This window comes from Rhinolophus sinicus, chromosome 2, assembly GCF_057876585.1.
Source record: "Rhinolophus sinicus isolate RSI-liver-muscle chromosome 2, RSI-T2T, whole genome shotgun sequence".
Taxonomy (NCBI): domain Eukaryota; kingdom Metazoa; phylum Chordata; class Mammalia; order Chiroptera; family Rhinolophidae; genus Rhinolophus; species Rhinolophus sinicus.
In genome coordinates this window covers 50,159,367-50,231,455 of record NC_142502.1, presented here as the reverse complement: position 1 = coordinate 50,231,455, position 72,089 = coordinate 50,159,367, and the positions used below count along the sequence as shown (strand labels likewise).

The 72,089-nt window shown below is 34.9% G+C and overlaps 1 pseudogene; it reads right to left on the bottom strand.

Annotated features, from left to right (window-relative positions):
- Positions 1–49,928: 49,928 nt before the first annotated feature.
- LOC109449078 (protein tyrosine phosphatase type IVA 1-like) lies at positions 49,929–50,402 on the bottom strand (annotated as a pseudogene).
- Between the last annotated feature and the right edge of the window lie 21,687 nt (positions 50,403–72,089).

The following is a 72,089-nucleotide window of genomic DNA, read 5'->3' as shown; positions in this document are numbered from 1 at the left end:
AAGTGTTTGCTCCAAATTGGAACAGAATTAGTTAACACAAAAGGAACTTTACACAATAAACCCATAAACTGTTTTAAGAGGATGTATACTTACCTTAAAAAAACAAAAAACAAAAACTAACTGTGCTATTTCAAATTCAAGAAATTTACACATATTGTCAAAAGATGTTGAGCTTCCTCATAGAACCAAATATAACGCTCCATATTAAAATGTTGTTTAAAAACAAAAACTCATAGACACAGACAACAGTTCAGTGGTTACCAGAGGGTAAGGGGAGAGAAAGGATAAGAGAAGGTAAAGGGGGTCAAATATACAGTGACAGGAGGAGATTTGACTTTGGGTGGTGAGCACACAATGCAAGAAGCAGATAATGTGTTGTAGAATTGTACACTTGAAACCTATATGATTTTATTAACTAATGTCACCCCAATAAATTGAATTAAAAAAAAAAAACTATAAAAAATGTTGTTCTTATGGATGGACCTAGAGAACATTATGTTAAGTGAAATAAGTCAGAAAGAGAAAGACAAATACCATATGATCTCACTTATATGCGGAATCTAAAGAAAAGAATAAGTGAATGAACTAATCAGAAACAGTTTTGGAAACATGGAGGAAAAAACAGAGGGTTGCTAGAGGGGCGGGGGGGTGGGGATAAGGGGAAGGTGAGAGGTTTTGGGAACGTACAGAGGGATAGTGGATGGGGGGAGGGGGGTTCACACAGTGTGAGGGATATAAATGATAAATGTCTAAGTTTTGCAAAAAAAAAAAAAAAAAAAAAAAAAATGTTGTTCTTAATTAACTGCTATTCCAAAAAATGTACCACAGATTATATTTTAATTTCTGAATAGCATTTACTGAGTACTAAATTTACCTACAACTGAAAGATTTGGTTTATTCACTGAGGTACACCATTTTGTTTCAAATACTCTTTTGGCAAAATTTCAGAACCATTATTGCCCAGAAAATACTACTTTATTTCAACCAAAATTGATCAAAGCTAACCATTTTGTTCTTGCAGATATCTTCAAAACACCATAACTCCTGCTTTCAGCCATATCTTTACAGTTCTATTTATATGTAGCCCTCATGCTAGTCATACTAATGTTTTTGCAAGTTTGTAATGGCTTTGTAACTAGTCTCTCAACATTATTTCTGGGCTTTCTTCAAACTATCCCAACAAGAAAGCAAGGTTGATCTTCTCAAAATGCAATTCTAATCATGTTATTCTCATGCTTAAACCTCTCCTATGGCCATAACACTCTCTCTGTAGACTTTATCCCTACCTTTGTCTCTGATTTCCTCTCAACTTATTTTGCCTTTCTCTCCACTATGACCACATGCGCCCATCCACAGGGACTTTGCAGGAGCTATCCCTTCTTCTTGAATAGTTTCTCTCTCCTCTCCCTCACTCCCTACTCTTTTTACCTTTTAATTTAACTGTTTCTATTTGTCTTTTAGGACTCAGCTCACAGTTGATTGCCTCAGGGAAAATTTCCCTGACACCCCATGCTCTATCAAACTTACCTTGGTGAAAGCTGTACTTTCTTAGCACTTATGCCAGCTTCATTAATGACTCTTTCCCTCACAAGACTGAGATTCATGACACCAGGGACCATGTATACATTGCCCATCACTGTATTGTCTATACCTACTTCAGCACCTGGAATGTAATGGTCTTTCAATAGGTTTGGTTAAATGAATAAAGAAAGCAATAAATAACATTATATAGAAGATTTCATTTACCAATCCATACTCCAAATTTATACAAATATGGGAACTTAGAATATTTTTTTAAAAATCTGAAATTACTGCAAATAAAAGGTGCAATTTTAGGCAAAATTTGTAGATGGGCAAAAGATTACTGAGCATCCTTTCAGTGGAATGCTGTGTTTTTTTTGTTGTTGTTTTGTTTTTCTAGTAAACCCCTTAGAGTTCTCTGATTATAAAGAAGTTGTTGCTTTTCATTGTCTTGACTAAGCTGAATTACAGCTCTGTAAGTTGTAGAAAAGGATTAGTAATATAAATGACTCTTGTCCATAGAAATGCAAATGAATTTGTACTACTAGAGATATAATTAATTTCTGCCCTGTACAAAAGATGATTCCATATATTATGGTTAATGCCCTATAAGATATCAACCCATTTTTCAAATTCCTTTCAGCATTCCTGATTGCTCATATATGTCTATTCTTTGGATTATGTTCAAACCTGATGTAACATCTTATTGGTTCTCTACTTAATTAGTGAGTTAAATAATATCTTTGCATATGCACACACACACACACACACACACACACACACACGGTGTGACCATTAAGTTCGCGAACTTGTTGCAATGATGTTGCTATCCTTTTTTTATATCAGAGGGATTATTCATTACGAATTTGCATCAACTGGACAAACAGTTAACCAAGTTTACTATTTGGAAGTGCTGGAAAGGCTGCGTGAAAAAGTTAGACGTAAAAGAACTGACCCTTTTGCCAACAACTCATGGCTCTTGCATCATTACAATGCACCAGCTCACACGACACTGTGAGGGAGTTTTCAGCCAGTAAACAAATAACTGTACTGGAACACCCTCCTTACTCACCTGATCTGTCCCCCAATGACTTCTTTCTTTACCTGAAGATAAAGGAAATATTGAAAGAAAGACATTTTGATGACATTCAGGACATCAAGGGTAATATGATGACAGCTCTGATGGCATTCCAGAAAAAGAGCTCCATAATTACTTTGAAGGGTGGATTAAGTACTGTTGTTGGTCCATAGTTTCCCAAGGGGAGTGCTTTCAAGGTGACGGTAGTGATATTCAGCAATGAGGTGTGTAGCACTTTTTCTAGGATGAGTTTGCAAACTTCATTGTGAGTGTATGTGTGTATGATAGCTACTTTTTACCATTTTGAAAATTATCTTTTCACAGCTCTTTTATAATACTTAAAATAAAAATACCAAAACGAATCACCTCACATTGTCATATTGAAGTATAATAATAATTTCATATTGATTATTGATTAATTCCTTTGTTGGAAAGAAATTTAACAAATCAGTAGGCTATACCACATGGCCCCTCACAATACATACATGCACATACATATGTATACAACTACCACATACGCGTATAACTGTCACAAAATATCACATGCACAAATGTATGTTCATACCGATGTAATACATGTTTGCAGATGCATTATATATTCATATGTATACATACACATGTTTGTATACATGTCACTGTATATACATATACATTTATACCACCTGCATACATAGTATATGACCCCTTAACTATATATACATATACATACACAAAGCATTATTTATACTTATATTTATATTTATATTATTTATATTTATATGATAATCAAATGAGTGATGTTGTTTGAATAACAACAAAAATACACTAAATTTCAATACAATTTATACATTCAAAACATTTTAAAAAAAGTAGTAAACACACTAAAATGGGTAAATTACACTGAAGGGGTAAACCAGTCTTATGGTGACTACCATGTTTCCCTGAAAATAAGCCCCAGTTAAGATCATCAGCCAGACGGAAGCATTTAGTACGGTATGACGATGTTCCAGAAGAAGATGACATGACTGTATTTGAATAAATGTAGATTGTTGTTCATGAAAAAATAAGACATCCCCTGAAAATACGCCCTAATGCGTCTTTTGGAGCAAAAATTAACATAAGACCCGGTCTGATTTTGGGGGAAACTTGGTAGTTCCAGCACAAGTGAGTGAAAGCAGCCCTACGAAGAAAGAAGATCGTTTTATGTCTGGCATTTGAATTAATAAAAGGATCCTTATGCCTAATAAGAAAATGTTCTTCATAAAGGAAAAACTAAGAGGGTGTTGCGTTAACACTCCCCTCTACCCATCAAAGGATGCCATATACAGGTTGAAAATGCAGTGATTCTCTCCCAAACCTCTCTTGAGCAAGTGTCTGAGCTCTAAGACGTACTTCTAGGACCACCTCTGAAAAGCGGCATCTCAAAACCACCTAGCATCTAACTTGGGTAGTCAAGAAATATACACCAGAGTCTATGATTGAAAACGCTATAGATTTCCTAAATGTTAAAACTTTCTTATGCTTGTCATTTCCATTTTTTCTTATCTGTTTCACTTGTTCTTATTCTTAGGAAGAGAATGAAATTGTGAAAGTGAGAAAACCAGCCAATCGAAGGAGCAATATTTACCAAGATATTGAGTTGGTAATAGTAGCTTCAGAAAGAAAAGGTAAGCAAGATAGCTGGGGTTCACTGGTGTGACAGGCAGAGGACTGACTCCCCAATGATGTCACATCCTAATGCCCACAAACCATGAATGTATTACCTTATGTGGCAAAGGGGACTTCTTCCTAAGAAGGAAGAAAGAACTATCAGAAAACACCTTCAAAAATGCTTTGACCAAAAGACCCTAACTTTATGTATATCTATTGATTAATTTTAACAACTTTTAGGTACAAAAGGGCTTTAGAAAAAAATTCTTGTCATATTACAGATAAGAAAATTGAGGCCTAAAGAGGTGGCATGATTTTACACACACCTGTCACTGAAAAAGTTAGAACTAAGGTGCCCTGATATTTCCAAATGGTATAAAAAAATGGAGGAGAAAGAGAAAGTGTAGCTCCTCCCTTTTTCCCCCAACTGTATGTAGCTAGAAAAATTTTAAACTAAATATTAAGAGTGTGTTAAGATTAGCCCACCCTATATGCAGGGCAAAAGGCACACATTAGTAAAATCTGGAGAATGTTCAATGCAGTCAAATTATCAAGAGAAGATGTATGTAGAGTCAGATTTTAAAGGAAATGAGAGACATTTATTTTCTAGTTTCCTCTAAATTTTTCCGAAGTAACTTTAAAAGGTGCATTAATGAAAGATAAGAGCACACAGATAGGTTGTTTTGCATGCTAATAGATAATTAACCAAAGACTAATAAAGATTCACTGATCCTGCTGATTAGATTACACTGGATTGTTTTTCACTCCGCAGGCAGTAGCCATACCCAGCTTCTAATACAAATTATGCAATTAAATGTAGTTGTGGAAATTGTATTTGCATCTATCACTGAATGTCTGTTTGTTGTGATGGGGCAGAAAGGGTAATGTCTTGGAAGTTCCCAGGATCAAGATAATCATTTGAGGCCTTTTAGATAAGCTGACTTTCTGTATTGACAATTAACACACACAAAGGACAAAAGAACAAAAATCTTTATGTGAATTAATTTAGTAAAATTCAATATATTCTGAATTACAAAGTTTTTGAAATAACCAGATCTTAATTAACATGAAGTTGCTTGGGAACTCTCTAAGCCAGCTATGAGAGTAAATAAAAGTACTATGATACTTTTATTTCCACTATTAAATCCTGACTATATATAGACAACATGGATAAAAAATATGTGTTATGCCAAATAAGGCTATAAAAATAAAAATATTAAAAGTCTGTGATGATTTGGATTCTTTTTAAGTACACTGAAATATCTTGAAATTAATGTTTCTTAATCTATAAGTGAATAGCTCCCATCTGGTGTGCTGGCACCTCATTGACATGCATAAGAATAAGTCAACACAACCAACTTATTTATAATTAAATTTTGGATTTAGGTTAAATCCTCTTGAATCATAAAAGCTCGTGGACAAATCTCTTCTCAGCAATAATGCAAATAGAAATATTCACATATTATGAAATGCTAATTTTTGGACACCAGCAAGAAATAATACACACAGAAAATACTTAGACTGTTATAATGAAAAATATTCATCCAAACTGACATTTACTTTGGGATGAGTTATTTCTGCAATTTCTCATCCTAAAACATCATTTGTATCATCTAATATAATTCAAAATCCTTCACCAGCCAGAAAGACTGGGAATAAATTCACATCTTCATTACTTTTTAGGTATTTCTTGATTAATTATATCTTTTTTAATGTAGCTCTACAGACTAAGTTAAACATAATGTGGATATTTACAATAAGTAGAGAATAAAAAAGAAAGACTATATCATTTAGTTAGAACCAATACTTTGGGAACTTTCTAAAAATCTGAAATTAAAGTGTAATGTTTTTCACAGTTGTACATAGGCCTTGATCCCCAAGCCATGCACTGGACAGGGGGAGATTGTGAAGGTTTAGCCTTGGGTTTTAGTGTCCACTATAAAAGGATCATCCAGGGAAAATAAACTACCCTGAGAGGACTTTCAATAAGGTTGTTCAGCCATAACATTTTTTAAAGGTTTCCAGCATCATTTAGACAATCTCTCTGAAGAGGGAAAAATGCTCATCACACATTTTAAGTAGAAAAAGCCTGAAATGCCTTATTTTCTATTCATCTTTTTTTTAAAAAACCCTTAAACTAATATAAGTAGATGTAAATACGTTCAATTCCCTCCCCCTTTCTTTTTTACTAAGAACTTATTTCTCACCTGGCAAATTATGATCAGTTATAATAGTACATCATTTACATTTCTGCAAACTTGAAGTTCATGCAGGTTTGTTTGGTCCTGAAACAGACCAGGCAATTAATAGTCCAAATGCTGCTGTTTGGTTTGGTGGCTTCACAGCATCAGTCACCCAGGACCTCCTATTTTATGGCGCATTCCTGCACTGCTGCCTACCACACTGTACCCTCAACATGGCTCCAAAGTGCTCTCCATCATGTCTGCATTTCCAATCATTAACAAAATAACCTAGGAGTCACAAGCATCAGTTCTCTGCATATTCCAGTAGTCAGAGCTTAGTCACAGGGCCACAGATAAATGCACTGTAAGCTGGGAAATATTATCTTCATTCTGGTTGTCTTATATCCAGGTAAGTGTCAGGGTGTGGTTACTTTAGAAGGAGAGAACATAGAACTATTGGGAAAAAAATAGCAAGCCTTGGCCCTATCGTCCCAGTCAAATTTTGAATAAATCAAAATAATTCAAATTTTTAATATACATGTACAGAGGGTGCCAAAAAATGTGTACATATTTTAAGAAAGGAAAAAACTGTATTAAAATTGCAATACTCTACATACACCAACAACAAAAGATGAATACAAGTCATGTCACATGTATATATTTTTTTGGCACCCCTGGTATTTTTTAATCAATCAGTGCTTTGGCCCCTGTTTTGCTTCTGGAATTTGTTTCTCCAGGTGGCGACTCAGGCTCTAATCCTTGTTCCTCACATCAACATGTATCTGACCTTGGCCTTATTGTCCGCTAGCCAGTGAGTGTTTTCTTTTCCTAAATCGAGATAAATTCATTTCAGAGTTTTAAAAAATAGATGCAGAGTATAAAATGAATATACAGGATTCCATACTTTTATAAATAAATGATTGAATAAACAAACAAATGGGGGGAAATTGACAAATATCCCATGCGGAAAGATTCAAAATAATTTACGTAAATATTTTGTCCTCAGTGAGGTGAAGGATAACTCCACACTCTTTATATATGAGCTATGCTTGGCGACTTCCTTCCTAGAGTATTGAAAGAAGAGAAAAAAAGCAAAAAAAAAAAAAGCATTGCAGTGGAGAAACCTGACAAACATTACCTCAGCAGGGTGAACAACAGTGAGTGATAAGTCAAGTGAACGCCATGTGATGTACTGAGAAATAGCACTTTATCTCTGCAGTCTTCCTCCCAAAGACCCACAGCCCTAGACTAATCATGAGAACACCACCAAACAATCCCCTGTTGTGGGAAATTCTGCAAAATAACCCAACCTGTACTTTTTAAAACTCTCAATATTATCAAAATAAGAAAAATCTGTGAAAATTGCCGCAAAGAGGTGTCTGGGGAAACATCACAACTATCTTAATCTGTTCAGGCTGCTGTAACAAAATACCACAGACTGGGTGGCTTATAAAGAACAAAATTTATTTCTCACAGATCTGGATGCTGGAAATTCAAAATAAGAATCTCAGCATAATTGGGTGAGGGCGCTGGTTTGGGTCTCAGACTTTTGTATCCTCATAGGAAAATGGCTAGTGATCTCTCAATGAGCACTAATCCCATTTATGAAGATCCTGCTTTCATGAACTACTAAGTACTCCCTAAAACCCCACCTCCTAATATACCATCACATTGGACATTATGATTTCAACATATGAATTTAGTGGGAGACAAACATTCAGACCATAGCAAGAACAAAATGTAGTATGGTATTCTAGATGAGTTCCTGGAACAGAAGCAGGAACTCTGCTTCTTTGGAGTTTTTTGGGTTTCTTTGTTTCTTAGTAAAAACTAAGGGACTCTAAATAAAGTATAAACTTGAGTTAATACTAATGTATCAATATTGTTTCATTATTTGTAACAAATTACAATGACATAATTGTACATTATCTGTAATGTAAGATGATAATAATTGGGGAAACTAGGTTACTTTCTGCATTTTTTCTGTAAACCTAGTCCAAAATAAAAGGTTTACTTTAAAAATGGTAGGTTCCAAACAAAGATGCCTTATTATTGCCTATAATTTGCAAAACAAGGCTAAACTAAGGAAAACAAGGAGATAATTTTCTAAGAACCTTCAGCTATGCATTCTAACACTTAAGAATTTGCAAGGAAATGTCTGAACCAGGTGTATTATTATAGGATTATTCACGGTTATAAGACTATCAGTTCAAAATTCCTTCTAGGGATTTTTCAAAAACTCTAACAGAAAGGGCAATATTTAAAGAAAACAAATTCAACAATTTTTTTTTTTGTTTATTTACAATTATTGTTGTGAAAGAAATTCACATATTTTGGATCAAAATAGCAGTGATTATAAGGGAATTTAAAAGAATCATAACTCGAACATTTACAGTGGTACAATTAGCTATTCATTCTGGGGGAAAAGCAGAGTTAAATCCCAATTTTATTTGTGATAACAAAACAAATTCAAGCTGGATCAAAAATTTAAATAACAGTAAATGTATCAGAGATTTAAATAGCAATAATAATGACACCATTATGAGAAAACATGTAAGAAAGTTTTGTAAATTATCTTGGACTGGGAAATGTTTTTTAAGCATAAGAAAAACTGAGAACCATAATGTAAAAATGTGTAAGTTTGAATACCTAAAATTTTAATATTTCTACTTGATTAAAGAAACAGCATAAACAAAAGCTGCAAAAAAGATATTTTCAGCATTTCTGTGACATTTCAGGTTAATTTCTTTACTAGATATAGCTTTCATAAATGGTGACAAAAAGAACAACAAAATAGAAAAAACTATCTTGAGATATAAATATATACATAAAACATTCATATGCATATATGTGTATATATAAAATGATATATATGTTTATAATTGTTATATTTATAGAAATGTTTATATATAATTTTGCATGTAGCAATAATGTATGGAAGGATAAAAAATGAGCTCTTATATAACTTTTGCCTCTGGAAAATACTTTAGAGTTTTATGATTCGTAGGAGAAGAACTTTGAAGTAATATTCCCATTATTTCATTATTATTTCTTACATGTACAGTTGGTCCTTGAACTGCATGTGTGTACTTATATGCAATTGTTTTCAATACTGTAAATGTATTTTCTCTTCCTTAAGAATTTCTTAATAACATTTTCTTTTCTCTAGCTTACTTTATTGTAACAATTCAGTGCATAACACACTTAACATATAAATTATGTGTTAACTGTTTATGCTATCTATGTTATTGGTTAGACTTCTGGTCAACAGTAGGCTAACAGTAGTTAAGCTTTTGTGGAATCAGAAGTTACACACAGATTTTCAACTCTGCAGGGTAGTCACTCCTAAACGCCACAGTACTCAAGAATCAACTGTGCATATTTTTCTTTTAAATTTAAAATATTTGTTTTAAAGTTAAAATGCCACATAAAAACAGTCCTCTTACTTTGTGGGTCCCTTAAGGACTTTCAAAAGCAGTGAAAATGATGACTTTAAGGGAAGAGTAAGAAAAAGAAAATCCAGTAATTTTGATGGAAAAGTGATTTTTTATGGCGACTATCTCTAGTAATGGCCACTGTCCTTTGGTTTCCATGGTGTTTTTTTTGTTTTTGTTGTTGTTTTGGGTTGGTTTTAATCTTGAATTTGTCTCAAGTCTCATTCCCATCCTTTCCCCCCAAACTGAAATACAGATTTCCATAAAGATCCCAAATTTGGATATTAAAGCATATTTAAATATATTTTATGCTCACACACAAGCACTTTTTCTTCCCATTCAAATATTTTAAAGTCTCTCTCTGTCTCTCTCTCGCTCTCTCTCTGTCTCTCTCTCTCTTTCTCTCTCTCTCTCTCTGTGTTTCTGTCTCTCTCTCTCTCTCTCTCTCTCTCTCTCTCTCTCTCTTTTACTTTCAAAAAAGATAATCGTTCTCTAGTTTCTGAAAAACTGTATATTCATCTAAGAACCGATTATCTCAGGAAGTTTTAAGTGTATAAAAGCAAGGATGTTGCTTAAAGTACTTTATCAACAATTATTATGACCTCCTACAATGCCTTAATATTGCTTGTTTTAACAACAAGATTTGCCATTAGACTAATTGCTGCAAAATAGCTTTTAGTGAAAATGTTTGAGTAGGCAGTGAGGTGTGATTACATATGCTATTAGTACGTACCACAAAGTACAGGGGGAACAACTTTTAACAGGGATTCTTCAGCACCTGTAACTTACTTTCCTCTCTATATTTCCATTACCTTCTCAAATATTGTAAATTGTCCAACCCACGGTACTAGCTTCAAATAGGAAATCTTTTGAAAGATAAAAGCACGAGCCATCATCTGAATATTTCCTGAAATAGAAGTAATCTCAATTACGTGATGGAGAAGGTATACATGTAGTAATTAATTTTGGAAAGATTATGCAGTGGAAAGTCTACTGGACAGTAGAAACTTCACGGTGCCTCTAATTTAATGCATAACTCAGAGAGAAATAGCCTTGATTTCCTCATTTGCAATATGAAAAGCCTACATGAAAACCTAGTGGAGAGCATTTCTGACTTTTGAGTCAGAGAACATGAGTCTGAGCCACTGTACTGCTATACCGCAAATTTGTGAAGTAACCCGTTACCACCAATCCATAGAGCAATGAGAGAGAGAGAGAGAGAGCTAAGGATTTCTCTCAATCCTGCCTATTCTGCAACTGGAACAGACTATACTAACTCCTCAGGGAGATATGGATTCTGCTAATTAGAATGTGAATTATCATTCCCTAAAATCTCACATGTGAAAGGCCTGTGTAGGTACCCTTGTTCCTACATTCCTTCTATCCTTTGAAACTGGGGCCATGTCATAACTTCCTGTGTCTTTAGATTCCTCTGAGATGCAAACATAAGTGCCCTTAAACATATAATAGGGAATTGCTCCTTGAATGAATTCCCCTGCTCTAGCCAGGAGCTGGTGTTCAAGGTTTGAGCCATGCTAAGCCAGTCTAGGACATCTGAAGCCCCAAATCATCAACAGCCCAAATTGTAAATTCCTTTGCTACCCCCAGCCTTCAGTGGCTCTACTAAGGCCCTAGACACGCCTGTCAAATGAGTGGTCTCTACATCTATTCCTTTCAGTCTTTTACTAATTTGGAATAATTGCACTCTTGCCCCATTTCTCTGATCTCAGCCTAGTTTGATTGGGACCAAGAAAATTGGCCCAAACATTTTCCAGTCCCATATCCAAAGGAGTTAAACCTTATGGTTGTACCTCTAATTACTGCTTGAGGTTTCACTTTAACCCAAATATCAACCTCCTTGCATAAACCAAACTCTGCATAAGAATAAAACAAATTCCCAGTGAATGCTGCTGCCCACGCTTTAAATCTCGTGCTTATGCCAGAGCCTGAAATGGATGTAGGTATGCTGGGTGTCCTCAGGCACTGTGGTTTGGTTTCTTAGACACTGCCTTTGGGGACTACTACTAACCGTACTGGTCCAAATTGAGTGCAAAACACCCCAGTGCTCCTACTAGCACATTGGTGAAGATATAGAATGCTTTACATAGTAATTCACAGGAATCCTGACACACAGATCTGAAATTGATACCCTCTTCTCTGCTTAAATGGGTTCCTGCCATCTTCTAGAACTAGATATTGGCCTACACACGGAGAAGTTTTTTCTTCATGTGCAAATTTTAATGTCTTTATGACATAGTTAAATATAGGAGCAAACCAAATTAACTTATTCCAAAGCCGTCTAATGTTCTAAATAAAGTATTTTACTTTAGATATTCTCCCTCTTACCTAAATTATTGCAATTTAAATGATTTAACTATTGCTCATATGGTCCAGGTAATGAGGCTGTTTGTATTTGTAAAGAACACATCCAGAGCTATAAAAGCTATTTCTGAGTTTTCACATTTTCTTGGTAATTCAACACCTCTAAAGTACAATGAAAAGTGAACTTTTTTGGTGGGTGATTAATAATGCACATTCAGTAAACATGGTACAAAAATAACACATATTTCATATAATTTTATTATATATGCATTAACTGCTATTTTTTTTAAACAAATTTTCTACATTAGGGCAATTCATTTATGTTTGATAATGGATATATTATATACTCTACCAATTTTGTTCATATATTTTTTATTATATTTATGGTTTAATAATCAGATTAAAATCATTGGAAATATAGTACTTTTAATGACTAAAATCTTTGCCTCAGTAACATAACACTATTTCCAAAATTAATCTTCTCAATTCTATTCCAGCCGCTTTCTCTCTATATAACGTAGGAAATGCTTCATCAAAAATAATGAATATCTTCACAAAGCTAAAATATATTTAAGCATATACAAAATTAAAATCAATACTTCTCAATATATATGAAATATATCATTGTATATTCAATATGTCTACTTTAATACAAATATGGAATACTATATATCAGAATACTAAAACCCACATTTCTGAAGTTAGAATGAAGAAACATTGTCCTAAACCTAGAAAATTATAACTGGCTAGAACCTACATTTTATTTAGGTCTAACTTATTGGCTTATATCTTTAAATTCCTTTGTAACAACTTCTTTCCGTGATCTATCACAATGTTAGAACCTTTTGAGCCTGATGTCTTAGCAAAGGTTTCAACTCTGTCAATCATTCAATAGTCAGATTGGCCCTGCTTGAAAAAGCTTTAGTAGAAAAGAAGTTATAAATCAAGAGAAATACTAAAGGAAAATGCCCTTAAGGAATTTCTGTATAAAAAGATCAATTATCCTGGCCAAGAAAGGGGAGTTGGGGCTTTGTGTGCGTGTGCGTGTGCGTGTGTGTGTGTGTGTGTGTGTGTGTTTTAAATAACTGAAGCTATATTTATCCTGTATTTATTTTTCCCAAATAACTGAAATACATTAAATTCCTAACAGATTATTCAAAATGGAATACTATTTCTATAAATAGATCTCAGTGACAGGAATTTCAATTTTTAAAAAAATAATGTTTCTAAAGCATACTCATATGAATACCTGCCTTGTAATTTCAGTCCTTCTGAAATTAAGTGACACATAGATCGGCCCTCACCCCTCATCCAGCTAATTGGTGAATTGAAAACTTTCCGCCTTATGGAACAATCTCCGCTCTGATTTTTTTTTTTTTTTAATGTGTATCAGCAGAGAGCTTTCTAAATTTCAAAATAGATGGACTAGTCAGAACCAAATAAAAAGGCAACAGTTATCGATCCTTTTGGGATTATTTTGGACTATTCATGCTGCAGTTAAATCCCCCAAACCCATGTGATTTTTCACAGTAGTTTCAGATATAGTGTTTTATAGATATCTACATAAACTTGTTTATTGAATAGGGCAGATAGCATAAAAATTCCTACAATGATAAACCATGGTTCATAATATTTACTCATGGAGTATATAATGGGGTGTTACAGTAATTAAGCAACAAAAACTTACTGAGTTTTTCCTGAGTGCCAGGCTTTCTGCTGGCCACTGGATACAACAAAGAGCATGACATAGTCTGTTCTGTATATTACTCAACCTCCAGCAACATTTGACATAGGTGCTCACTTATCATACCTCTCCTCTTGAGTTTTTGACACAATGCACTTTTAGTTTTTCTCCTACCCTTTGACCTACTCCTAATCAGTCACTGTCACTAGTTTCTCTTCTTGGACCAGATTTATGAATGTTTGAATTTGCTATGGCAGAATTGAGGAAACCTCTTCTCTCTCTCCTGGATTCCCATTCATTCCCTTGTCCTTAAATACTATCAATATACTAATGATCCATTTATATGCCTTTTAATTGTTTTGAAAGTCAGAGAATAAGACTCAAATCCCTGATGGTCAACATTACCCTTGAAAATCCTTTGGGAAGCCATCTCCTTAGAGAACAACCTCCCACCTTTAATTCCTCCAGATTGCTGTTTGATAATCAAATAAGATATCTGACTTATATTTAAGATCTGTGTTATAACAAAGACACCATGGTTCTTTACACAGTAAAATCGCCAAGTCTAGCAAGATGCCTATACGGTGAGAGAGGGATGTAGGAACTCAGACTATTCCAGAGCCATTGGAATCACCTCTACAGGTTCACACTAACCCTGGATTATACAGTCTCAGGGAGAGGAAGCGGAAAAATTCTTCAAACTATTTAAATTGGTGTGTGTGTGTAAATCTAGCAACACTTTATATCCAATTTACACCTTCCTTGTCATCCCTAGATTCTTCCACATATCCACCTGAATATTTGACAGCTCTTTGAAATGTAACATATCCAAATGAGAACTCCAGTTTTCCCATCAGAAATTAACTTGCAGCATTCTCCATCTCAGTAAGTACAAACTACTTTTATCTAATTGCTTAGAGCGAGAAAATTAATCACAACACTTTATTCTTCTCTCTGTCTGATTCTGCACTTATTAAAACCATTCACCAATGCCTTGACTTCTATCTTTAAAATACATCAGGAATCAAGTCACACTTTTCAATCTGTACTTCTATCACCCCAATCCAGGCCACTCAGTCTCTAATCTTACCTGAACACCTGGTTTTTCTGCTTCCACTTTAATTTCCATCCCCCATTATCATACCCCTAAACCCATCTGATACATGGATTTATTGTCCATATATCTCAGCGACAGTAATATTTTTAATACAGAAATTGGATTGCGTCAATACAAGGTCCTGCTTAAAACCCTTTGGTACTTCCCTTTCTATTTCAAATAAAATACAAACTCTTTATGTTGAGGAGCCTCTGCCCATCGTTCCAACCTCCTTTCTTGCTACTCTTCCACTCCTCATTGTCATTGTTCCTTTTATTTTCATGAATACGCTAAGTTCTTTACAATTTTGCAGCTGTTTCCCCTATATGGATAAATCTTTTCCCAGAATTCCATTGGTTTCTTTCTTTCTCATATATTAGGATTAGACTTCATTGGTATTTCCAAAGCAGCTTTCATTGACTGCCTTGAAGTTCCATTAAAAAGCACTCTATTTTCTTTATTGCATAAACATCAGTTTCGTATACAGTTTCTTTAAAGTAAGTGACAATAAACAACACATATTTAACTAAATTTTGACCTATGTATACACCCATAAAAATATCAACAAAGGTAAGATGGTATACATATCCACAACCTGTAAAATTTTCCTCGTATTCCTCTGTATTTCCTCTGTCATACCCTTCTCTGAAAACCACCTCCTATTCCCAGGTAACTACTGATCTACTTTCTGTCATTGTATTTTGCATTTTCTAAAATTTTATGTAACTAATCCAAGTCAAGCACTTTAAGCTGGAATTCCAATGTGTGTAAAGCATTGTACTGTGAGGAGGTAGAAATATTAATAAAATATGATTTCTAAACTTAAGAAGCTAAAAAGGGGAATACAAAAATAAAAAATACATATAGTTGAAGTGAAAAAGTAGTTGTGTGAGGAAGATATTAACACTTGTTTATGGCTTTAGGGGCAACAAAGACTACATCTTATTGGTAGAATTAAGAAAGGCTTTGGGAAAGAGCATTCTGAATTCGGCCTCAAACAATTTAATTTTTGATAGGTGGAGTTAGAAAGAACTAGATAAGGAGCTATTTCAAGCTAGTTAGGAACTAACCTAGGAAAAGGAATAATATAGTCAAGGGATGAAGGAGGGAAAATGTGAAGTTTTTGTGGGGCTCACTGAGTCATTTTTTTGAAGTAGAAGTTTCTGAGCATGTAAGGAAAACTATGGAAGCATATTAGGGCTGGTTCCTGGGTGTCCTTTTAAGTGAAATGAAGGAATGGGCCTTAATGCAGTAGGCACACATTGCTTGGGAATCCAGTTGCAATAAGATTTGGTGTCAATCATTCCAAGAAGTCAATATGTTCAGAAATAAACCCTTGTTCTGGAATCTTGGGGATAATCAATGACAAAGCTCAATGCTTAGGTCTTTTCAATCTCTCCTTCCAAGGAAATGCAATCCAGCAGCCCAGAGATTTGTTATTATTCCCCCAATCCTCAGATTTACATTGTGCTTCTTGATGATACTAGCTCACTTTTATAAAATTAATAAATGAGGGGGACAATCTTTGGAAAACAAAAGGATTCTAAGCATGGTATATTTAAGTACTTAAAATTCTTACATACAAAGATGTGTTTAATCTTTGAATAAGGAAGGACTTTCCTTAAAAGAATATCAATATTTTAACCATAAAGTAATTTTTTAAATCTATACTTAAAAAAAAAATAAAGTAAAAGGAAACAATGAACTAGGAGAGATATTTACAAATATGAAGGACTGGTTTCTTAGCTACTTTTACTTATTCAAGGTAAACCATGAGGTCTTATCAAAAAATTTTAAGTAAAAAATAACTATTTAAATTGCTGGCTCAGAATCCACCTGTCATATCCCTTAGTGAGCAAAGAACTTATGCCTATTAGCTCTGGGAAATGTCTTATACGACATTTGAAGGGAAGTCAGGGTGACTTCAAAACTTGTGCTCATTCTGTGACCTTACAGTGATATATGGAAAACACACTAATGTCCTCGAATCCACAAAGTAAGCCCGTCTTTCTAACCTGTTTCAGTAAAAATTGGTACAATGTATTTTATTTTGATATTGAAACAAATCCTTCTCTATTGTGGCACATGAAACAAAATTCTCATAAATTTTAAAATCAAAAAAGCTATGACCTTAAAGTCACTCAGCTGATTCCTATTATGGCCCTGGGCCCTGGAACACCTGTATTGTCCCTTGCTTTGGGGATATTTGGTTTTTAAATTTTAAGAACTACTACCCAAAGTACTTTTCTTTACTGAAATACTCAAAGATGGCTTACTTTCATAAAAGTCCATTGTGTTCTCTCCTGAATAAGTATGATGGTTTAATATAGTTATATTGCTAAAAAATATGAAAGTGATATATTGCATACTTAAATACCATGTTTTCAAAAGGTCGTAAGACAGGCTTAACTTCCTGGAAAGTAGGTGGGGTGGCAAATTTATTTCTACTTTTCTTCCACTGCAATTTGAAAGACTGGAGCAAATCCCAATATTTGAAAACTGAATCCACATCTTCAAATTTTTCATAAAATCCAGAGCTCTAGAACTATTTTTCTGTGTTATTATATAGCACACAACGTTGTACTCTACTAACTGCTAAAGGGCTATTTTAATGCTGTCCCAAAAGATTCAATGGATTTTTTGTAAAATAGCTTAATTTTCCTTTCCTGGTCAAATTTATCTTTTGGTAATTATGCTTGACTGTCTTAAATCTAAGCCACTATGCATTCAGTCAGACTTGATGTTCCTCCTGGGTGATGGAATTGTTCTGGTGTCATTTTGTGCATTGTTGAGCAGATGCCGCATTTCACCCTGGAGTATAATATAGGGGAAGGTGCAGTAATTCCTACATATCTACTTAACAAACTTTGTGCAACCATCTGAAATAAAAGATACCACTCAAATAAAGAATGTTTACTCAAATAAAATAAATGATATGTTGAAAAAAATGTAACAATAGCAATGTGAAATTTAATCAGTTTTTTGGTACTATCACCATTAATCTTTCATTTATTTATTGAAGAGATAATTATTGAACACCTACTATGTGCCCCACACTTGCATTAAAATTATGTCTGATCAACCTCCAAAATTTACAGTTTACTAGGAAAACAAATATATTCAACATAATTATAAAACAAAATAGGATATGCTATCAGGTAAGTAAAATTTTAGTCTATCATAACAGAATGTAAACTTTTGAATGAGGAGAAAAAACGGTTGATTCATTGTTACACAGAGCAGTATTTCCTAACATTATTTGATTTGTGTATGAATTTCCTGATCACTCCCTGGAGATTTTATAGCCTCTAGTTTCAATCTTTTACATGTTATATGTATGATACAGTAGGGATTTAAATAATTACTTAAAATTTGAATATTAAAATATTCACAGTATAGAAACAATCCTTGTTAGAGGTTGAACTGTGTTCCCCCAGATTTCACATGTTGAGGTCAGGTCCTAACCCCCACTACCTCAGAATGTGACCTAATTTGGAAATAGGGCAACTGAAGGTATACCAAACCCCCAGAAGCAAGGGGAGAAGCATGGGACAGATTCTCCTGTATAGCTCTCAGAAGGAACCAACCTTGAGGACACCCTGATCTCAGATTCCTAGCCTCCAGAACTGTGAGAAAGTAAATTTCCATTAGGCTACCTGGTTTCTGTTACATTATTAGGGCAGCTCTAGGAAACTTTTACCATTCTTAAAATATTTTAATATAAGAAGATAAATTTTGAAATGTTGCATTGTACAAATGATACAATAGAACACTATTTTAATTATATAACGAAAGAAATGATTTGATGATAGATACATTTCAAAGTATTTTTAAATATATATTTATTATGTTTGGTATTAGGAATTAAAATGTGTATGAAGGGTATATTAAAATTTAGGTTGAAAAAAGATATATTCTTGATGCTGATGTTTAAAATTCTTGAATTTTACACTTAAGGAAGAAATAGATCATGAATGTACTTACTTTGTCTTCACTAATTGCCATATACAGTCTATCATTATGTACTCAGAGCCTCTCAATCTGTTCCACTTAAAGAAGTACTTAAAAATCTCTATATATTCATTTTTATAAATGTATCCATTCTCACCAAATTGATGTATAGATTCAATGAGATTCCAATAAAACTCCAAAAGTTTTAATGTGAAAACTGAAAGGCCAATTCGAAAATTTATATGAAAATGCAAAGGGCATAAAATAGCAAAGACAATAAAGAACTACACAAATTAGTCATGTTACCAGATCTTAACACTTGTTATAAAAATACAGTAATTAATATTTTTGTGGCATTGACATATGAATGGTTAAATAGACTGATGGAACAGAGTGGAAGTTATTATCCCAGATCAATTTTCAATTTTACCAGACACCATAGGACGCTTTTAATATGCCATTATAGGTCTTCTATTTTTCGGGAAAGTTTTCTTGGATTATAGTTTTAAATATGAACTGGGTTCCATTATGTTATCTTTTTCCAAGACTTAGGTTGTTAAATGTTCTTTGCCTGTCATGCATTCCAATTACTTTCTCTCTGGCTCCTTTTATGTTCCTTAACTCATTCCCATCCCCATTCTCTTGGTTACTTTTCTGCTCTTCTTCAGGGCCCCTTACTAAATTTGTATTTTAATCCATATTCCCTTTGAGCATTTTGTATTTTAGTGTTTATTTCTGAAAAGGTTTTTGTCTTTTCCTTCATGTCGTTCCTGAATTCAATCAACTCTCATTTCACTTTTTTTTCTTTTATCTATTTCTGTTCTTAGGTTTTTATTTCTGATTAAAGTTTTATCTACTTGTTTGTTCAGGTTTCTTATTGTTGTTGTCATTTTTTACATATCCCCAAATGTTGATTTAAAAATATTTGATTCGGTTTGGAGTGTTATGGTAGAGGTTTCTTTATTTCACATTTAATTGGGTATTTAATTTTGTTTTTGTTTTCTGATAGCTTTGTACAGATAAATGTTGCTTGTTTCTATTCATTTCATGAACAGGGTTGAAGTATAGGAATGGAAGGAAAGGATTCTAGTTTGGGACACCTTCTTCTGTGAATGCAGTTAAACACAGTTACTTTAATTAATACCTGTTTTTGGGAGATTGCTGGGGTAAAAACTTGGTTTCCTTTTTCAGAAAATTTTTTCATCTTGCTTCATTTTCCCTTTATTATGCTGTCTCCAAGTACCACTTCTGTTTTCTGTCTTATCATGTTTTCCCCCATGAATTGTTGCTTTACTTACAGTGTTTCCTCAAGTTTCATAGTCTACGTCCTTTTTCCAATAGTCAGTACTTTGATCTATAGGATTCTGTTTTTAGCAGTCTAGGGTGGACTTTTTCTTGAAGGGGATAATTTTGACTTAATCCCCTCTTGTCTTTCCTATGCAAAGGCTTCAGCAGGCGCTCAAGAAAAAAGCTTGGCTATAAATTGTTTATTTTTGTAGTTAAAGACAATATTCTCTGTATTCTAGTCTTGATGGAGGGATGGAAATATATGAATTTATTTTTTTCTTGATTTGTAGGGTTTGGCGAAAGATTAGTGAAAGATTCTAATTTAGGCAGCCACCATTCACCATCACCTTGACTACCACTGTTAATTTTTTACAATTAAGCAATATTCCTAATTAGAGAATATATCAGTTATGAGTTGCATTTGGTTGCTAGCAACAGAAACCCAGAATAATAATAACTTAAAGAAGATAGGAGTTTATTTTTTGCCCTTAGAGAAGTCTGAAGGCAGGTAGACCACTCTGACCACTGCATAATGTCACCATTACCCCAGGATCCTTCACTTTTTTCTGCATATCCACAGTTAGCTTGTGGCTTCCATTTTCAAGACAACCTCAATGTTGCAAGACTCAGCCATTCCTTTCATGTTCCAAACAGAACAAAGGAAAAAGAATGAAGAGTAAAATGGGGGCATTCTCTCAGATGACTTGGCTCCCTTTCAATGAGTGCTCTCAAAAGTCTGCCCAGTAACTCCTGTTTATGTCTCATTAGTCACCACTACCTGTGGGAGTAATGAGAAAATGTACTGTTTTGGTTAGGTACCCTTCTAACCCCAATAAATTCATTGTTCTCTTAATAAGGAAAAGGGAAAATGGGTACCTGGTAGATGCTGGAAGTTTCTGCTACACAAAATATGTCTTTGTTTGGATAATATGGGCGGTTTTGTTTTTCTTCATACCTAATACATTTCTATTTCAAGGCATCCATTACCCTAAATTATTATATATTTGAAGTGAATAATTGTCAGGATATATTTAGTTTAGCTAACTCATTTTAAATCTGTACCTGCATCAACCATATTTTATATTAATATCTGTTACCTCAGCTTTATAATTTAAAGGTATTAACTCAGCAAAATATGGCAAGTTAAAAAAAATCTTATAAATTTGAACAACTGCTTTAGCCAGAGAAGTCAAATTATTGTAAATATTTTTGTTATGCATACACTTGAATACTCTTTGATATTAAATAACTATATTTTAAATATAATAGCTCTAATAATAGTTTTGATATATGCTTTTCTACTTGAATCATTTAATATTTTACCACTGACTAAAATTTTCTGGTTAGCAGTATAACTGTCATTTAGCTTCTAGCTTCAGAGTTAGAAATTTATTTATTTGATTAATACTGAGCTTTTACTACTGTGAAGAGCTGAAGGCAGTGAGTGGCTAATTCGAACCTTGAAATATTTAGCATTACAAGGGGAAAAAAAAAAATGAGGTGAGGCAATAAATAGAGTGTAGAAAATGGGATTAGAAGGCAGGCAGGGACCACTTCAAGCCCAGGTAACACTCTAAGTAGTGTTCTCTACGAGCGATGCATTAGGGAAAGAAAAAGGGTTGCCCATTGGTTCCCATTAATGGCTGCATTAGTAATTTACTAAGGGTAAAATTATCTCTTACCAGAGGTTATTTTTCAGATTTCCAAATTATTGCATATTCCTTCCACACTTTCTCTTACCCTATCTCACAAAATCACATATCCATGTATTGATACAAAAGGAGCATATGATTTTAGTCTCCACATATCCTGAAGCTTATCCAAAAGTCCCAAAGTTGAGAGCCAGTGACTTAAAAGTTTTATTTCTCAACTAGGTAGAAGGAGGAGGGAGAATATTATTCCAGGTGGATAACATAGATGAGCAATAGTTTCAAGTTGCAGTATTTGGACACTGCCAATAATTTTATACTTATTTCAGCATAACAGGTCATGTAGGAGAATCGTGAGGATAAAGGAATAGATAAAAGGTTGTCAACAGATGATGAAACCATGCTGGAACTTAAACTTTATATATTTATGTATTTATTTTAGCAATGGATAGAACTGCTGATGAATTTCCAAGGTACCCTGCTGCAATAAATTTGTTTTATTGTCCCACTACCTGTTATTTTACCATCATTTCTGTCCCTTATTTCTATCTGTGATTGGGAAACTCTTCTGTCTGAGATTTGTTTTCTAAGTATGCATTTTCCAAGAGTTAACCTTTTCAATACCCTTTCTTCCTGAACATTTACTCAATCAATATATTTTCTTGTTGACTACCCATGACACAGATAGACACTGGAGGCCAAGTGCTAAATAAGACAAGCCCAATCGTCACCCTCACATAGGTCACCTTCTTTTAAGGAGAGGCAGTTATAAAATCACTGATTTAATAAATTGTTATTTAGAGTCCAAATGAATGCTATAAAGAGAATGTGCAAGTCTGTCTTAGTCTGCTCACCTGCCATAACAAAATATCATAGACTGGGTGGTTTAAACAACAGAAATTTATTTTTTCACAGTTCTGGAGGCTAGAAGTCCCAATTTATGGTTCAATAGGATTGGTTTCTGCTAAGAGCTCTCTTCATGGCTTGCAGATGGCCATTTTCTCACTATGTCCTCACATGGTCTTTCTTCAGTATGTTCTCAAGGAGAGAGAGGGGGAGACAGAGAGAAGGATTGAGGGAGGGAGGGGGAGAGAGAGGGGTGGGGAGAGGGAGAGAGAGGGAGAGGGAGAGGGAGAGGGAGAGGGAGAGGGAGAGGGAGAGGGAGAGGGAGAGGGGGAGAGGGGGAGAGGGAGAGAGGGAGACAGAGAGAGAGACAGAGAGAGAGACAGAGAGAGAGAGAGAGAGAGAGAGAGAGAGAGAGAAGGAATGGTGTCTTTTCTTATATGGGCTAATCCTGTTGGATCAAGGCCCCACACTTATGACCTTAGATAACCTTGAATTGCTTCCTCAGAGGCTCCATCTCCAAATATAGCCAGATGAGGGGTAGAGCTTCAACATATAAATTTGGGGAAGGCACAAACATTTAGTCGATAACAAAGTCTAATCAGAGCATTTAACAAGGCAGCTGATTTAATCTGGATTGTTTGCAATTTTTATGAGAAGGTACAAATTGAGCTCTGAAAATTAATTAAAAAAAAAAAAAAAAAAAGAGGGGGCAGTCATATAGACAAAGAGAACAGCACATAAGAAAGCCCTGGAGTGGGAAGTATCATGCCATATTGGGGGAAATGATGCAAAGGCAGTATTATTGTAGGAATGTCATAAAGCATGGGAGGAGGCAAAGCTGGAGAGGTAGGCAAGTACCAGAACTTTTATTGAGTAGACATTGAGTAGACAATTGAACAACATCAAGTTAACAATTGAGTAGACATTGAACAACTTTTTAGGCATAGGAGTGATACGACTAGATATGCTTTTTTCAAAGGAAATTGCTCTGACTGAAGTACCCAGAACCAATTGAAGAGGATCCAGAATGTTACTTATAAGAGTGTGGTACTATTCCAGGAGAGACAGGATGGTAGCTCAGGATAAGGTAGTGACTGCAAATGGTGAGAAGTGGATTGATTTGACTATATTTTACAGGTAGAATTGAAATAACCTGGTGACCAGTTAGCTAATGAAAGAGATGAAGAGGAAGGAGACAAGGAGGATTCAAGTTTCCAGTGGCATTTGGATCCATTCACTATGTGGAGAAGAATAAATCTTTTTGGAGGGGGTAGATAAAGATGGAGAGAGAAGCATGTGTTCAGTTTGGGACATGTTGAGTCCTAGGTGCCTATGATACATCCAGTTGGATATATATACTGCAGATCATTTTTTAACACTTTTGGATAGAGATTTTAAATTTCAGAATTATCAACCATAAATGATAAATGCAGCCATTAGTTCTAGCTGAGATCTCTAAAGAATATAGTACAGAAAAAAAGAACAGAAGTTTAGGATAGAGCCTTAAAACAAAAAGTCAAAAATTCAGGTTCAGAGGCTGGCCTGGTGGCTCAGGCGGTTAGAGCTCCATGCTCCTAACTCTGAAGGCTGCCGGTTCGATTCCCACATGGGCCAGTGGGCTCTCAACCACAAGGTTGCCAGTTCAATTCCTTGAGTCGTGCAAGGGACGGTGGGCTGCACCCCCTGCAACTAAGATTGAACACAGCACCTTGAGCTGAGCTGTCGCTGAGCTCCGGGATGGCTCAGTTGGTTGGAGCACATCCTCTCAACCACAAGGTTGCCGGTTCGACTCCCACAAGGGATGGTGGGCTGTGCCCCCTGCAACTAGAAACGGCAACTGGACCTGGAGCTGAGCTGCGCCCTCCACAACTAAGACTGAAAGGACAACAACTTGAAGCTGAACGGCACCCTCCACAACTAAGATTGAAAGGACAACAACTTGACTTGGAAAAAAGTCCTGTAAGTAAACACTATTCCCCAATAAATTCCTGTACCCATTCCCCAATTAAAAAAAAAAAAAATCTTAAAAAAAAATTCAGGTTCAGTGAAAACTGCTAAGGAAATTAGAAGTAGTTGTCAGAGAGAGAGAGAGAGAAATAAAAAAACAACTAAAATCCAAGGGACATAGTGCTTCAACGAAGGAAGAAGCAATGGGGACAACTGATAAGAATCAAGTAGGATGAGGTCTAAAATTTGACAAATATATTTAGCCAAATAGAGTGAATAAGACCCATTTCAGTGAAAGACAAGTGGGTTGGAACCGATTTGAAGTGGGTGGAAAATTAGTGGGCCACAAAAGATCATGGAGAGCACAGCAGCACCAGGGTCTTCCTGCTACTAACTTGAAAACATAACTGGAAAACTCTTACAGCTGTAAAAAGAATAATTAAAAAGGATAAATTTGAAACTTAGAAAATGCAAGCTTATTTAATTAGAAATCAAACAACGATGCTCATTTCCATATTTCCTTGTGCCATAAAAATTTATGGAGATATTTTGGGGTTTATGTATTGTTTGAGTGGCTTTTCACTGCCTAAACAAAAGAATTGAAACTGAAATGCTATGTATTTTATCATGGCACAAGAGCACAATTCCCAAAGACTTTTATTCTAACAAAAATGAAACTCAATTTCACCAAGAAAAAGTACCACTGATATTAAAAATAAATAAGTAAAAGTCTAAAAAACAGAAAATATTTTTAATGTGTATTGTGGTACTAAAGGGAATAACTAGAACATACATGTAAATAATTTTATGATAAATATAAATTATTTTATAATTCCTCACAAAATATTTTTAAAATACAATTTTGGTGGTAATATAAAATGTAATAATTTGAGTCTTCTTAGCATGCATGTGGTGAGGTCAATAACAGACAAAGAGATTTTTCTGGGAAATAAGTATCCCAGAGACTTTGATGGAAACATCCAGGAAACTACGTCCACACTAGAAGAGGAGATAATTAATGCAGAGCAAATTCATGCAAAGAATTTTAGTAAGATGGCATGTTCTAATAGAGTGCTGAGAGACTATTTTACTAGAACAGTCCACCATGATGTATGAGAGCAGTTTTGAATGTGGAAAGCAATATACACTTCATTATTCAATTCTCCCCAAACTTATATTAGTGTGTGAAATAATATTTTGAGGTTGAATACAAGTAGTTGTTCAATTTTCACTGAAAACAAGACAAAAGATAAATAGATACAAGAAAACATACAGTTAGAATTCTCTGTTAAATAAATCATTGCATGTGTCCCCTAACGTCTGTGAATAAATCAAGCGCTAGTCATAAGAATGAGGCAATAAGATCATTGTGGGATCAACTTTTTTGAAGATGTTAAGGAAAAGAGAAAACATGTTCTACGGGAAGAGTAAAATACAGTCCTACAAACAGACAAAAAGTTACTTGGGTAATTATTGACTCACTCTGAGTTTCACTATGTTTAGGCATGAGAGAAAATGGGAAGAAGAAAAATAGCTTTGTTGAAGACTGAGAGAAATGGTTATGCTCTAGTGGAAAATTTTCTGAATCATGTCTCATGTAGCCAGACTCTACACAATTCTAAATGTTTGCATGCTTGGTGCCAATGGACAACTCTCATAATGTCTATAAATAAGGTTTATTCCAGACCCAAACATCTGCCTGCTGTGGGATGGCTAGTAAGCAAACACAAGCTGTCAAACAGCACCTCTGAGCCAGATTCCACATACAGAGCAGTGTGTGTGTGTGTGTGTGTGTGTGTGTGTGTGTGCGCGCGCGCGCGCGCACGTGCACACAGACTGAGTCAGGTACACAGCACACCATTTTCCAATATCCGAACTTCAATTTAGAAAGGGGGATATGGGAAACTAAATATGTTTGGTGTAAATAAAATACTTTTCTCATGCTACCTTCCTCTTTCTCTTTCTTCTATCTCCTAAATGTCATAATGAAAATTCAAGTACCAGTTAATTATTTATAGAGGAGGAAACCTGCAATAAAAAACAGGTAACTATTTGTCCCTAAGGTGGCCAGGGGAAAGAGGAGAACAGGCTCAGTAGGGAAGACCATGACAAATAGAGACTGTGGACTCCTTTCAAGGAACATTTATTTAAAGACATAGTTTGTTGGAAAAGTAGACTTGAAACAAAAATAGAAACGTAAGTCAAATACAGAATACAGTTGCCCATGATGCTTACATAGAATGGCAGCAGGGAGAAAAAGTAATCTATTCTGTTTTGAGAGGTTTTGAATTTTGTCATTATCTATCAGTTGCGTATATTACCTCTAAGGAAAAACAAATGAAAAATGTCGGCATGTTTCAACAGTGGGGCCTGGTGTGTTTCCTAACTCTGCATGTACAATTCTACATTCTGCATTGATTAACCATTAACAGGAAACACATCTCAGAATATCTTTAAAATATTGTAGAAATCAAGTAACAAATGGTATATTTATAAGTTCATCACGGTGTTAACTTGACTAAACCTGAGGATGCTTCTTTGCTTTGGTCATAACTGTTCTTTGATTCCTTTGATTACACTGAAGGGAATGTCAGGATACCATGACAAATGCAATGGTCTTCATAATTCACCACTCAGAGCACTGTCCAAATAATATCCAGTCTGCTTTAGCTCTCTCCCTTAAGGTGGGGAATTGCCCTTAACCAGAAATGTCCTGAACCCCAAAACTGGCCTTGCTTACTTATATGTTGGGTAAATAACATGGGGTTTGCCCAGAGATGCCCAACAGGGTATTTGTGAGCTAGACTAGAAAACACCAATGAAAGAGGGGAGGACTGTGAGCTTTTTATTCCTTGTGCTAGTCAGAAATGATAGACTTGAAGCAGAATAGACCTTTATTTTCCTTTATTTAGGATAAAAAGGTCCAATCTCTCTCTAATGTATTTAGCTTTATCTATATATCTAAATAAATAAAGACCAAGAAAGCAGGATTATTTTAATCACAGATTAGAGAGCAATTTTATTTCCTCTTGGAGTAGCCATATCACCTGTATTCAGGAGAGAAATAAATAAAGGGCCTAGAGACTTTGGATGGTATTTCACTGTCATGATTTGTTAGTATTCACTCTTTCTACAAGAAGGAAAAATAATTAGCTATCTTGTTCTGAAAATCTCAGGACTCTTTCTGGGGATGACCCTTAGCAACATCACTAACCTCACTGTTAGGAGCAATGCAAACTGATTGACTGCTATCAAGGCGTTTAGAAGCAATTAATAGATAAGACTAACATATGAATAAACTAATAAAAGAGAGTACCTTAGAAAAGTTAAATTATATTATGTGCTATATATGCCACAGGAGAGGAAGTTTAACGAAAGAGATATTCACTAGCATCTTTCCCCATTCTTTCCTATATCCCTCCTGCTGAGATGAAAGCCATGTTTTCTCCTCCCTACTGGGAGGATAATCCTACCTCTTTCAGTATTAAAAAGGGCTCAAGTCTCCCTTTAAAACAAGCAAACAAACAAACAAACAAAAATACTTCCCCAACTCCATAACCACTTCAATTCCTTACTAATAAAATTTATTGAAAAAAGTGTTTACACTCAGAGTTTTCACTTTCTTATAAGTTGTTCACTTCTCAAGCCACAGACATAAAGGTAGAGGTTGTGGGACAAACTATACCGGGGGGAGGGGGGGTGCCAAAAAAATGTATACAAGTGGACACTTGGCGTCAACACTGCTCAAGCAGTAGTTCGCCATAATCAGAAGTGTCTGGATGCTGATGGTAACCACTGTGAGCACCTCCTGTAATTGCAGAAGTCAAACGTGACTTGTATTCATCTTTTGTTATCGGTATATACTGAGTATGACAATTTTAATACAATTTTCCTTTCTTAAAATGTGTATACGTTTTTTTGGCCCCCTCTGTATGTGGGCTGTTAAAGCACAAAGTGTGCAAGTCTCTTCTTTCTGATATTGGGACATCCCTTATGGTCTGCCCTACGCTGTGGTTCTCTTCCCTGGGTGGGCTCATTCCAGTCCATGACTTCAGCGACCACTGTTAGGCTGAGGACTTCAAGATTTCGATCATCAGTATATTTTCCTCCCTTGACCTTCACATACACATTTGAAGAGTGAGCTATTCACTCTCTATATATAATCTCTAAATTTCTCATTCATGCATAAAGTAGAATATGTTCAAAATTGAAATCATCTTATCATTCTCCCTTATCACCCCACATCTTGTCAATCAACAAACCCCATTCATTCCCTTTCACTTCGGTCCAACATTGACATTGCTCTAGGTTATTATATAGAGCAATGAGTATCAAGACTGCCTAGATCATTGCAACAGTGTCCTTGTTTGTCACCTTATTTTTTAAATCCATTCTTATTTTCTCCAATCAGTTTCCCACTTATTAGCTATAATAGTCTTTAAATAAATAAATACATCTGATTATGTTTATCTTTTCTAAAATAGTTCAAGGACTTATTACCCCGAGTAAATCATGATTTTCTTAACAGGGCTGACATGGTCCTTTGTGATATGACACCTGATTAATTTTCCAACTCAATTTCTTAATACTTTCCCCTATCATGCAACCATCCAGTCAGACACATCTACCTTCGATCCTCTAAAGGCACTGGACTTGAGCAAAGACTGCTTCCTCTTGCTGAGTAGGCTCTTCCCCACTTTGACCTGCCATCAATCATGTAAGTTACATTGTTTCTCTGTAGAAATCCCTTCGTCTTAGAAGTCTTCCCTTAAATGCTAGCATTTCTCCCACAGTAGCCCCTCCTGTGATCTTTCAGGCTCCTGATCCCCTTTATTTCAACTTTGATTAGCTCTATCTCCTATTAAGCTCAGTAGCGTCAGAGAGGCAGATCTAAAATGTCAGCACAGGAAGACCCTGAACTTACCTCCTCCCCCACACTGAATATATACTTATATTCACACAGCAGTTCCTCTCGAAGAAGAACTGAGGGCTGATTGAACATCTTGTGCACAACAAATGATAGAGAAGCCAGACTGCAGAGGGTAGGAGAGAAGGAGACACGGTAACTATGAGAAACCCATCCTCGACACAGTGACCTGCACTAGGGAGGGCTATCACTGAGGGGCCTTGTGAAGATTCATCTGCCCTGGGGCATAGAAAAAACAAAAAACAAAACAAACAAATGAAAAAACCCAGAAAAACACAAAAGAGCAGTGTAAAAGGCATCTAGACTATATGTGAAGGAAATTCATTTACTAAACTTACAACATATTCTAAATGGGCAGGTACTAGCTGCTGGAATTCTCTCTGCTATTAGAGGCACTGGCAAGTGCCATTTTTTTACATTCCCCCTCCACGCTTCCCTAGTTACAGGTGGGAATATGGTTCAGGTGCTTAAGCCAGCCTGCCAAGGCTGCCCCAGCGCACCCGAGGCCCCCAGCCCACACCAAATCCAGCCATCTTGCCAGGGCAGCGCCAACATGGTTCACCCAGAAACACTTGGACCATGCCAGTACTAGCTCCACCCACCTTGCTAAGGTGGCCCTGGGTCAGGATGCCCCAGCCTGCACCTTCTCCAGTTCCAGCTGTTCTGCCAAGGCAGCCCTGGTGCAGCAGGCCCCTGGACCCCCAACCTGCACCCACTCCACCCATCCCACCAAGACTGAACCAACAGTATTATTAGCTAAGCTCTGGGCAGTGTCAAAGCTGCCAGCACATGTGGTATGCACAGGGGTTGGTCCTATACAAGGCGACTCCTTCAAGACTCAGAAAGGTTAGTGTTTCACCTAACGCATACAAACAAACACAGAAAGTCAGAATAAATGAGGAGATAGAACACATCCAAATGAAAAAAACAAGATAAAACCCTGGGGCGGGGGGGGGGGGGGGGGGAGACGGGGACCATAATGAAATGGATTTAAATAATTTCCCCTGAAAAAGAATTCAAAGTAATGGTAATAAAAGTGCTCACTGAACTTGGGAGAGGAATGCAGGAACACAGTGAGAACTTCAATAAAGAGTTAGAAAATATAAGAAAGAACAAATTAGAGCTCATATATAACTGAAATAAAATAATGATAATAATAATTACACACTAGAGGGAATCAACAGCAGAATAGATGATACAGAAGAATGGATCAGCAATCTGAAAGACAGAATAGAGACAATCAGCCAATCAGAACAAACAAACAAACAAAAAAAAAAATGAGAGAGAGAAGAAAAATAAGCTCAGTGGTGTCACAGAGTATGTTTACCTTAAATCACATATTCCCCCATAATCAAGCACAATGCTTGACTTACGATAGGCGCTCAATTAACGTGGTCAGAAAATGTTATCTAAACAAAAAGTTCCTGACTAGAATTTCAGTGCAGGTGGGCATGTCAGGAAATAATATGTATGAAAGACTGACTAAATATGATGAATTACCAATTCAGGCCAAGTAGGGAAAAAAAAATTAATCAGGACTGAGTCGGGAAAAAAAATAATTATGGCATGATTCTAAAATGAATGCCAGTGTATTAGTTTTAACTCAGATATTCCAAAGTAGACAAACTGTTGGTAGAGGTGCTAAGGAACTCAATCTAAAAAAACAAATGCTTTCAAACTAGCATGTAAATTTTTAGCATGTGGGTGTTTCTGAAAGTGTTTCAAAATCACCCATTCACTTAAGTATTTTAAGCATTCCTCCTGCAATTTAGCTCAAGCTGCAATTTAGAACAATTTGAGGGAAAGACTTGCTAAGTAAAAATAATTTTCAATCAGCCTCCTCTTCAAAATTATTATAAACTTTAGATTTATATTAGCTGTCCTAATTAAATGAGATTTCAATGTGTTTGAAACTGGAAAATAAAGTCCTTCATCTTGCGTGATATATGGTGCTAAGAAATAAGCATATGATTTTTTAAAAGTATTATTCCACAGCTATGGGGAAAAAGAAAATGTCTTCAACACAAGCAAATGAGAGCTTTTAAAAAGAGACACATAATTTGTGAGTCAGCCCCTTAATCCAGCAGCTGGGATCAGGAGAGAGCTCTAGTCATGGGCCATACCTGGACGAGCCCTGAGAACAATCACATGCCTTTTGCTCAGGATGTCACTAAGTGGTGATTACCAAGAAGTAGCATGTGTGCACAGAAAGAAGAGCAAGGAGGCAGGCAGGCCCCCTGACGGGAATATTTCAGAACAGCACAAATCAATGTTTACTCAGTTTATTTTGACAATGCAGTGCTTTCATTATATTTGAAGGGTGGATTCTTATGTTTGCAAGGTGAAGTTATAGCACACAATATGTCATATGGTTTTCCTAGAGCAGTATTTATTTATATAATTTAATCATTTTAATTTTCATATTTGCATATCTGACATAAATTTTTATGCACACAGATGTATGGACATATTCTGCATCAAAAGATGAAGCATTAAAAATATGATATATTTTACTGTATTTATTCTCATCTTTATTATAATCATTTCACAGAAAAAAATGATCTTGACTCCATTTTTAGGTTTTGAGAATTCAGGAAAAGCTATCATTTTCATCCCCTACATCTTTTATAGAATTATATCTCAACAACACCAAACTGATGAGGAAACATTCTGTGTTTAAAGATCTTCAGAAAAAGAGATCCACAAACTTCTTTCAATAATGCATTCCTGAAAAAATACCTAAAAACTTTTGCCTGAGGAAACTATTTTCTATAATCACATGAATTCCTCAGATAGCAGTAAAAGCCCATTTCCCGCTGTTAGCTCTCAATAGGAAGAAGATGAATAATTTGTCTTCATATCTTTGAACAATGTTTAAATTATTCCCCAATCTTCTCTGTTTCACACTAAATAATTCCTCACTCCCTGAGCACTTCTTCATGGGTGTTACTTGAAATTATCGTTGTTGATCTCTATTTCATTCAGTTCAGCGTCTCTTTATGAGTTATAGAAACCTAGACTCAAAAATTTAATAAGAGTAAAACTCAGATTTCACATTTTTCATTGTCTTATTTGTAGATTCCAATCTTCTAGTTAGAGAGAGAGAGAGGGAGAAAGAGAGAGAGAGTGAATAGCAACACAATATCTTGGAACTTATTTTCTAAGTCTGCCATATTTGCTGTTGTCATCTTCATTTGTCAACCTCCCCAACCTCCATTTCCCTCCATTTTCAGAAAAGTTCAATGGAACCTCTAAGCTCTATTAATATCACTATGGAATAGAGCCCCATGAGGCTATTTAAATAAAATAAGAGAGTACCAGAGCCCTTTGTTAAGTTATAACAGGATTCTGTTGTAAAAGACAGGATTCTGTTGTAAAGAACAATACTGATTTCTCCAGTGGACAGAGGGGAACAGTTTTAATTGGATTAGTAATGTGACCCTTGGGTCCCATAGAGATTTTTAATGCTCAGTTAGATAAAAGTTTATCTAACTAAAAGGATTTGCTAAAGAGATGTATTTTTTTTTAAGTTTTCTACAATAAATTGGGTTATTGGAACAATATATCTTAGTCGTTGTAAGCTATGCAGCTTATTGTATTGTTTGATCATGAGTTCCTTTAGAAATGCAGGGTATGAACTAGGCATTCTCAGTATAGAATTATTGACAGTTAAATAATCACCCAAAAGCCTCAACAGCTGCTGGATTCAATAATGTTCTGTAAGTTGATATAATGTATTTCTTCTAACATGGAATACACTTTATCTTCCTTAGTGGAAGGCTGTATATTACACCATTAAGGGTTTTGGAGACCTCTGGAGTTAGACTGCCTGAGTTAGGATCTTATATCCTCCATATATTAGCTCTGTATCCTTGGACAAGTTAAGATCACATGTCTCACTTTTCTCATATGTAAAATAGAGATATATTACTTATTCAAACGATTGCTACAAAGATTAGATGACTTAATACTTAATCACTTAGCTAGTTCCTAGAACATAGTAGGTGCTCAATAAGTTACAAATGTGACTATTATTGTCATTGTTAATATATGTGACTTTTTTACATATATGAGTTTTATACAAAACTTTTACCCTTCCTCTTACTTTATCTAACTAGTGATAATCACTTTAAGTATGGTTAAAAGTTGAATTACGTGCAAAACAAAGTGCTGAAAGTACTGAGTAACTCGAAACCATGTAGTTAGAGACCCTATGACTATCTAATCCAAAACTTTGATAATGTAATTTCCTCTAAAAATATGTTTAAGCAAACACAAAAACTTTCATTGTAAAAGTGACTTTAGGAAGTCTTTAGTCCCAAAATGAAAATAGGCACTAAAATCTCTTGGAGAGGAATGAATAGATAGAGGTAGGAATGAGCCAGGACAAATTTCCTCTATTTGGTGTTTGTGTTGCCTCCATAATTCCTAGAGAGAAAATACCAAGTAGTTCTTTCTATAGAAAATTGAAGTCTCCTCTAGAGAAAGGAACATGTGCAGACTCAAGTAGCCTATAAAATAAACACAAGAAACACCGAGAGAAGTAACATAGACCCAGATTCATTATTTACCACCTAGATAGGTTAAGGAGTTAATAAAATGGTCTTTTAGATGCAAATACTACTCTGAGGGTAAAGCTTATCATTCTTGTCTGCATCAATTAACCAACTTTAGTCATATAGCTTTATTTATATCACCTAGCATTTAGGTGAATCTGTATGAATGGTTATTTTAATATGAGGGAGGAAGAGGAGTTAATTCAGTATATCTTTTATTGAGCTCATTCTGTGAGGGATGTGTTAGCTAAACAATGCAAGGAATAATAGGATAAGTATTTTTCTGCCAACAAGGGATAAGTTCTAATAGAGAAGAAGGAAAAATTGAGTACATATGAAAAACATACAAAGTGCAAGGGAAAAAAATAGAATGTGCTGTAGGAGACATACAGAGTGCTTTTGGTGGTCCATGGAAGGGAATGATGACATTCAACGTGGAGTCAATAAATATTTTACCTCCAGGTAGGAGGTCACACACAAAAAGAAAAAAGATTCATTGTCCATTCTGATAGACCATGTAATTTATACCAAAAATCACAACCAACTACCTGAAGATATTTGACTAGCAAGATGTTTTAAAATTTTTGAATATGTTGCAATATTTTAACAACTGTAAATTTTCAAATATAAATTTCTGTTTCCAGATCCTCTTTAAAAATTGAAAGATCTACAAAGATTTGCCTTTATGACATAGAGCAGGAGCTGATAGGAGGCTTACAAGATCCGGGACACGGGCTCCGCAGACCACCTAAGTCCAGGTCCTGCCACCTGCTACACGCATGAGGCAACCTGTCTGAATACTGTATGTATTTAAAATTAAGGCTTTTGTTGCACGTGGTATTACTTCAGACATGTAATACCCTTCTCTGCCCTATACCTAATTTTATAAACTGAGGATGACTTGTGTCAAACATGTTTGAAGAGAAAGCAATACTATTGCATATGAAAAATAAATACATAGTATAAAATCAAAAAAATAGTCGAAATGCTTCAAGGAGGAGATAAATAATATCTCCTCCTACATAGAGGATTGGGTGATATTCCACTGACTGAGAAAGTGATAAGTGAAGCATTCTAGATGTAAGCAAAGGAATGAAGCAAGAATATTTGGGTCAATTTGAAGAAAAACAAGTTGTCCTTTTTAAGCACACATGGGATATATTTGAGGGAATAGCAGGAACCTAGAAAAATGACGACACACCCATGTGGCTCTCGACTCCCAACTCCAATTTGATGTGATTATCAGACATTGCTCCTTGCCAGAGCAGTCGCTGGGGCCAGAAAATGAGATTCATATGATGGATCAAGGACATGAATGAAGTCTATTGGAAGCTGGGTAAAGAGTAAAGTTAAGCTCAAGACATTCCTCTGGTCCTGAGGAGAACCTGGAGACCAGCAGTCAAGAACCATGGGCAAAAATCAGAGATGAAGACATGGATAAAATAAGTCCTAGAGACCTGCAAGTAGAAGAGCCAAACAGGCTCTGCAGATCTAACCGGGAGCTCCTTAGAGGTCTCTGGGGCCCCCCAAGAGCTCTGGTGGGTGGACAGCTGGGGGGTGAGCGTTCTCTACCCCTGAAGCTGGGAGTCTGCTGATCATTGCCACTAAGAATCCGGGGTACAGAGTACCTTCCTCTAGGGCTGGTATACAGGCCTCCAGCCAGGCCGCAGAAAAGGAGACTGCTCACCCTCTGCACGCCTAGGGTTTCACTGATTAAGAGAACCAGACTGATCTTGAGCTACAAGGTAAGTCAGGAATGGGCAGAGAAAAATAACATCTCAGAAAACCCATCAGCCACAGAAGAAAATGAAGTAGGACACAGAACAAGCTGCAACTAGTGAAAAAGAATTGCTAAGGAGTAGTTGGTTACTTGAGTAAAACACTAATAAGCATTTACAAAAATTTAATTACGTCATGTACAAACAATAACTACTAAAAGAAAAAAAAAGGCATTCGGAGGAATCAAAAATGATTATCAATTTTTAAAAATCTACCAATTTATAAAAGAAGATGACAACCTATGAGAATCTAACCAATTCTCCCCAATAGATCCTTAAATTCAAAGTGATCCACAACAAAACCACCATACTTTTTTAGTGAAAATTCATAAGCTGATTATAAAATTGACACCAAAATGCAAAGGACCTAGGATATCCAACATAACTTTGAAAAGAACAGAGTTGGACAACTGCCTGACTTCAGAATTTATTATAAAAATGTTATAATGAAGACAGTATGGTTTTGGCATCAAGATATACAAATAGATCAATAGAACAGAATACAGAGTCCAGTAATAGTCCAATATCACCAATACATATATGGTCAATCGACTGTCAACAAAAATGTGAAGGTATTTCAGTGAAGAAAAGAAGTATACATGTATCTTTTCAGTAAGTGGTGCTAGAACAATTGGATATTTGTGTACAAAAAAAAATGCATTTGAATCATAGTTTCTACCATATACATACACACACAAAGAACTCAGATGACAGATTTAAATAGAAAACCTAAAACTCCAAAAGTTCTAGATGAAAAGATAGGAGAAAAAACTTTATGGACTTGAGTGTAACAAAAATTTCTTAAATACAATACCAAAAGTATGATCCCCAAAATAAACAGCTTTATAAATTTTACCTCATCAAGAAACTTCTGTTCTTTGGGGGAATAACAAACAAACAAACCCTCTCAACATAATGAGGCTACAAGCCAGAAATTTAGTTTTTCGTAACCCAGGTATATGGTAAAAGGCTTATATCCAGAACATATAAAGAGCTTTCAAAACTTAAAAATTAGAAAACAACACAATATGTAAAAAAATCTGAAAAGACATGTCACTGAAGAAGATATGCAGATGTCAGATAAGCACTTAAAAAGATGTTCCACATTAGTCAATATGAAAATACAAATTAAAACCACAATGAGATAGTACACATCCACTAGAATGTTTAAAAAGGAAAAAAAAAAAAAAGAAAAGCTGACCATAATCAGTGTTTGTGCGGCTGTGGAGGAACTGGACTGGAATTCTCATACTCTGTTGGTGAGAATGTTAAATGGTATAACCATTTTGGAAAAAATGTTTGGAATTTTTTAAAAATTAAGCACACACCCACCATCTGATCCAGTCATTTCACTCCTAGGTATTTAAGTAGGAGGAGCGAGTGTATGTATCCACACAGAGACTTGTATTCAAATATACGTAGTAACTTATTACAAATAGTTAAAAACTGAATTTAACCCAAGTGTCCATCAACAAATCATTGGATAAACTGTGATATATCTGATTACTATATGCTATTCAGCAATAAATGTAATAAACTATTGACATGGATAAATCTCATTCAGTTATGCCAAATAAAAGAAGTCAGACAGAAAAGATATGCTGTATGATTGCATTTATATAAAATTCTAGAAGATGTAAACTAACCTAGAGTGATACAAAGCAAGGTGGACAGGAAAGAGGGATTACAAAATGGTAGGAGGAAACATTTTGGGGTGATATAGTCACCAGCTTGATGGAGACTATGATTTCATGGTATATACACATGATAAATTCAACAACAACAAAAAAGTGTAACAAGACAGAGTGTGACCCAAGTGGCTTCTTTAACACGTGTGGTCAGTGGGTGCTGCAAGAAGCAATGCTGTGGGATAGCTGGACAGTGGTAGATCCAAGAACTTGATACAGGCCAGGTAGCATCCCTGCTCGTGGCCCAGCTGCTAACAGTGTGTTTGGGTCAAACAATTTTTTTCAGATTCACTTGCAGATCAATTGTCTGTGAGTACAAGCCCAGAGTGTGACAATGTCATGTTCCCAACTGAATTAATACCAGGAACAAGTGGGCTAGGACACAGATCCAATACCTTCTTGCACCCTCACAGCAGTCCTAATTTTGATCTCTTAGATAGTTACCTGTTGGGCAGTCTCATCCAATTTTCTGGCTTCAAATACCATCTATACAGTGATTACACATTTTATCTCCAACTTGACCTTCCCTATCAGATTACTAATTGACATCTCAAACTTACTACATCCAAAATAGAGATGCTGATACTGATCTGTCCCTCCAAAATTGTTCTCCTTTCAAGGCCCTCACTTATGAAAGTCTGAGGAAGTTTTCCCTCTTTCTCATTCTGTTCCCATTTTCTTTCTAGCTTCATTTCTAACTACTCTATCCTATTCACTAGACTGCTCCAGAATGTTCTTTCAACTCACCAGGCGTGTTCTGCTTCAAGGCCTTTCTTTCGCTGTGAGCTGTATTTTCCCTAGATACATGTATGGTTAATCCCCTAATTTCCTTTTTGTCTTTACTCAGTAATCAGATTCCCAGTAAAGCCTTCCTTGGCCACTTATCTAAAATTTCATTCTCCCCAAATGTTTCATATCTCTCTTGGCTACTTCATTTTTTTTATCATATCATTTATAACAACATAATACTGTTTATGTTTTACTTACTTATCTTGCTTCTAATCCATCTACTTCAACACAATGAAAGCTCCATGAGAAGAGAAATTTGTGTCTCTTGCATTCACTACTATTTGCAAAGTTCTTAAAATGGCATTAGGTATAGAACAGGCACTTAATAAATGTTAAATGAATGAATGAAGTAATATTTAATGTTAAATGAAGTAATATTTAATTGAAAGGAAAACATAGCCCAATAAGTTTGAAATTTTATTGTTTCTATTCGGTATCTATTATCCCTAGAGACACAATCTTTAATAAAAAAATATAACTGCTTCACCCTGCCTTCCTCATATTTCATCCACTTGGACTCAAGGGATTGTGTCTACACAGGTCTCATGCCCACCAAGCAACTTGTTATGTGTTTTCATTAATGGAAAGAATATTGCTAGGATTTTATTTTACACAAAGGTGAGAAAACTCAAAGTGATAGTTGCCATACCAACTACAACTTAGTCCCTGAGCTCATATGAATTATTGCTATTACTTATATCTGCTCTTAACTTTCATGCGTTAAAATATATAAAGGCAATTTGTCCACCTTACTACTGTTGGGGGATTTGTCTACAATTTATACTTCAGAACTCACCACAGGACTGTGACATAACAGAATACACAAAATTCTTCTTTTTCTTTGGCAATGAGCAACGGGGTGCATTTACTTTATTACTGAAGTCCACCCATAAAAAAGACCATTCACTTTTTAAACTTGCTGTTCCATATTCACGGGGGAGAAAAACGAGGATATGTTTACAGTCTACATTGGCCTCAGCTCTTCCCAAAGCCTAGGCCTTACTAAGGCACCTACTCCTGACAGATGTGATGTTCATTTTTATCCATGGTACAGACTTCAGGTAAAAAGTGTCCTCTTTAATCTTGCAATTCACATGAAAATTAGAATCATACAGATTTGTCTGTCTCAGTAAGATTACTTCTTGTCTAGAGCTGTCTTTGAAAAGAAATAATGGAATTAAAGTAGCCAGAATATCACTTTTTTAAGACCTTCTCAAAATGAAAATTTGATACCAACAATATTTCATAACATCAATTTGTTTCTGCCATTACTATGGAAAACTAATAAGTTCCTAAACACAGCTTCTAAGTCTTTTGTGTGTTGTTATTGTTTCAAATTTATGCATGTTGTATCTATAAAATTCCATTCTAATTAGACAAAACTGAAAGATAGACTAGGTCAAATTCATAAAGGTCTATAGCAGTCCAACAAGTAAGAGGACACAGCAGGAAAAGACACTGCCATTTAGCAAACCATAAACACATGGCTCAGCCAACTAGTTCAGCAAATCTACTTGGATGAGAAATTACATGGAAGAAATTGTTTTCTTTCTTTTTCAACTAATTTTAAATTATTTCAAAAGGTATGTGTTTACATGGTTCTAAAACAAGAAAATATGAAGAGGTATATATGACAAGTTTTCTTCTCACCTCGGTTACCCCTCTTCCCAGTTCTGCCCCTATTTCCTAACCAAAGGCCTGGAATAGAGAATCAGCCTCTTCACTTTGTCATATGCCATTGCAGAGTTACCTTTCATATGTCCAAATAAATATGGAAAGCGCATCTTGTTTTTCTCTTTTGAAATCAGCAGTAAACAAGACAAAGCTACAAATAGAGTCTGAGTACAGCTAAAATTTGCTTACAGTTTCCTTAGGATAAGTCTCATGAACCCCTTTCTTCCCTTATTCTCCATCCAAATGGATTATGACATGTCAATTTTTCAAAAGTGTAGTAATTAAATATTTTTGTTAATCACATTTTTATTCTGAAGTGTAAAAGCTATTTAAGATAATCTGAAACTAATATAAAATACATGTACTAATATCTAATATTTCTAACCACAAAAAAATTAAGAATTTATTAAGAAAACTCTATTAGGTACTGTAGTGCAGATTAGTTAAAATAATAAATACATAAATAGCTTTCTTAAATTTAATGGCTTATTATATTACAGTTTAGCTTGTAAATAAAAATGTAATTAAATTTATAATTTTTGAGATCTTTATTTAAAAGATACAAAATGAAGTTAATTCTATAGAAATTAGGATCATCTTACATATATAGGATCATCTTATATAAAGACATATGTAGCATACTCATGGTTAATTCTACATTATATTATCATACGTGTTTTAGTTGTGGCCTGCCCATTTTAAGGGGCATGTGCACTTTGAGACATTCCTCTCTTAGTAACAATAATCTTAAAATATTTCTAAAGCAGACTGTTTTCGGGAAATATTGATTGAATTTGAAGGAAGGAAAAATTATTTTATATCTACTTCTGCCATTTCCTAACAGAGTGTGACTTTGAACAAATTACTTGATCTTCTGCTTTTTTTAAAGAGTTTGGCCTGCTCCAAAACTAATTCCTCTATGGGAATTAGATACTATGAAATAAAAGTAATAGAGAAAAAAGGAATATTATAACAAAATGACTAAAACTAAAAAGAAAAATAATGAAATGAGAGAATAAGAAAAAGTAGAGAAAATCTGATTCACAAGAATAAATATTTATAGTGGGTCTTTCAGACTTAATGGTTGTATGTACCCTCTGTCCCTCCTACAAAAATCAACCGCTAGAAAGTCTGTTTCCTTTTCGAAGGACTAATATAGTGGTTGGTTGTATAAGGCAAAGGGAAAATATTTTTATCATGCATCTATTACCTGCTGGCCACAGTGCTGGTTCTTTATACATATTAGTTTCTTTCCTGTGAGAAGACCTAGAGTCAGTTATGAAATTACTACAGTCAGGAAAACCCTGGTTGTCAGCTCTCTTTTCCCCCACCTCATTGATTACCGTGGCGGTTATTTTATGTGTCAACATGACTGGGTCATGGAGTGCCCACATATTTGGTCAAGCACTATTCTAGATGTTTCTATGAGAGTGTTTTTGGTTGAGATTAACATTTAAATAGGTAGACTGAGTGAAGCACATTGCTCCCATCAATGTTGGTGGGCCTCATACAATCTGTTCAAGATCTGAATAGAACAAAAAGCTGAACCTCCTCCAACTAAGAGAGACCTGTTATGGTCTTATTGCCTTCAGACTGGAACATTGGGCTTTTTCCTGCCTTCAGACTCAAACTGAAATATTGGCCCTTCCTGGATCTCAAACCTGCCAGCCTTCAGATTCAAACTACACCATGAGCTCTCCCAAGTCTCCAGCTTGCCAACTCATCCTGGAGACCTTGGGACTTGCCAGCCTCCGTAATTGTGTGAACCAATTTTCAATAATATCTCTCTCTCTTCCTCCAAATGGATGGATGGATAGATGGATAAATGATAGATAGATAGATAGATAGATAGATAGATGATAGATAGATAGATCCTATTGCTTCTGTTCTCTAGAGAACTTTGACTAATATAATTACTTTTATTATGCTGCCAATCAATAACTTGGAGTTATGAACTAAATGTATGTGTGTCCCCAAAATTTATACATTGTAGCCCTAATCCCCAATGTGATGTTATTTGGAGATGGAGACTTTGGGAGGAAGTTAGGGTTAGATGAGGTCATGAGGTGAGGTCCTCAGGATGAGATTAGTGCCTTGTAAGAAGAGACACCAGAGAACTTGCTCTCTCTCTATCTCCACACGTACACAAAGAAAAGATCATGTAAACACACAGTGGAAGGTGGAGTCACAGGCAAAGATATTATTTGTTAAATTTGTTGTGTTTGAACTTCCAGAAAGTTCTTTAATATCTGAAATCCTGGGGTTGAAAAGACACAAAGTAAACATTTGTTGAAATGTCTTCATTAAAGTTAAACAGAAGAAAGTGTTGATTGGATATAAAGAAAACCTAACTGAGCTAAGTCTATGAGACTGTGAAATAAACTCCTTAGGGGCAGCCTCTCGAAGGAGTCTTCCAAAATTATGTAAGCAAAATTCTTTCAGGCAGAGACCAGAATTTTTTCCCTAACATTTTTGGAAAAGCCAAGTATGTGAATCAGAAATGAATGTTTTAAACCTATAAGGCATTACGATCCTGAGTTTCCATTCTCACCTGAGTATGTATATATTTTCTAATCCTTGATGTAAAAACACCTTTGTAACCTTGGCTATGCTGCCACTCCTGAACGAACCCTTGCCATGCTCAGCATGCATGTGCAGAACCAGTGCCTGGCTGGAAAATGCCCCCAAAGCAAATGTCCAGTGCCTTAAAATGAGGTCACATTCTGAATTCAAGACAAATTGCATTGCCTTTCTACAACTGCTTAGAAGGTAAAGTTGTTTTCTACTTTGCTCTAACAACACATACCTATGAATTTTCTATTCCTTTTAGTAGTGTTGTATAGAAATTTTATCCCTGGATTTTCCTTTGGTTTCTCACAATTTTCTGAACATTTAGAGTCTTTTCCAGATTATGAATATAGATGTCTAATGATATCTATTTTCTGGCATAGACGATTCTAAGTTTAGGCTCCTATGTTTCTCTGCCATTGAGTAATTTAATTCTTTATTCACTATTTGGCCTTGACCACAAAACCTCTGACTCTGGTCTCATTTACTTACATTTGTTACAACATCCCACTTACCCTGATTCCTGGATTCATGTACATGTTTGTGAGTTCTCCCTTGTCCATCCCCATTATCTTTGCCTTGTTCTCACTCTTTGTTTCTGAATTACATTAATCACACTTTCATGTAGATTATGTGATGGGCTGATTGGGAAAAATAATGTATACAGTGGCTAGATGGAAGAACAACTCCTACTGTTTGATAATTTGTGTATCTCTGCATTTCACCAAGTAACTGGTACATAGTTCAGATCACACAGCATGAAGTAACTATAGAATAGCCCTGAGGCTAAGAATGCTGCAATGATAGATTTGTTTTGTTGGTGTGAAGGAAGTTTTTAGCAGAAAGCTGGTGACCACAGAAAATAACCACCAATTTCCCTTTGTAGTTTCTGATGAATTTTCTTGAAGAAAGTACAAATAGATGACCAAATTATATCATCTATAAATACTTTTAGGCTGAGGCCACAGGAAGTTTATTTTAACAAACATATATTTTAGGTGAGCTAAACAGAAGATTTTAGCAGGTAGTAGAAAATGAGATTATTTCCAAATTTATGCCTGGGAAGTTATTTTAATTTTGCCCTTCTAGACATAAAAAGGGTACAGAGACTTTTTGAAAGTCTGCACATAATTTTTAATTCCAGGAAGCACATTCTCACACTGTCTCATACCTGAGCTGGACTCTAAAACATAAGAAACAATGAAAGCTAACAAGATGAATACGGTTGCAGTTATCCAACAACAGAAAACTACCTCTGTCTCTGGTAAACCATAATGCCAAAAATCAGGTTCTACATATGATTAATTATTTCTCCTGTCTAGCAAACTTCTGTGCCACCATAAATGATCTAGGCTAAGAAGCAAAAGAAAGTGAATGTTAGTTTTTAAACAGCATCTTCTTTAGTCAACCTTAGGTAAAGTACAAGCAAGCTCAACTCTGTTTCAAATTATAAAGAGAACAATGGTAAGACTTGTACTTTGCTTCTGCTCCAGTGCAAAGAATGTTTGCCTTTCTGAAGTGTGTGGTTTTCTCTCAAAGGTGTCTCCAAAATTGCATTTTACAGAATATGGTCTGCACTTGCTGCTTCTTATAGAGTAAGTCTAGGATAATTTCTAGCATTTAGGTAAAGAATAATTAACGGTATATATCATGAAAATTTCAGTTTGAGTTCCCAAGTAGGAAATAATGATGAGGTGGTTTGCTAATTTCATACCGTCCTCCAAATAGCGCACGGATGATAGGGTGGAGGTTGTAGATCTGATTCCTGGGTTCAGGATTGACACAGAATCCCGCTATATGACTAAGCCTGCTAATGGTGGGCCCCAAATGAACATGATGAAGCAGTAGGGAAAGACAGTATGGAAAGACAAAGCAGGAATTGCCAGATGAATGTCAAGTTCAGAGTGAGAGCCTCCTCATCTATTTACTGGGCCACACTCGTAGATTGGGATTAATGGAATGGCTCATCCACGAATGTTGAATTTTTTGAATCACTTATCATATCCTCAGGCCCTAGTGCTACAAATGCTGAGCACAGAACATTCCTGTGCATTCAAAGACATAGCTCTCTCCTTTCCCTTTCTCTTTTATCCTGGTCATAAAGCCTAGGATTCCACCTTATTCCCTAACTTACCTGCAGTTAGTCTGCCTAGTGTCCCGGTTTCCTTTGGGCTCATTTACTAGGCTGTTTGGTGCGTTTATCTACACGTCATCACCTTCTTGGAATTGGTTCCTTGCATCATACTATAACACATATTTGGTCACCCTGCAGTAAAAAGAATCCTAGGGTACTTTTTAGATTTTCTATTCCCAAGTATAACAGCTACCATGATTCAGCTGCCATGACCTGCTCAGCTGACTAAATTTCTCTGAAAAACACCTGAGCTTTATGTACCTTTTAGAGAGCTTATATACTATCTACTTAACTGTATTTAAAGGAGCTCACATTTTCAGCTGGATCTGTTCATCCAGGCCGTAGCTTGGACATATAAGTCTTGCACAAGCAATCAGTTTTATCCTCTAGCTTATACAATTAGATGCTAAAATCGGAACATAATCTTCTTTCCCATCATAGTCTGCATCTTTTTTGAAATCCACGTGTGTGTGCACACAAGTTGACAATCCCATAGCCTCTGCCTTGGTTCCAATAAAATGAACTAACACCTATGGTGCCCTTCCTCAGAGATTAACACAGCCTTAATCACTGTTCACATTCTCATTTAGAAATATGCCCCCAACAGAGCAGAGTTCAATAAGATAATTTTTTCAAAAAAATGATTTATTTAATCAACAGATATTTGAGTGCCTATTATACACTGAGAACTCTTCTATGTGATAAGGATTCTATAGTTAACAAAGCTTAAACTAAAATTTGGTTAATTGGGACTTAAGCACATAGCAGTCTAGATGGCTTCTACTCAGAAAGTACATAGTCCTTATTCTATCGTGTAACTTGTAACTTACATTCTGAATTCATTACATATTAATACTCATTTGGTAGATTCAAAACGACTCCCTCTTACCCAGAGTTCCTGCAACGTCCATGCTGCTTTAACTAGCAATAGTGATCTTGGGTTCAGAATGATTTTTAAAGGTGAGTGGCGTAATAGGCTGTAATGTTTCCTTATGTTTTAGAAAAGATACAAATACAAATAACACAACATACACAGCAACAGCTGAGCATAGTTTTTCCAAACAGGATTAGCAGGGACTCCCAAGTACAGTTCCTGGTGAACCACTTTTCTGATGCCATGTGTAGTAACAAAAGAAAAGGATGCATATGTGTGCACCAGCTCAATTCCAGAAGCCATCAGATCTGGGGCTTCTACAGATTTTACACCTAGCTATCCAAGTAGTCCCCTTGAGGGAACCTAACTGTCAATTGGTATCATCAACAATGTTAAATTTTGCCTTTTAACGGCTGTGTAGCGGCTTCCCATTGTGGTTTTAATTTACATTTCTCAAATCATATTGAGCATCTTTTCAATAGGCTTACTTGCCCTCAGTCTGTCTTCATTGGTGAAGTGTCCATTCAGAACTTTTATTCGCTTTTTTAAAAAATTTGATTGTTTGCTTTATATTGAGTTGTGGAAGTTCTTTTTGTAGTCTGCGTATAATTCCTTAGTCAGTATATTGTGCAAATATTTTCACCTACTCTGTTTACTTACTTTTTTTTTATTCTCTTAACTGTCTTTTAAAGAACACAGACTTTAATATTTATAATGCCCAATTCATGTACTATTTTTTTATGAATGGTGTCACAGCTAAGAAATCTTTGTCTACCTTGGGGGTCATAAAATATTTGTCCTATATTTTTTCTAGAAATTTTATGATTTAGGTCGTTGAGCCATTCTAAGTTAGTTTTTGTGATGCTACGTGTAGGTTGAGGTACATTTGTTAGCATCATTTGTTTAAAACATTATTTATTTTTCTTTGAATAGCTTTTGCATCTCTATAAATTATCAGTTGAAGACATCTGTGTGGGTCAATTTCTGGACTCTCTATTCTGTTTCATTGATCTCTCTATCCTTTCACAGATATACCCTGTCTTCATTAATGTAGCTTCATATGTAGTTTTGAAATTGGGTACTGTGAGTACTCTTAGTATTTTTCCTTTTTTTAAATGATAAATGCATTTCCTTCTTTATTTAGATGTTTAAGCTCCTGCACTAGATTTTTACAAGCTGGTGAACACTGACAAATTATCTCTCCCACAGAACTATAATTACACATTCCCACACAGTATAAATATATGGTTGAACTAACATTAATACACATCACCGTGTTATCAATTATGTACTAAAACAAACTATCAAGTATCAAAATATTAAGTTACACAGTTCAAAAGACATATAAAATATTAGATACCAGCTCAATTCGTTAGCAGAGACCCACTTTTTTTGTTTGTTTATTTTCAAACGAGGTTGGGAAGAGAAAAAAAATCACACTTCAAAAAAAAAGTTGATAAACAACTTCGGATTAAGAATGAAAAGAATTTCAGAATTTTTATGATTAAGAGTTGTTTTTGCCACAATAACAAAGCATCTCTAACTTTTAAAAATATTTACTAAATTAAAGAGCATATTCTACGTGTTGTGCCCAAGACAAAGGTAGAATTTTATTGAAAATACTTAATAGCCCCACCCCATTCTTTTTTCAGGCCTTCTCTATAAGTTGCATCCAAAGTGCAAACATTAAAATTAATTGTAAGGCTTTTTTTGTCTGGTGACATTAAAAGCACGTGCTTCTGTACAACATAGATTTTCAAAATGGGGGCTTTCCATAACAGCACAAAATAAAATTTATAGAAAGACATTAAATTATCACTGTAAGACTTGGTATAAAAATCCAAAATAAAAAAAGCTGAGTAAACCTGATATAAGGGAGAAGTAAACATAAAGTGAACAGGCAAATAAACATATAAGACCTACTTTCTATGTTTGAAATGGCTGAAGAGATAAACCACATAAGGTCCAGAGTGTCCATAGTTCCTGAGATTTTAGTTCTTTATGATAGCAAAAATACACAAGTATTGCGCTGGGTATTTTGCAGCTGATTTTTCTGGATTTCTTATATACTGATAAGACTCTGGCATTTATATGGGAGCCCCTTCACTATAGAAATTTTAAGTCTCCTTTTCCCTAGTTTCTTATCTCCTTAGCTCCTGGCTTTGATCACTCTTCTAATCAGTTTCTGAATCCTACACTAAAGATTGCCCCTAGCCTGTATCACAGAATGTCTCTCACCCCTGCTTCAGATAACTACTTAAAAACCTGACTTCCCAACATCCCTCAAGCCATTCGGGACCCCTTAGGCCAGTATACTTATTGATTGTAATCATTGAAGCCTAATGTTCTTTCCAACCCATTCTGGGCCCAGCTGCTGGACAACTGAGGCCACCTAAATGACTGGTTGAATGGCCACAGGCTCTATATAGCTAACGGATTTGTTAATTAAAATCTGTTTTTCCTCATTCAGGTGCCTTGGGCATACAGAGGATACCCCAGCAAGACTGCCAGTCACAACCAAAGAAGCCAACGTGGTCTTCCAGGCAGATCTCAAGACCCCTTCCTTTCATCTGAGATGAGACAGGGCGAGAGTTCCGTGAATCCCCAATAGGTAGGGACAGCTCTATAACCCTGCCCAGCAGGAAGCAGATACAGAAGAACAGATCTCCTGTCCCTCAACTTCCCACAGAAATTTTATGGGGATCATGTCTCCCAAGGGGAAAACAAGGCAGGCAGTTAGAGATAGGCATCGGCATCAGGTCTCTGCATTCCTGCACAACCCATACGTAGTATTCAACCACCCGAAGGACCCCCCCCATTCTGCCCAAAACTTCCCCTTTCATTGTAATTATCTACCCCTATGAGGAACAAATGGGTACTAAATATCCAACTAGATTAAACCAGCCATTCGCACCTGCACCTGCCCAGTAAAGGCCACAACCTTCATTTCACCTGGGCCTCATTATACCATCATTATAATATACATATGCCCGGAAGTTCATTATAACAGACTGAATTCTGGGGAAAAACATGCAGTCTAAAAAGATAACGTAACAGCTTCTTGTCAATCACAGGTGTCAATCAAGTGATCCCACGCCTGCAAAGGAACAGCCCATTTTAGAGAAAAAAGGATAAAAACTCCAAATCCTCTCTAGTCAAGTCCCTTTTTGAACTCAGGCCCTTGGTGCCTTGGGCTTTTTGGCCTTTTAAGCCTTGCTTTTGCTCAGGGGCCTGCTCCAGACTCTATGGAGTGTACTTTTTCTTTTAATAATGAGCCCTTGAGCCATTCTCTGCTGCTCAGGTCAGCTTCTATTTCTTTGGAGTGTACTATCTTTTCTAATAAACTATTCTTTCACCACTTTATTTTTCTGTCTCATTCAATTCTTTGCTCGAGATGCCAAGAACCTGGACACTGCCCACTCTCCGGTAACAGCATGGGGATACATTTAAAGACATACAATTTCTGACAATTAAGTTCACTAACTCGTCCTAGAAAAAGTGCTACACACCTCGTTGCTGAATATCACTATGGTCACCTTCAAAATATTCCCCTTGGGAAGCTTTGCACTGATGCTAGTGCCTAGTTCACCCTTCAAAGCAATCTTGGAACTCTTTTCCTGGAATGGCCATCAGAGCTGTCATCATATTGCCCTAGATGTCCTAAATGTCATCAAAATGTCTACCTTTCAATATTTCCTTTATCTTCAGGTAACGAAAGAAGTAATTGAGAGCCAGATCAGGTGAATAGGAACGGTGTTCCAATACAGTTACTGTTGACTGGCTAAAAACTCCCTCACAGACAGTGCTGTGTGAGCTGGTGCATTGTCGTGATGCAAGAGCCATGAATTATTGGCGAAAAGTTCAGGTCATCTAACTTTTTTCACACAGCCTTTTTAGCTCTTCCAAATAGCAAACTTGGTTAACTGTTTGTCAAGTTGGTACAAATTAATAATGAATAATCCTTCTGACATAAAAAAATGTTAGCAACATCATTGCAACAAGTTCACTAACTTAAGTATCAGACCTAACTCAGTATTGTACGATTTCAGAAAAACTCAATTGGTACAAATGATAAGCACATTTTAAATGCTGAACAAGAATCTCCAGCTAAATGTCAAAATAGGTTGATTGTAATCCAAACATAGAGGTTGTAATTACAAGCTTGTGGCCTGGTAAAACTGCTTTTCAATACTCCTCTGTATGGAAACTTCATTAGACTTATTCACCAAACCAAGATGTTTGCTAATATGTATGACAAATTAGGTCCTGTCTCAAGTTCCACTTCCAAGGCAATGGCACCAGACACCACAGTTTTACTGAATGCAACAGTTGTTTCTATGACCACTGGAGTCTTTGAAATGCAGCTGCATTTTAGGATGATACTGCTCCAAATACAAAAGTTTCTTACTGCTAAAAGTGCCATGCTGCTTTTGTCTTATGAACTATGCTGCATCTTCATATTTCATTCCACGTCAATTAAGGTTAGAGCAACAAGCACCAGAGCCCTCCCAAGGCCTGCAACACAATGAACTGCAATACAATAACCAGGTTTTTCACATCATTTTTGTAAGACTTAACCAGCCATGAGCAATCTCGTTGGATGGAAACAAGTATGCCTTCGTTCTCCAGAATAGTGCCATACGTTGCTTCATGTACTCTCACTATTGTGGTAATTCTGTACTTCTTAACTTTCTTTACAATTTGTTTAAGGTCACATTAGTTGGATTGTGTGTAGTAAGAAATCACATGCTCTTATGTGTGATTCCCATGGGAACTGAACAGTTCATTCAAGCCATGTTAATTTAGTCAAAAAACACTCAATAGGGTTATGAAAGAATTTAAAAATTGAATACAGAATGATGCAAAGAAACTGAGTCTACTTCTAGATAGTCTGCTTGAAATTGTCAGTACTTTCAGTAAGAAGTTGGGAGTAATGGGAAATGAAATGAACATCCTAACAAGCAGCAGCAATTCTTTAATCCAGTAACACAGAGGCCACAGAAAGGAAGTTCCTTGAGGTTTACCCCATCCAGGTCAGAACTCTTGTAAAATGCTCTGCAGATTTCAATTGAATAATTCGTTCATTGTCCAGGCTAACCATTTTTATGGCGGCTTTTTGGTGGAGTACTAATGAATTTCTGCAGTTCACTTGTCTGCATAGAGGTCGTGCTATGCCTGGCAGTAACCTCCAGAAATTCCATAAATGTATGACCAAAAACACCACAAAACTGAGGAATATGTTTAGTCATGGAAGATGGTGGTCTAATCATACAGCCAGTCCTACAGAGGCGGTGGCGACACAGGCATTGGTGACTGCAGGGCCACCTATGACTTCTTTCTTTACCTGACGATAAAGGAAATATTAGTGGTTGTGGCAGGGTGGCAGTGTCTTTATAGATAGCGGAGGCACCAGACTCTGCCTCACAGTGAGCAGCTTCCAGAAGAAGCGCATAACCCATCCCGCCGGCAGTCAACAGAGGCAATACACACACCCAGGCCTCTTAGTTTTTCTTTTAGAAAACTTAATTGAATCATCTAAATTTATGTACAAAATAATTGATTCTTAAAGATTTCAAATAGTATTATTTCTACTCCTTTAATTTTAAATAAGATTTTTCTTAAAGTAAAAGCAATTTGCATTCAGTGTAGAAAATTTTGAAAACTAAAATTTGTAACAATTTTTTAAAAATTCTTAATTTTACCTCTTAAATGTAACTGTTATGAATGTTTACTTTATCCTTCCTTTCCATTTACATACAAATTAATTTGGTGATATAATGATTTTAATTTGATTTTTACAATATATACAAAATATTAAGTATTTCCCAGTATAATGAATGTTCTATAAAATGCAAGCTAGATGATTGCAGAATAACTACTATGTATAGTAATTTTATTTTACCTATCTCAGTTTTTGGGCATTTAGGGCATTTCCAGTTTCATATTATAAATATCATGGTGATTAACATTTGTAAATTATAAATTCATATACATCTTTGATTTTATTCTCAGGATAATTCCTAGAAGTTTAGTTTAGTTAAAGATATAAATATGTCAGTAATCTTACTTAATTGTCAAATTTCACTCCAGAGAAAACTGTATTGATATATTCTCCCAACAACTGTGCCAAAAATTGCCATTTTCCCATTTAATACACCTTCATGATCCCAGTTATTAGCATTTTTTTGGTCATGTCTTTGTAAAAAGAAAATTTTATTAATTTGTATTATTTTGAATAGAGTTTCCTGGAAATCGGCCAACAAAATTAAAATGCATAAGATATAAAGTGATGCCACTGATTTCAACCTGCTTCTTAATACTATATCTCATAATGTTATATCATACTATTTTAATTTGCCATTGTTTATCTATTAAAACCTGGTCATAGTTATAATGCTTTTATGTTCATATCCTAAATATGGAGTTACAATAATGAAATATATTATAATTAAAAGCAATCTTAATGAAACTCTTAAATTACATATTTATGTTATTTGGAAACATAAAAGGGATTATCTTTCTGGAAAGATAGTTTTCTTAAGCAAGGAAAATTTATTTTGAATGGAGATATCTTGAATTGTACATAGAACTCTATAAATGCATAACACATTTTAAAATGGTATTAACATATAGTACTTGGATAATATCCTGTTCATTAAAACATACTACGTATAGAACTATGAAGTAAGTTCTAATGTAACATAATTTGTTCATAAAACACATGTTACTCCTGCTCCCACATGAGCATTACAAAAGAGCTTCATTGGTTTTGACAGTGGCTTAATTTATTGTTAATGGTATATTCTGACACAACCCAGAATGTGGATCATTGGGCATAATTTTATAGAAAGCATCTAAATAGAATGTGCAATGATATTGGCAAGAAAAACAAAACCATGAGTCTGCCCAAGTAGATACTGCACGGTTACAGAGCAATTTCCCCTTTGATTGCACACCTGCTTTCTGGCCCATTAAGTCCTGCTGTCTTTATAAGAAACTGAGGTTGTAATGTCTTTCCCAAATGCATATTTTTCTGGAACATATATAACAAGTACACATGAATGTACATGTTGCGAACCTCATTTTTATATGTTAAATCTGACTAGAACAGGAAAATAGTCACCTTAGAAGATAAATCTCTTAATTGCTTAAAGGTCTGCGGCAGTCGTATTTTAACAAGCATTGCAAGAATTCCCTGTAGCTGTGGGGAATTATTCTCTGTTCACTTATACATTCCTAAAATCATGATCTGATATCTTTTTTCATAACGAAGTGGTATTTAGGAATAATAATATACACGTCAGATCTGATTTTATTTTTATGCACATCAAAATTCCACTGCACAAAACCCCTGCAGTCACATATCATTACAGTAATTCTGCTGGCTATTTCTCTCCTTTCACTGATGTGCATGAACACTTCTCAAAGATGTTTTCATGGTTTGCAGAACATATCAAGAGTTAGCTAAGAAATCATTTCAACAGTAGACTTCCATTGGGAATGTCAATGAGCTAAAGGCATTTTGGACACACTATCTGCATTGCTAAACTTTATTTTTATATGCAGGATTAAAACCGCTTGAGGTGAGAGAAGCAGTGATCATCTGTACCTGATGGAACAATACAGTACTTCTTCATCAGAGATGGATATGTGTTGCAAAGTCAAGGCGGCTACTATGAGAAGATTATATAATTGGGTTCTAGGTCTCTTTGACATATTATCTGTAATACAAACCTGCAATATTTTTAACCATTATACTTTTTGATTCACAGTTTTAGAAGTTTATTTTATTACTTCCTTTACTGTGAATACATACAGGCATATCTCATTTTATTGTACTTTGCTTTATTGCACTTCACAGATTTTGTGTTTTTCACAAACTTAGGGCAAGACCCTTCACCAGCAAAAAGATTGTGACTCACTTTATAGTGATACTCTGTTAATAGGCAATCTGGAAGCAAACCCACAATATCTCTAAAGTATGCCTGTATACGGAATTTTCTTTTTTTCTATCTTGACTTATTAAGTCAACTAAAATTAAAAGTAAAATAAAAATAAAATTGTGTTGGCTGGCTAATTAAGGTCAATATGATGAACTCATTTATACACCATGTAAATATAATAATTATTTATAATTACATTCTCAATTATTAAATGATAATATTTGCTAAAATAGCATATGTAAAAATTTTTATTTTCTTTCAATATTTAGAAAATATTGAAAGGAATAAAAATGTACATTAGGAAACTCTTCTTCAAATTCCTAGGAGATAGTGGTATTTAAAGAAAGAATAAATGGCAACTCCAACTTTGGATTTAACTTGAAAGAGGATAACATTTTAAATAATATTATTTTAACTTTTTGTTTAATGATACTCATTTTAGAGAAATAACCAAAGCTATCTCAGGAAGTAAAGATAAAATGACTGGAAAATAATCTGAACATCATTTTTTTATTCTTGCTATAAACTTTATTCAATTTACTCCTTTTTTGTGTGTTTTCTAACAATATATTGTGTCTATATTTTGTAAACTTAAGATTGTAATTACAAAGAGGCAAGGAGAAAAGAAAGCAAGAGAGAGTTAAAGTACCAAAGGGAAAATCAAAGAAAGAACAGTCATCTGTTCTGCTGTTTACAAAAGTGTAGAAACAAGTTATCTCTCAGTAAAGGAAACATTATTTAAAAACCTATTTTTAGAAAAACTAAACAATAGATCTGACTTCAATAAATAACTATCGTATTATTTCATTTACATTTTTTACATTGTTATTTCAGTCTAGTAGTTGACTTAATTAAATATACTAAGTCCTACACATCTCATCATTGCAACTGATACGTGTAAAAGACAACTGAGGGGAAGTTTTGAGTAAGAAGAAAATGAATTTTCTGCATGGCTCAATGAAAGTGAAATGAATAACAAGGACAACCAATGTCTAAAGCTCATATCACATAATCCTAATGAGTTTTTTAAATTACAGAATTCCTTAGTTAGTGTACTGATGCATAGAAAGTATTTCCAAATTGTATTAAAATGCTTTGTGATTTAACTTTAAGGAAATATCTCACTGTGCATGCTATCAGGGATTCTCCTGACAGGTTTCCGAAAATTGCTTGATTATATGTTGTTTCTAAATGATATTAAACTACTTGAACAATGAAAACTTTAACCATTTAGTTAATTTCATGATCCAACTGACACCAAAACACTAATTACTTTCTTTCACTGAATTGAACAAATACCTTGTGTTTTGTAAAGCAATGATTCCTAACATTAATTTTTAATACTTACAGATACTTACCTAAAATTCTCAAAGAATTCACTTTAATGTAATATATTTAAAATACACCACTTTTACAAGAAATAGGAGCCTGAAATTATTCAAACATTTGCTGGGGTGGTAGGCAGGAGTTGCTAATGTGTATTGAGGAATAAACAGGTGCCAAAAAAATGCATATTTATCTTATTTAATCTTCTTGATAATCTTATGCCGTATTATTGTTTATTCTGTGCATTTTCTTAAGAAAAGTACATAAGATTCAGAGAAGTTAAATGATTTACCCAACATTTCACACCTCTGATTTGAAGCCAGATCATTTTGATTCTCACATCTGTGTTCCTGGTGAGGAATAGTGGGTATGGGCAACTCCGTGTAAGGAAGAAATAAAAAGGACTTTTAGATTGAGTTACATAAAAACATTGGATCACTTTGGTAATAATTTTGCTATCCAGGTATTTTCTACCTGATGTCAAATATCTTAACTGAAAAAACTAAGCAGTAGCTACTCATCACTAGATTGATATGCATTCACGTTTTCCCTTCACTCAGAGGAGCACTCACATTCTCCGGCCTAACAAGCAGTGTAATGATGAAGGACACAGGAGTCGGCAGGTCTGGACTCTAATCCTGGTTCCAAGGCTTATCAGTTGTGGTAAGCTGGTTTGCTTTTAAGTTCTCTCAGTGACAATTCCCTCACCTATAACTGAGAATAATAATCAGATGCAGAGCGTAGATGTGAGAATTGGAAGAAATAGATGGATCATACTGCTGGTACTCCACGGCTTCCTGGCTGAGGTAGGTGAGTGTGAACAATAGAGGCATTCTCAGGCTCCCAAGCTAAAGTCTACATATGGGAGCAGTGTGAACCCCTATCCCTCAGCTCTGCCTGGGGCTGATAAGTACAGGTGGTAGGTTGTAGCATTCTTCCACCCCAGTCTAAAGTCAAGGTACATACCCAGATAAGCTATTCTCCCTGCATTACTGAAGCCCAAGGGTACTTGTAGGCAAGACATTTTCCCACTGCCTTCCTGAAGACAGTGAGTGAGCCCTCCCCTACCTCCCACTGCCTGATCCTGGTGACCGAAGCGGTTAGTGTAACTGAGCTGTCACAAGACCGTAACAATCCAAAAGACAGTTCTTGTCAAGCTGCCATTGCCAGGGCCTGCAAAACCAGCAGAATGAAACACAATTATAGTCTTCCTATGAAAAAGGGCCTATCTACCTAGCCTAGAGCTTCAGCCTCAGGGAGAGACTTCAGGTTTCCACCATCCTTAAAGGCTAAGGAGGCACTCCCAATGAACAAAAGCAGGGAGACACCATCCTTGCACACATTCTTGGCCTTGTTACAGTTGGAGGGGACTTCCCAAAACAAACCTATACATTCAAAGCTTATACATTCCTCTGGAATCTTAATTTTAGCAATGGTTGCCCAGGGGACACCTCCAGATCTCCTGACCTACAGGCCAGCAAGGATAATGATTGTGGCCCACATAGGACTGTGCAATTTGCATACTTTAACAGTTGCAGCCTGAGAGTCTGGATTCCAATCAGCCTGAAACTAGTTGCTAAATGAGTCTTCCCCTTGGAATACTGACAGGTCCTGGTACACCCTCAACAATTGGGATCTATCAAAAATAACTCAGGTAGATTAGACAATTACAAAGGTTCAAGAGACAACCATGAGCCAGGGCAAGGGTGAACAAGAATAATTGTCACCTACACAAGGCTACTCCTTTAAAACAGAGAAAGTTAGCTGTTTCACCTAGTACATTGAAACACAGAGAGTCAAACAAAATAGGAAGATAAGGGAATAAGTTCCCAATGAGAGAACAAGATGAAACTCTGGAACACGACCTTAAAGATAAGGTGACAGATAATCTATCTGATAAAGAATTCAAAGTAATGGTCATAAAATAGCTAATTGAGCATAGGAGAAGAATCTATGAACACAGTGAGAACTTCAACAAAGAGCTAGAAAATATAAGAAAGCACCAAACAGAAGTTATAATTGAACTGAAAAATACACTACAGCGGTTCAACAGCAGAATGGAGGAAATAGAAGAACAAATCAAAGAGCTGGAAGACAAGATGATAAAACATTTATAAATATACAGAGGGTGCCAAAATACATACATATTTTAAGAAAGGAAAAAATTATTAAAATTGTAATACTCAATATATACCAATAACAAAAGATGAATACAAGTCACATTTGATTTCTGCAATTACAAGAGATGGTCAAAGTGGTTACGTTACCACCAATGTCCAGACATTTCTGATTATGGCAAACTACTGTGAGAGCAACACTAACCAAAGTGTCCACTGTACATTTTTTGGCACCTGTTTTATGTACCCAGCATAGAAGCACCAAAGTTATATAAAGCAAATATTGATGGACCTAATGGGAGAAATTGAAAGGAATATAATAACAATAAAGGACTTTACCACCTCATGTACATCAATGAATAGGTCATCATCAGTACAGAAGGTCAATAAGGAAACACTGACATTTACCAACACACTATACCATATAGAGTAATGGATATGTACAGAACATCCATCCCAAAGCAGCAGAATGCACATTCTTCTCAAGTACAGATAGAACATTCTTCAGAATATATCACACGTTAAGCCACAAAACAAGTCTCAATAAATTCAAGAAGACTGAAATCAGATCAAGCATCATTTACAAACATAATGGTATAAACCTAGAAAATTGGAAAAACACACAAAAATGTAGAGATAAACAGCATGCTACTGAACATCCAATGGTTCATCAAAGAAATCAAAGGAAAAAACACATACCTAGAGACAAACAAAAACAGAAATATGACATACCAAAATCTATGTGATGCTATAGAAGGGGTTCTAAGAGGGAATTTTATAGCAATACAGGCCTACCTCACCAAATAAGAAAAATTTCAAATAAACAATCTAGCTTCACATCTAAAAAAACTACAAAAAGAAGAAGAAACAAAGCCTAAAGGCAGTAGAAGAAAGAATGTAAGATCACAGGGGAAGTAAATAAATAGAAACTAAACCAACAATACAAAAGATCCGTTAAACTAAGACTTGGTTCTTTGAAAAGATAAACAAAATAGACAAGCTTTTAGCTAAACTAACCAAGAAAAAAAGATAAAGAACTCAAATAAAATCAGATGTGAAACAGGAGATGTTACAACAGATACCACAGAAATACACAGGCTCATAGAGAATACTATGAAAATTAATAAGCTAACAAATTGGGCAAACTAGAAGAAATGGGTAATTTATAGAAACATACCGTCTTCCAGGACTGAATCATGAGGAAAGAGAAAACACGAATAAACCAACTACTAATAAGAAGACTGAATCAGTAATTAAAAATCTAACAACAAACAAAAGTTAAGAACAAGATAGCTTCACTGATTAATTCTTCTAAACATTCAAAGAAGAAACAATATCTATCCTTCTCAAACTCATCCAAAAAATAGAAGACGAAAGAATACTTGCAAACATAGTTTATGAGGCCAGCAATATCCTAATACCAAAAACAGATGAGGACACCACATAAAAAGATAATTACAGACCAATGTCCTTGATGAACATATATGGAAAATTCCTCAACAAAATACTGAATTCAACAATACATTAAAAGAATTATATGACACAATCAAGCAGGATTTATTCCAGAATGAAAGGATGATTTAACATCCACAAATCAATGAACATTATACACCACATTAACAAAATAAAAGATAAAAATCATATGATCATATCAACAAAATGCAGAGATAGCTTTTGACAAAATTCAACATCAATTTATGATAAAAACCTCAAAACAGTAGGTATAGAGGGAATTACTTCAACATAATAAAGGCCATATATGACAAGCTCACAGCTAACATCATAATTAACAGTGAAAAACTGAAAGCTTTTCTTCTAAGATAAGGAATAAGATAAGGATACCAACTTTCACCAATTTTATTCAACAAAATACTGAAAGTCACAGAGCAATTAAGCAAAATAAATAAATAAATGGCATCCAAATTTGAAGGAAGAGTAAAGCAGTCACTATTTGTAGATGACTCTATACAGAGGGTGCCAAAAAATGTATACACATTTTAAGAAAGGAAAGACTGTATTAAAATTGTAATACTCAATATATACCCACAACAAAAGATGACTACAAGTCACGTTTGACTTCTGCAATTACAAGAGGTGTTCAAAGTGGTTAATATCAGCGTAATTTTAATACAGCTTTTTCCTTTCTTAAAATGTGTATACATTTTTTTGGCACCCTCTTTATATAGAAAACACTAAAAACTCCACCCAAATCTGTTATAACTGATAAATTCAGTAAAGTTGCAGGATACAAAATCAATGCACAAAAATCTGTTGTGTTTCTATACACTAACAATGAACTATCAGAAAGAGAAATTAAGAAAACAATGTCACTTATAATTGCATCAAAAATAATAAAATACCCAGAAATACATTTAAACAAGGAGGTGAAGTACCTGTACACTGAAAACTATAAGACCTTGATGAAGAAATTGAAGGTTACACAAATGGAATTGTAAGAATTAGTGTTAAAATATCCGTACTGCCCAAAGCAATCTATAGACTCAAGGCAATTCCTATCAAAATTACAATGGAATTTTCACAGAACTAAAAGAAACAATTCTAAAAATTGTATGGAGCCAAAAAGTAACCCAAATTGCGAAAGCAATCTTGAGAAAGAAGAACAAAGCTAAAGGCATCACACTTTCTAATTTCAAACCACATTATAAAGCTAGAGTAATCAAAAGGGTATGGTATTATCATAAAAAGACACATAAATCAATGGAACAGCCTAGAAAAAAAATCAATATAAAGTTCAGAAATAAACCAATGCATATATGATCAACTACCTTATGAGAAAGTAGCCAAAAATGTACAACAGGTTCTTCAATAAATGGTGTTAGAAACACTGGACAGCAACATGCAAAAAAATGAAACTGTACCACTATTTTACACTATACACAAATATTAACTCAAAATTGATTGAATATAGGTGTTAAGCTCCTTGACATCAGTATTGGCATGATTTTGTGGCTTTGACACCCAAAGCAAACAAAAGCAAAAATAAACAAGTGGGGCTACATCAAACGGAAAAGCTTCTGCACAGTGAAGAAAACCATCAATGAAATGAAAATGCAACCTGCCAAATGGGAAACAACATATTTGCAAATCACACCTGATAAGGGTTTAATATTCAAAATATATAAAGAACTCACACAATTCAATAGAAAAAAACAAATAATTTAAAAAATGGGGAGAAGACCTGAATAGACATTTTTCCAAAGAATACATACAGATGGCCAAGGGGTACATGAAAAGGTGCTTAATGTCACTAATCACCAAGGAAATGCAAATCAAAACCACAATGAGACATCACCTCACCCATGTTAATAAAAAAAAATATAAAAAAGACAAATAACAAATGTTGGTGAGGATATAGAGAACAGAGAACCCTTGTGTACTGTTAATGGGAATGTAAATTGGTGTAGCCATTATGGAAAGCGGTATGGAAGTTCCTCAAAAAATTAAAAAATAGAACTACTATATGATCCAGCAATTCCACTTCTGGGTATTTATTCCAAAACCAAATCACTAACTCAAGAAGATATATGTATTCATAAGTTCACTGTAGCATTATTTACACTAAACAAGACAAGGAAACAAACTAAGTGTCTGTCAACAGATGAATAAAGAAAATGTGGTTAGGCAGAAAAAGAAAAGTACTGTACTATCTCACTTATACTGTGATCTGAAAAAAACAAAACAAAACACAGAAAACCATGAGCTTATAGATACAGAGAACAGCTCAGAGGTTGCCAGAGGCAGAGTGTGGGATTGGGTTAAACGGATGAAGAGGACAAAAGATACAAACTTTCAGTTATAAAATAAATAAGTCATGAGGATAGAATGTACAGCACAATGACTATTGTTAATAATATTTATAGTTAATGAGTATTTGAGAGTAAATCTTAAAAGTTCTTATCACAAAAAAATGTGTACCTATGTATGGTGATGGGTGTTAACTAGACTTAACATGGTGATCACTTTGCAGCATAAACAAATATCAAGCCATGTTGTGCATCTGAAACTAATATAATATTATATGTCAACTTATACCTCAATAATAATAAAAAAAACAACAACAGTGCTACAACCAGATGCCATGATCCTCTCAGGAATAAGGGGCTTTGCACTGGGGAAGAAGAGCAATAACAGAAAGGTAGCTGTGAAGATCCAGGAGAATGCCAATGTCATCTGCCCGAACTTTGATCAGCCTGCAGCTAAGCAATCTACAGGAGGAGTGCAACCGGGAAGTGCCACGCTTCGGTTAGGGTCTGAAGGTATAGGGAATGGTGCATGGGAGCTTGCTGGGATGGAAAGAGGATTCCTAAGGGCACTATGAAAATATTATGGAAGGAGTGGGCTACATAGGGCAATGAACAAGAATCTGAAAGAGGCTGAATGACAAAAGGTTTACATTTGGGGTGAAACCCAGGGATGAGTGGCATGATTGAAATTAATTGTCCTTGGAGTTTCAAATGAAATCTTTATGTAGTAGCATAGTGTGAGGGGGGTGGTGGTGAGGCAGTGAGAGGCAGATTAGAGTTGAGGAGTAAAAAGGGAGCATTAAAAAGGAAGAAGTCATATCATAATGTTCCTCTCAGCCTCAGACCATTACAAAGGAATCAAGATTAACAGGACATTAGCTAAAGTGATGATGGTAGGTACCTTATTAATTTTCATAAATTAAAATATTTTTAACTTATGCTTTAGAGTTTACATAACTGATATCATTTAGAATGATATTTTATGTTTTGTCAAATGCGGGGAGGTTACAGATGTTTGTACCAGGTGAAAATAGGAGAATTTAGAGGCTCTAAATTTTGAAATGGAAAGGGACCTTATGAAACAGTAAAAGGGAGTACAGGCCACACTTGACTTACGTTGTCTTGCATAAAAAGCTGCTTTGATGCAATATAGAATTTTGGTGAAAGCTGGGTAATATTTCTCCTCAAGCTGGAAATTGAATATTGTCTGGAAAAGTCTTCCCTTTCTTTTTAATCAGTCTAAAGTTCCCTTGACAGTAAGGCAGAACATGTAAGGTATATTTTAAGCTTTAAAAAAATAAATAAGATTAAACTAAAAACAACAAGAACAAAAAATTGTTAGTGAATTCAGTCAAAATACCAAACAGATCTTAGTATATGCAGCCTGAATTTTATCCCAATAGTCTATTTACTGGTAGCAATTGCAAGTGACATGTTCAGCTTACTTATAACAATTGATTTCCATTGAAGTGAATCTTTTCTCAAAATTGAGTATTTTTTCTCATTCATTTATTCAATACTAATACAAAATATATTTACTCAATCCTTGCAATGCACCAGGAACGGATTAGGTAATAGATCTGCAAAGGTAAATCACACGTAGTCCCTATATTACCATCCCACACAGTGACATGGGCACCAAATATGGAAAATCACATGATTAAATAAACAAGTTAAAAAGTTTTCAAAGATGATTAAAATTTTAAAAATCCAATTTTTTTTTCACATTAGCATTTTCAACTGGGTGCATATAATATTAAGTGCATACAGACTTTTTAAATTTGTAATATTATGTTTCCCCCAAAATAACACCGGGTCTTATGTTAAGGTTTGCTCCAAAAAACATATTACGGCTATGTTCAGGGATGTCACCCTGAAAAATCATGCTGGGGCTTATTTTCCGGTTAGGTCTTATTTTCGGGGAAATACAGTACTTATTTAATATTTAATAGTTGCCATATTCCATCTTAGTCAAATCCCTAATAACTTTAATGTTGAACCCAACCCAAAGATACTTTTTCTTCCATTTCAATGTTAACATAAATTTTCTGTTTATCTCTAGACATTGCTCACACTTTAATGTGTAACCATGTTTTATTCCCTTATCTTTTACTTCTATGGCTTCCTCACAGTCATAAATCAATAAATGATTGCATAAAAAGTCAATATTTTCTGACAGATGTGATTTTTATACTGGATAGAGGAGAGATAAACAGTATATACCAGAGATGTAATTGCCAACGTCAATTTAGAGGGGATGAGAGTTTTGGTCTCTGTTCTACCTGTTATTATCACATTCCAAATATGGTTGCTAACAAAATGTATACTGATGTCAAACAAGCAATTCACTCCCAGGGTATTCCATTCTATTTTATTTGCAACTGCTATTATCGTATCCCATATGAATTGAGCCCTGCTTACATAAGTGGATTGTACTAATTTTTAAATATGAACTCTGGCTTTGTAACAATTTTCATAAAATGGCTGATGTGAAACATACTGAACACTACTTTTAGGAATGACAGGGTATATATCTTATCCTATAGTTGCAGATTTTTTAAACTAAGGTTGAAAGGCTCAAAGGATATACTAATAATAAAGTCAAGATTGTAGTCTATGTATTGCTATGCCATACTACTCCATTATGAACTCAGAAGCATTCAGATAACACAAAATAAACTTTGTTTGAACCCATAAGCTTGTGTGCAGTAATATGTTTTGTAGCTTGACTTTACAGTTACTCTACCTCTTTTTACATTTTAGTTTTTTACATTTTAGCTCTTCAAAAGACATTTGTGTAAACAAAGTACTTAATTTATATATAATGCATGAGCATTTCAGTATTTCATTTGAAAATACCACACCTCTACATGTTTATCCTATTTCCCAAAAGTTAACGCTGATAATGTATTTTCAGTTCATAGTGCTACCAGTACTTGTGAGATGAACTCCTCATTTACCAGAAGACTTAATTTTCTGATTGAAAAATTTCTGTTGATAAGTAACTGTTAGAAACACTCATTTCTCTTGTCTATTGTCAGCTATGATGTACAGAAGCAAATTATGCTTAAATTATAATGTTTGACAAAATGAATTAAATAAAAGGCAGCTACCAATGAACTAAGCACACTATATTTTCTATTTTTTTAAAGATCTGTTCAAAAATTTATTATTTCATTAATTCATGACTAAAGCTGCCCCTGACTGATGTTAAAAACAATCATCTGTTCTCTGCAAAATTATTCAGATTCTTGTCTCCTTTTATATACAAGTATTTTTTTAAGAAGACCAGTGAATTACAGTGTTTAAAGTGAGGGAACCTAATTATTTTTAAAGGAAAGTTGCAACTTATTTTTTGACAGAAATAAATGATTGCACCTTTTCTCCTGTGTTTTGTTTGGTTTTTTAAAAACTAGCTTTTAAAGTGGAAGCTAAGCAATGAAAACATTACTGTGTATTTGATATTAAAAAGTACCAATAAAGTACTTTATTACCAAAAAAATCGTCAATACAGTGATTTTTAAAAAGTCAAACCAGTTATAGTAATTGGAGAAAAATAGGCTCCCTTTCATCTATTCCATTAAAAAGTGACTTTCTGAGGCAGATATGACTCATGGTACAACATTTCCAATTTTAGGGTGGAAAGGAAACATTAATTCAATTTTTTCATTTTTGAAATGTTTCTATTGGTGTTAAATGTCTTACATAGAGATTTATAGTCAAGTGGTGATATGATATGCATATTCTCACATATGTGAAATTATAACATAGGAGACTGGATAAATTCAGTCTTCATTTCAAATTCATCGTGTTTTATAGAATGCATATATTTCTATCTCCAGGCTGGATTTCCACATAGATAAGATAAAGAATGATGAAATAATAGAGTTCATCACTACATAAACATGGTCCTGATGAGTTCAAATATCACTGGAAAATGCCAATTATTTATATACTCACTTTTCAGGCCCATTTATATATAATTAAATCATAAGGATGGAATTTTTTTCAATATTCCCATATTTTTATATTGGCTTATATCCAGTATATTCAAAACTGAATTGGTTGTTTCAGATATACTTTCCCTACGAAAATAATTGTAGATGGTTTAGCTGGATGCTTACTAAAGAATATAATTAAAAATAATATGAGATTTGAAAAACATGCAGACATAGCATTTTAATTAAGATCGCTCTTCCTTTTTTTAACAGCTAGAACTCTGTCAAGACATACCATTCTTGTCTGTTCAAAATACTCCATTTTTTTGTAAAGATTACAAAACAATTGTTAGGTAAAAGCTGTGTGTGTATTTAGCCACAGCTGTAAAGGTTTTCTGTAAAGACCAACTGGCAGCCACCTATATGGCTTGCTTTCTGAAAGTGGGTATAGTTTCTGTTCCATGATCAAGCTCCTGTGATGTGAGTGAATGCAATATGCATATCAGTTTTCATTACCAGTGGTGTTGCTTGCTCCCCAATTTTAAAGAGTGCATCAAAAGATAGTCTACAAACATATGAAAAAAGTGGGCAATAAAAAGGTACACACAGCCTTTGGAATATGAAAGTATGGTAAATATACTGTGTCTTGTTTTATATTCAGAATAATCCTATGAGATACCCTGGTATTATTACATCAATAAAGGAGGTAGCCAACTTTCCAAGAATTAAAGTAATTTTAAGATACTTTTCACATTGGGGTACATAAGCCCTTCTACGTGATTGAATTTCCCAGTATGGAGAGTGTCCTAGTTTTACGTATTTGTTGTAAATTCATATATGTAGTAGAAGCTAACTATTTTGTGGTTTTAAAGGATTATCTTGGTGGATTTTTGATATTGAGTGATGAGGAGGGGAAGAAAAGGAAAGGTGAGTTAGCTGAAAGAGATTACATCTTTCTGATTTTTTAACTTGACCAAAATACACAGCCATCTAGATACTTTTAGTATTTAGCACAACAGCATGATTTGCATGCCTTAAGAAGGGGATAGAAATGTAAATGATACAGTTGGGTTAGTCAGAGTTACTGGAAGTCTTTTATAGGTTCTAATGAGGCTGCAGCAAATTGTTCATGATGTGATATTTGTCATCTGATCACATATCTATCAACACAGTAAAATGTTTGAGAGGAATGCAATATCAGCACTTGAGCATAAACTTCAATTGGTTTCTGGTAAAATGAGAAGCTGAGGCTTTTAGAGGAACAGATCAGATGCAAAGCTAGCAGAACATTTATAGTAATATAAATAGGAGGCCTGGAGTTAGCAAAGGAGTAAAGAATTTGGCAGAAAGCTTGTTCTAAGGATCATGTAGGGAGTGGTCCTTAAGTTAAATGGCCAAGAATCAAAGAGATTATAAGAGTTGAAAACACAAGGTTACAGAAAATAACATGATTAGAGATAAGCGACTTCAAATTAAAGAGTTCGGAAACAGCTATGTAATAGAAATTGAAGAAAGAGAAGAAAGAACAAATGGAGGAGAGTAAATTTTAAAATCAATAATACAGAGAACTCCCCCTAACCTGAAGCAATACTTAATTCTGCATATTGAATGGCTAAATGAGGGCTTGGATAGAGTAATTTTATAAGCTCACAGGAAAATTTAAGTGTACTGTCAGAATGACCAGTGTCCCTGCCATCACCTCCTTTGCCCTCAAAGGAAGGAAATCCAATTAGTACCAGACTCACCGTCATTGCTTCAAACTATAAGCTAGAGTTAGGTGAGAACAGCTGCCATTTCTGGGTTTCTACTAGCATATTCTCTGCTTCTCACATTAACTTATATCCCTAAAAATAGCTGTTAGCAGAATTTAAGATGATAATATGGCATTCACCGGGCATATCATTGTTTTATATTTTTCATAACACTGGGGGAAAATAAGAGTGTTATCTAATAGGCACCCCTGAAAACCAAATAAAATTTTAAATATGAATTTTTTATATTTAATATTTTTTACAATAAATTTCGTTTTACAGAAAAGTTAGTACAGAGCTCTGTTTTACCTCAAGCCCTTTTCTCTATTATTGTTTTCTTTTTTTTCCCAGATTTACTTGTATAAAATTGACATACAACATTGTGTGTGAGTTTAAGGTATACAACCTGACGACTTGATATACACATATATTGCAAAATGATTAACACAATAAAGTTAGTTAACACATTCATCATCTCACATAGTTATCTTTTCTACGTGTGTGTGGTGAGAACTTTAAAGATTTACTCATTCAGCAACTTTCAGGTATACAAATAGAATATTGTTAACTACAGTTGTCACGCTGTACATTAGATCCCCAGAACTTATTCATCTTATCACTGGAAGTTCACACCCTTTGACTACGTTCACTCATTTTCCCCACCCCACTCCATCCCTGGTAACCACCAATCTAGTCTCTGTTTCTGACTTCGTTTTTTGTGGGTTTTTTTCAGATTCCTTATATAAATAAGATTATACAGTATTTAACTTTTTTTCCTGACTAATTTCACTTAGCATTATGCCCTCAGGAAATACCCATGTTGTCACAAATGTCAGGATTTCCTTCTTTTTTATGGCTGTATAATATTTTATAATATTTTAGTGGTGTGTGTGTGTGTGTGTGTGTGTGTGTGTGTGTGTGTGTGTGTAGCACATTTTCAGTGGCCAGGCTCTTCCTATGGGAAAGACCAGAGGCTATGCTCAGAAGTTGGGTGGGCTTTTGAACTTGCTTCCCTGTCCAGGTGAGACCCGGAATGTACCGTCAGTACAGCCCATTGGCTGGGGATGCAGACTAAACAGAACTGCCAACCAAGCTCCCTGGCCTGATAGGGCCACTGGCTCAGCTTTGCAGATGGGCAGAGTCACTCACTGTCATCTATTTGGATGCCACCTCCAGCAAGAACACTCTGCCAAGATCCCAGCTCTGGTTGCTGTAAACACTGACCCCACCTTTCTCTGTCCCTATCTGATTTTGAGTGGTCCAGTCCTGCAGATTTTCCACAGTGATCCCTGTGAGGTGACATGTAAGTGGGCCTCCTGGGAAGCATCCCACAATGTTAGGGAAGCTGGAAGTCCGTCTTGGGCCCTTCTTCTCACTGGAAAATCAGTGGCCCATGGAGGGGCACTCCTGCAGCAGCACTGTTCCAGCCTGGAGAGGGGTGATATACTCACCCCTTTTATTATCATTTTATATAAGTTTGGGACATGAGTTATAATTAATGGACCAATACTGATACATCATTATTAACTAAAGTCCATATTCAGATTGTTGTTTACTTAATGTCCTTTTTAGTTATCATCTAATGCTCTTTTTTCTCCTTCAGGATCCCATCCAGTACAACACATTACATTTAGTCAACATGTCTCTTTAGGTTCTTCTTAGCTGAGAAAATTTCTCAGACTTCCATTTTTTAAGACCTTCACAGATTCATACACATTTAGGGTTGTTATGTGTTCTTAGAGAATTGACTACTCTGTTATTATATAATGCCTCCTTTTTCCCTGGTAATCTTTCTGTGGTGTAAGTCCAAAAATTATGGTCCATTGTCATATGCTGCCTTGATATCTGATAAACTTGGGAGGGCCTCAAATGACTAAACACAACTTCCCCTCCCCATTTTGCTCCCTCAGATAAGGTTCTCCTAGCCCAACAGCCCTTACCTTAGGGACCAGGCACAGGTCCTACTTATCCCTAAACAGCAGGTTTCGCTCTCTTGTGTACCAGAGGAATTACTAAACAGAGCTAAACGCATTGTGCTGCAGGAAATACGGAACACAACCTCTTGCCTCCACAGCCCGTTTGCTCACTTTTTTCTGGAATGCACTTCCCATATGGTCCAGTGTAGTGTGCATGTCCTCCTCCCCTGGGCTGTGAGTATATATGACTAATAAACTACTGTGCTTTCATCTGTCCAGTGTTAGGTATTGTGTGTTCAGCCATATTCTCACAGCATGGTCAACAGGAGGTGACTAAGCACTTCCCTGTTCTTAAGTTTGCTTAGGTGAAATTAAAAGAGCTACTCCAACTTTCTTTTGATGAGCGTTAGCACGCTATACCTTTTTCTAACTCTCATTTTTAATGTATCTGGTCTTTATATTTAAAACGAATTTCTTGTAGACATTATACAGTTGGGTCTCAAATGCTTTAACCATTCTGAAAATCTCCATCTTTTAATTGGTATATTTAGGTCATTCATATTTAACGTGATTATTGACATAGTTGGATTAATATTTACCAAGTTTATAACTGCTTTCTATTTATTGCATTTGCTCTTTGTTTCTCTTTTGCTCCTGTTTTTCTGCCTTAATTTTAACTGAGCATTTTATATTTCATTTTATCTCAACACATTTTATTTTATCACAGACATTACGCTATACTCTTTATAAAAAATCGTTTTAGTGGTTTCGCTAGTATCTACAATATACATTTTTAACTAATATGAATCACTTCAAGTAATAGTACACCACTGTAATTCCTAATCCTTCCTTCCTATCCCTTACAACATCACTGCTATTCATTTTGCTTATCCATAGTCTATAACCACACAATTCATTGTTACTATTATTCCTTTAAACAAATTTTTAAAGCAAGTATGAATGACAGAACTAATTTCAGACAACGTGCAATGCAAGACTAAAAGTACTGAATGCAAGAGAGGGTTGTTTTCCACCTATAAGAAGTATATTGTATACTTAAACTTAAACATTTAGAACATTTTATGAGCAACATAGCATATATATGTGAGTACATAAAATTAATATTATTAGAATGTCACGAAGGATTTAAGGTTGTTGTGATTGACATTAACCTATTTCTCAGCCTTTAAATCAGCAAGTAAATAAATAAATTAGGACATGGAAGTTTTGTTATTATAATAAAATCATTACGTGACCTATAAACTGACAGTGCAGATTTATTTTAAGCAGTTATGAAACATTTATACAAATTAATCAAATTAGGTCACAAATATTTGTAGCATTTATTCTCTGACCTAAATGTTCTATAATTTAAAATTACTAATAAAAGTTTAAACAAAATACCAGATGATGGAGGAATTTGAAATGTTCTTAAATAAAACTATCAGGTAAAAGGTGTACTTGAAAGCATAACATACTTAGAAAATGATGAAAACAACCATACAATTAATCAAGAAATTATATATGCAGACAAAAAAGGGTTGAAACCCAAAGTAATTATAATTACCTTAAATGATTTTATTATTTAATGAAATATTTGACTCAAATGTAATTTCAAAAATCTAAGAAATGTAATTCATTCATTTAACCGATAGACATTGCTACCTACTAGGTGCCAGACATATTATAGGCACTGAGGATATAATACAATGCTTCACCAGTAGACATTGCCCCTACTCTCATGAAGCTTACCATACTAAAATTAAAAGCTAAAATTATTCAAGAGTAAATAAAAGCAAAATTGATTAATAAATCCAAAAGATAATTGTAAAAGGTATCAAATATTAAATTAATGCAAAACATTTAAAAAATAAAGCAAATAATATGCTGCAATAATTTATTTAAAAATAAATTTAATTGTAAATATAACAATAGCCATAAGTTATTAGATTAAATAAATACTACACATAATATACTTGAACTTTTTGTGTGTGAAATTTATGGTTTCTCAGAAAACATAAATAGCCCAAATTGGCTCATAAAGAAGTCCACAAGCCTGCAATAAATCAAGATATTAACCAAATATTTCTTTTAAAAAAAATCAAAGTTTTTAAAACTCTAAAGTAGCAGTATATTCATTATGTCACAGAAAAAAAAAGAGAGAGATGAGAGGCACAGATACCATTAGAATAAATCTGATATCGCAAGTAATATTTTTAATGACCATACTGCATAGGATTCAAGAAGAAAACTTTGATAACATAATAAAAACTGTTTACTTTAAACCAAAATTAACATATATCTACTACTAAAATGACAGTAATATTGTCATTAAAATTGGGAACAAGTTACCTATTATCATCATATTATATGAAATCGCTCTGAAAATATTTGCTAATTCAATAGGACAAGGAAAAGAAATAAGAGGTACAGATGTACTCCACTAATAAAACTATTATAACTGGTAAAGGAATTTAGTAAAGTAGCAGGATACAAAATTAATATTCAGAAATCAGTTGCATTTGTATGTACCAATAATAAAATATCAGAAGGAGAAATTAAGAAAACAGTCCCATTTACAATTGCTTCAAAGACTATAAAATACCTAGGAATAAATTTAACCAAAGAAGTGAAAGACCTGTATTCAGAAAATTATAAAGCACTGAACAGAGAAATTAAAGAAGATACAAATAGATAGAAACACATATTGTGCTCATGGATAGGAAGAATTAATATCATTAAAATGTCCATACTGCCTAAGGCAATATACAGATTCAACACAATTCCTATCAAACTACCATGACGTTTTTCACAGCAATAGAACATATAATCCTAAAATTTATATGGAACCATAAAAGACCCCAGCTAGCCTCAGCAATCTTGAGAAATAAGAACAAAGTGGGAGGTATCATGATACCTGACATCAAATTACACTACAAGGCTACAGTAATCAAAACAGCATGGTACTGGCATAAAAACAGACTCATAGACCAATAGAACAGAATAGAGAGCCCAGCAACAAATCCATGCCTATCTGGTCATTTAATCCACAACAATGGAAGCAAGAATTTAGGCTGGCGTAAAGACAGTCTATTCAATAAATGGTGCTGGGAAACCTGGACAGACACATGCAAAAAAAATGAAGCTGGGCCACCTCCTTACACCATGTACAAAAATAAATTCAAAATGGTTTAAAGACTTAAATGTAAGATCTGAAACCATAAAATTCCTCGAAGAAAATATAGGAAGAAATTTTACAGACATTACCCGGAGTAAGATTTTTACTGATATATCCCCTCGGGCAACAGAAGTAAGAGAAAAAATAAACATGTGGGATTACATCAAACTAAAAAGTTTTTTCACAGCAAAGGAAACCATCAATAAAACAAAAAGAGATCCTACTGAATGGGAAAAGATATTTGCCAATGATATATCCGATAAGAGGTTAATATCACAAATTTATAAAAAACTCACTCAACTCAACTCCAAAAAAAACAAACAACCCAATTAAAAAATGGGCAGAGGACATGAAGAGACATTTTTCTAAAAAGGACATACAGATGGCAAACAAACGTATGAAAAAATGCTCAAACTCACTAACCATCAGAGAAATGCAAATAAAAACCACAATGAAATACCACCTCACCCCAGTCAAAATGGCTATCATCAATAAATCAACAAACAACAAGTGCTGGTGAGGATGTGGAGAAAAGGGAACC